This window comes from Solanum lycopersicum, chromosome 12 (genome assembly GCF_036512215.1).
Source record: "Solanum lycopersicum chromosome 12, SLM_r2.1".
NCBI lineage: Eukaryota > Viridiplantae > Streptophyta > Magnoliopsida > Solanales > Solanaceae > Solanum > Solanum lycopersicum.
The window spans coordinates 7,277,250-7,349,338 of record NC_090811.1 but is presented as its reverse complement, the minus strand read 5'-3'; the positions used below and the strand labels follow the sequence as shown (position 1 = coordinate 7,349,338).

The 72,089-nt window shown below is 32.8% G+C and overlaps 5 protein-coding genes and 1 long non-coding RNA gene across 9 annotated transcripts; all 6 read right to left on the bottom strand.

The window, feature by feature from the left end:
• Window positions 1-17,173: 17,173 nt before the first annotated feature.
• On the bottom strand, window positions 17,174-19,380 carry LOC101258829 (desiccation-related protein At2g46140-like). The gene is made up of 2 exons (XM_004251922.5): window positions 18,172-19,380; window positions 17,174-17,631 (listed from the first exon to the last, which is right to left on the bottom strand). The coding sequence occupies exons 1-2, from the start codon at window positions 19,126-19,128 to the stop codon at window positions 17,626-17,628; spliced, it is 963 nt and encodes a 320-aa protein (XP_004251970.1). The 5' UTR covers window positions 19,129-19,380; the 3' UTR covers window positions 17,174-17,625.
• On the bottom strand, window positions 18,996-26,075 carry LOC101258337 (RAP domain-containing protein, chloroplastic). Of its 4 annotated transcripts, none has more exons than XR_011213115.1 (5): window positions 22,191-26,075; window positions 21,970-22,052; window positions 20,439-20,623; window positions 19,843-19,951; window positions 18,996-19,099 (listed from the first exon to the last, which is right to left on the bottom strand). XR_011213115.1 is itself a non-coding variant. In XM_019211545.3 (3 exons), the coding sequence occupies exons 1-3, from the start codon at window positions 24,073-24,075 to the stop codon at window positions 20,516-20,518; spliced, it is 2,076 nt and encodes a 691-aa protein (XP_019067090.2). In that variant the 5' UTR covers window positions 24,076-26,075; the 3' UTR covers window positions 20,319-20,515. The 4 variants fall into 4 exon arrangements, 1 of the variants encoding a protein (XP_019067090.2); XR_011213114.1 differs by lacking the exon at window positions 18,996-19,099 and adding an exon at window positions 19,519-19,750; XR_002026420.3 differs by lacking the exon at window positions 18,996-19,099 and having other exon boundaries at window positions 19,519-19,951.
• A 10,461-nt stretch (window positions 26,076-36,536) lies between these two features.
• LOC101258039 (plant intracellular Ras-group-related LRR protein 6) lies at window positions 36,537-40,808 on the bottom strand. Its single transcript, XM_004251919.5, has 3 exons — window positions 40,155-40,808; window positions 37,513-37,682; window positions 36,537-37,378 (listed from the first exon to the last, which is right to left on the bottom strand). The coding sequence occupies exons 1-3, from the start codon at window positions 40,413-40,415 to the stop codon at window positions 36,715-36,717; spliced, it is 1,095 nt and encodes a 364-aa protein (XP_004251967.1). The 5' UTR covers window positions 40,416-40,808; the 3' UTR covers window positions 36,537-36,714.
• Window positions 40,809-52,602: 11,794 nt separating this feature from the next.
• On the bottom strand, window positions 52,603-54,190 carry LOC138340587 (uncharacterized). The gene is made up of 2 exons (XR_011213252.1): window positions 54,111-54,190; window positions 52,603-52,788 (listed from the first exon to the last, which is right to left on the bottom strand). It is a non-coding gene; the product is annotated as an uncharacterized lncRNA (long non-coding RNA).
• Window positions 54,191-55,307: 1,117 nt separating this feature from the next.
• On the bottom strand, window positions 55,308-62,874 carry LOC101257740 (protein APEM9-like). Its single transcript, XM_010315674.4, has 6 exons — window positions 62,689-62,874; window positions 62,411-62,575; window positions 57,974-58,051; window positions 57,187-57,472; window positions 56,420-56,778; window positions 55,308-55,890 (listed from the first exon to the last, which is right to left on the bottom strand). The coding sequence occupies exons 1-6, from the start codon at window positions 62,745-62,747 to the stop codon at window positions 55,761-55,763; spliced, it is 1,077 nt and encodes a 358-aa protein (XP_010313976.1). The 5' UTR covers window positions 62,748-62,874; the 3' UTR covers window positions 55,308-55,760.
• Window positions 62,875-71,147: 8,273 nt separating this feature from the next.
• Window positions 71,148-72,036, bottom strand: LOC138340182 (uncharacterized). The gene is made up of 3 exons (XM_069291875.1): window positions 71,965-72,036; window positions 71,668-71,889; window positions 71,148-71,600 (listed from the first exon to the last, which is right to left on the bottom strand). Exons 1-3 carry the CDS (start codon window positions 72,034-72,036, stop codon window positions 71,148-71,150), a joined length of 747 nt encoding a protein of 248 aa, XP_069147976.1.
• Window positions 72,037-72,089: the final 53 nt, after the last annotated feature.

The following is a 72,089-nucleotide window of genomic DNA, read 5'->3' as shown; positions in this document are numbered from 1 at the left end:
TTGAATGGTGCAAGTTAAAGATATAAACAACTCATCAAACTATTAATTCTTATAGTTTATAAGATAATATTACAGCTATCTTCATTATTTTGATTTTTATTATTATAATAATTTCTTAAAAACATATTTATTGTTGATTACTAAAAACTGCAATAAACTCAATTGAACTTTTGCACTCTTATGTTTAATTAACTTCTCATTAGAAACAAACTTTTTAATTCAACTAATTTTAATAAAACAAAATCTAGGGGTTAGAACAAAAATACTCTAATATCAATTACAAATTAGGCATCCTCAATTATAGCCTTCTTCATCTTATTTTTTCCTCGTATTGGAGCCTCGAATTCATATGTTGTATATCAATCAAAAATTCAAACTCGAAACCTCTGCTCAAAATAAATATGTGTTGTTGATTTGCCTTTATTTTTTTAGAATATAGAAATCAAAAATAAAAGAGTAGTGTAATACACATTTAATTTCTCTGACATTACATTGCTCAAAAGTATAAAAACAAAAAATAAAAATTAAACAAACCTAGATTTGGTTGTTAGGTAAAGAAATTATACATATTTATAAGAAACATTTTTGATATTAGAAGGCATAAAAGCCAAGAACATGAGAAGTGATAAAATAAAGATTGGAAGTAATAGAAGCATAAATGGTGGTGGTGGTAATGGTGGAAGAATCAATGGCAAAAGTAACAATGATGCTGATAAACAAATTAGCAAAAGAAATGACTCCAAACTGAAATAACTAATTGAAAATACTTTTTTCCCATTTGTTGATCTTCTTGAATTATATGGATTCTTCATAAACACTTTTGTTGTTGTTGTTGATCTTTCACTTGCATCCATTTTTAGGGTTTTTTTTTTTTTTTGTGAATCAAAATTGATATTTGGATTGATTTTTTTAGAGAGAGAGAAGAATAGGTTTTGTATTTGATTAATTTTAAAAGTTGATGTGTGTGGTGGTATATATGTTGATAAAGTAATGGATTCAATGTATTTGGGTTTATGAAAGTGGGGACAAGTTGATGTTTTTTGGAAAAACAAAATTAAGGGATGTCTCCCAAGGTTCTTCACCCCTGGCCCTGACTATGCCCATTCCACAAATCTTTTTTTTTTTTTTTCTCTCTCATCAAAATACTCCCTTTCCTTTTATGGGACACCGTTTCGAATTTTGAGAGTCAAACTCTTTAGTTTTTTTTCTATGTGTTTGGGATGAATATCTTTTGTGTTTATTCAATTTTTAAAAAATTTTAAAATAAATATTTTTTAATAATATTTTAAAATTATTAATTATCATAATTTACTTTTTTTATATAGTTGTCAAATATATATATATATATATATAGTTAATAAATTGAAGACTTAGTGCTTAAATTTTCAATTAAATTTTGAATTATTTTAACCTTTTAAATTTGAATGATATTGTACAAATTGAGGCTGATAATATATATATTTTTTGAATATTTGGGAATTGAGTTTTTTTACAAACAACTCTTCTGACTCCTTGATGTAAAAGTTAGACTTGCATATATTTACCAATAAGAATTGTGGTTTGATGGTAATTTTCTTTTAAATTTTTAATAAAGAGGTTTTGAGTTCGAGTTTTCAAGTACGAATTTAAATTTAGTCCGACTTAACATGGAGATTCGTATATACTTGAAATGTAAGTATTTTATATTCTTTAATATAAGATTTTTAAGCACGAATTTAAATTTAATCAAACTTTAACACGAAGACTATTATATTACACTTGAATCTTGATCTTTCCCAAATTTCTTTTTGTGGATTTTATATTAGGTATGATGATTTTTATAAGTTTTAATGCTTAATCTTTCCGTTTTATTTCACATGTAATTATTCTTTTACTAGTATGTTTGAATAAAATGATTCTTCCTTCATTTTAAAGTAAAATGAATTTCTGATATTTTTTGTAGGTTCAAAAAAAATATTCAAAGTTTATTAATTTTTTAATTTCAAAATTATGCGTGTCCTTAATAATAGTTTTAATTATCTCTAGTATAAATTTTTTTTTTGGAAAAAGTAAAAAATTAATTAATATTATTAATAATACTTTCTTGAGTGATTTTTCATATATTATTATATTTAGTAAAGATAATTTATTTAAACGTCATATTTATTTTAATAATTAATTCTTTAATTTATTTTTATATATCACATTTAAATTTTATATATTCATTAAGAATATCATGATTGATTTGATTATTTTATCACACTATTTCTATTAATTGATATTTTATATCTACAAACATGATTTTGCACTAAGAAATTAGATCTAAGGGTAAAATATAATTTATTTATCTTTTGATATGTTAAATAATAACAAGTGAAAATAAAAAAATATTTTAAAAATATTGGATAAATAAAAGTGAAAAAAGCGTAATTCGTACGATAATATAATAACATGTCTAAAACTCTATTTGGACTGACATTTTTTTGACTTGTAGCCAAAATTCATAAATTAGTAATTTAACTAATGAATTTTGTATTTTTATCATTTTAGCTTAAAATCGAGATTTATAAATATTTTTTAAATTTATCGAAGTACTTCAAAAATATTTTACAACTATTTTAACTTAAAAACAACTAAAATAAATCAATCCAAACAAGCTCTAAAATTTAAGTTTCAAAAGTTCTATAACCGTTTAAATATTATCATATTTTTAAAATTACAAAGTTTTAGTTTTTTCTTCCTTTTTTTTAACTTCACACCTAATTAAATATTTTCATATAAATTAAAACAAACAAAACTTTTTTTAGGTTAATTAAAACAAAAAAGATACAATTCACTCAATGATTATTTTTGATTCCAACCTTCATATGGAGAAGGAACGTACGAGGTCTTAATTATTTACATGGACCCATTTTCTTGATTTATTTATCTATTTAAATATTACTCAAATTAATGTTTGGGGTAGGTAAATTTTTTGAAGGCAATTTTACTATTAGAAGTGAAGAAATTGAAGAATTGAAGTAGCATTAGTCATTTGGTCAACCGCAGCGTCTGCTTACTAATATATTTTATTTATTTATACTTTTCACGTTTATTGCATGCGACGCCGCTTTTGGCAAATAAAATTCCTCCTTCTACAAATTAAGGTATATTCAAATTCATGGGGGACCAAACTTCCTAACTTTATGTCATTGAGGCGTAATCACAATTTTGAGATAATAAGTATATTATTATTAAAAAAATTAATTGAAAATATAAATTTAATTGGTTCGATATAAAATTACTTAAAATGTTAAAAATGTTATCAGTAACCATTTAGAGATGTATTATCTTATTTTAGAAAGAAAAATAAAATAAGATAAATATAAAATTCAAATTTTTAACTTAACGTATAAAGATGCACTATGTTATCATCGCATCATATGATACTACGAACAATATAACCTAGTATATATAATTTCAAAAGGAAAATATAATGAGTTCACGTGAACCCGAGGATACCCTCTTACATACGTTCCTGTAAAGTTTGTGTTGAGAATTCAACAAGGTGCAATGAGTAACATAGTTAACATGCATGATTATATTATTTTCTCTATTCTAATTTTATATAACTTTACTTTCCTTCTTAGTCAATAAAAAAAGATATGTTTCTATATGTAGTAATAACTTTTTGAAAATGCACACTTTATGTTTGATAAAGTAATTTCAAGCTAAATAAATATTTATGACTTATTTTTAATTATAAATTTCAATTTTCTTTTTTAAGTTTTATATTGAGTCAAATTAACTGATATATTTTGAGATGGATGGTGTAGTAGTTTATTTAAATTAGTTTTCATCCATTAATTTAGTGTTTTACTATGTGTTGTAACTTGTATGAACATGAATTTGTGATAAAGTAGATATTTTATTCGCCAAAATATATATAATGATGAATTTTGACTTCTTTTTGAAATGACTATTTTTTGTTCACTATTCGTATAAGTAAAGTCAATTCAATTGAAATTTATAAATATTTAGGTTCTTGACATTCTTATTAAGTTGTGATTTTGTTAATTTAGATTTTTTAAATTCATGTTCAACAATTTGAAATTTGTATATTATTTAGTTTACTTTTGATTTAACATTGAAAATTCAATATTGCTAAGAATAGCACAATAATTATTTGAAACATTTCATAACTTTAAGGGTCTTCTTCGATTATAAATTATAATATTAAAAATAAGTACATAACCACTAAATATAAATTTTATTAAATTGCTTGTATTTGAGACATGCATCATGGCAACGTGAGCTAATACTTGTATTTGGTTTTTATTTATTAATTTGGTCCACAAATTTGACATGATATATGGAATTTTGGGAACAAAAAAGCATGATGAACACGTGAGACTAATAATATTTTGTTGCTTCTAAATCTCTTAAATTGGATTTACCTAACTAATCTAATTTTTCTTCTAAACCAAATATTAATGATGAGTTTTGAGTAACAATTTATCATACCTTAATTACATAGTATATATAAATAAATTCAATAAAATGACTTCCCACCGGCCATTGTTTTCCATTTAAATGTTATAAGAATGCATATATGGATGAAAATTAAGACTTGTATTAACGTAAAGAATATTAAAAAGTTTGCCTAGATATAACAACACTATTATTATCAGGTTATCTAAAAAAAAATATAATTTTATAATAAATTTAACAAATGATTATTTTATTTTGATCGTCTTCCTCCGGCCTCTAATATGATCTATTCTTATTTTTGTCCCCATCTTTATAGTCTCCATTTCTACTTTAGTATTTGTCTTGAGGAAATATGATTTTTTTTTTTATATTGTTTGATATTACATTAAAAAGTAAGTAGAAAAATCAATTATAATTGCGATTTTTTTTTTGGAATATAATACTTCTTCCTTTTTGTATTTTACCATTAAGGGACACTTCTTTTGACTCAAATACTAAGCCATCAAACACTAAAAGAGCTTGTTTGAATTATTTGATTAACTTGATAAGTATTGAAGTGCAAAGTATATCTTGATCATAATTTTTTTTTAAATTTAGTGATCTGATTAATTTAAATTCATATTCGTATTTATTCAAAAGGTAACAATTTCATACAAGAATAAAATTCTAACACCTAATGTCATGTTGGCTATTTGTTTAGGTATACAAAATTTTAAAAATTTAGCTTAATATAAAACAAAAATCTTATCAAGTGTCCAATTTGACAATTACCAAACCAAAATCCACTAAAAAGAGAAGCCAAAACTAGGGGCTGGTTTAGATGGAAATTGAAGAGAGAAGCTTTGCCTAATATAAATACCACACTTGCCAATTGCACATGTATGACATCCCTTCTTGTCACCTTATAATTAAATTGTATAATTTCCAAAAAAAAAAAAACATCCAAGTCCCATAATCACAAGACTATATTTCATAATAACAATATAATAATAAAGTGTGAATAATTGTTTTGTTTTGAATTATTGTTTTGAATATTATCTCTTAATAGCATTTTAACTAATTCCAAGAATATTAATCATTAGAAGTGTTTTCTAATTTAGGCTCTTTATGGAAATTCAAAATAATATCTAAAATCTTTAAGATCCATTTATTTAACGTAAGGAATATATAAATAACTAAAATCACATAAACCAAGGATCCTATTTTTAAAAGTAATTTTACTGATTTATTAAATATTTAATTTTTAAAAATAAAAATATTTTTTTGATTTAAATAAGTATTTTTTTGGCCTTCAAATAACCAAACATGTTCATGTTCTGAGGAAGGATTCGTAAGGAGTTGCTCGTGTTTTCGATCACGACCCAAATCGAGTCGCGAGTGGCACCCACACTTATCCTCCTATGTGAGCGAACCAACCAATCCAAACCCCAACATTTTAACCATAATAGACAAATACAATGCGGAAGACTTAAAACTCATTAATAAAAATAGATTAATAACTTCTAAAACTCAAACACTTGTTATCCCCAAAATCTGGAAGTCATCATCACAAGAACATCTATTCTCAAATCACTAAATCTAGGAGTATCTAAGAAACTAAAATAACTAAACAGCTAGTCCATGCCAGAACTTCAAGGCATCAAGACGTGAAGAAGAAGATCCAGTCCAAGCTAGAAGCGTTAGCTCACCCTGAAATCCGGTGTAATGAAGACTGGCTAGAGTTGCGGTTGAGTTGACGCTTCTAGCTTGGACTGGATCTTCTTCTTCACGTCTTGATGCCTTGAAGTTCTGGCATGGACTAGCTGTTTAGTTATTTTAGTTTCTTAGATACTCCTAGATTTAGTGATTTGAGAATAGATGTTCTTGTGATGATGACTTCCAGATTTTGGGGATAACAAGTGTTTGAGTTTTAGAAGTTATTAATCTATTTTTATTAATGAGTTTTAAGTCTTCCGCATTGTATTCTGTCTATTATGGTTAAAATGTTGGGGTTTGGATTGGTTGGTTCGCTCACATAGGAGGGTAAGTGTGGGTGCCACTCGCGGCTCGATTTGGGTCGTGACAAACTTGGTATCAGAGCATTAGGTTCGTTGGTCTCATCACACAAGAACGAGTCTAGTAGAGTCTTAAGGAACGGTAGGGGGACGCCTTTACTTTTCTTTGAGAGGATATAAGACTTTAGGAAAATTCCATTCTTTCTTTCTTTCTTTCGTGCTATTACTTGGGTCCAATTGGTATCTAGGTGATACAAATTGGTATTTGACCATCTTCACTCTATTTCGCAGATGGTTAGAACAAGAGCAACGACTGCGCCAACACCAACACCGGCAAGACAAGAAGCGTCTAAGCCAGCCACTGGGGCTGTAGCTCGAAGAGGAGTAGTGGCAAGAGACCGTGGAAGAGGTCGTGGGAGGACGTCTTCTAGAGGAAGAGGACAAGCACCTAGCCCATCTGATACTAGGGCGGTGACTCCTCCACCGACTGAGAAAGTGGTAAGAGAGGGTGAGGAAGGGGAGAATGAACAAGTACAGAATGAGGGATTGCCACCCCAACCTACCCCAGAGATGATCAATCAGGTTCTTGCTTATCTTAGCGGGTTATCTTATCAAGGCCAGACACCTCCAGTGTTTTCTACACCAGCACCTCAGGTTCCGGAGGTACAACATGCAGCTACTGTGGCTCCCCGCATGGATACCTCATTGGAAATAGGCATGTTTCCTCGTCTGACTACAGGGCCTATAATGACAAATGATCAGCATGAACTTTTCAGTAAGTTCTTGAAATTGAAACCTCCAGTCTTTAAGGGTGCTGAATCTGAGGATGCCTACGATTTTCTGGTTGACTGTCATGAGCTACTACACAAGATGGGCATAGTAGAACGGTTTGGTGTTGAGTTTGTGACTTATCAGTTTCAAGGAAACGCCAAAATGTGGTGGCGGTCACATGTTGAGTGTCAACCAACAGAGGCACCACCTATGACTTGGACATCATTCTCTAGCTTATTTATGGAGAAGTATATCCCCCGGACTTTGAGGGATAGGAAAAGAGATGAGTTCTTGAGCCTAGAGCAAGGTAGAATATCGGTTACTGCATATGAGGCTAAGTTTCGTGCATTATCCAGGTATGCCACCCAACTTTGTTTCAGTCCACAAGAGCGGATTCGCCGTTTTGTGAAGGGGTTGAGGTCAGAATTGCGGATTTCAGCCTTACTGGTAGCGGCTACGGCAAAATCCTTTCAAGAAGTGGTAGACTTCGTGATAGAGGTGGAAGGAGTGAAGCCAGATGACTTCACCATGGCATCGACATCAAAAAGGTTTCGAAAGGGAGGTTAGTTTAATGGTTCTTACTCTAGAGGACAGGGTTCAGGAGGTTACTCAGTCCGACCAATTCAGTCTTCACTACAGACTGTAGTTGGGGGTCCACCTCAGACCGGTCAACACTTCTCTGAGAGACCTATGCTTGAATCCAGAGAATGTTATGGATGTGGGGAGACTGGACACATTAAGAGGTATTGTCCAAAATAGAGTTATAAACCCCCAATAGCTAGAGGTAGAGGTGGTCATGGTAGAGGCCGTTATTCTGGAGGACGTGGTGGCCGAGGTAATGGTGGTCACCAAAACGGCCGGGGTGACGGACAAATGGGAACTACTGCAGCGCAACCTGGTAGAGGCAACGGACAGACAGGTGATAGGGCCCATTGTTACGCTTTCCCCGGGCGGTCAGAAGCGGAGACATCAGATGCTGTTATCACAGGTAACCTTTTGGTTTGTGATTGTATGGCTTCTGTATTATTTGACCCTGGCTCTACATTTTCATATGTATCTTCCTCATTTGCTAATGGTCTTAATTTACATTGTGAATTGCTTGACATGCCTGTTCGTGTTTCTACTCCGGTGGGTGAGTCTGTGATAGTTGAAAAGGTGTATAGGTCTTGTCTTGTGACTTTTGTGGGGAGCAATACTTATGTAGACTTGGTTATCTTAAAAATGGTTGACTTTGATGTAATTCTGGGTATGACTTGGCTTTCCCCAAATTTTGCAATCTTGGATTGTAATGCTAAAACTGAGACGTTAGCCAAGCCTGGGACAGATCCGTTAGTATGGGAGGGTGACTACACTTCCAATCCGGTTCGTATCATCTCCTTTCTTCGGGCTAATAGAATGGTTAGTAAAGGGTGTTTAGCTTTCTTGGCACACCTCAGGGATGACACTACCCAAGTACCTTCAATTGAGTCGGTTTCGATAGTCCGTGAGTTTTTAGATGTGTTCCCTGCAGATCTTCCTGGTATGCCCCCGGATAGGGATATTGATTTTTGCATCAATCTGGAACCGGGTACTCGCCCCATTTCTATACCCCCTTATAGAATGGCTCCCGCGGAGTTAAGAGAGTTAAAGGCCCAACTTCAAGAGTTGTTGAGCAAAGGCTTCATTAGACCAAGTGCATCTCCTTGGGGTGCTCCGGTGTTATTTGTAAGGAAGAAGGATGGGAGTTTTCGGATGTGCATAGACTACCGGCAGTTGAACAAGGTAACTATTAAGAACAAGTATCCCATTCCTCGCATTGATGACTTGTTCGATCAGTTACAAGGTGCTTGTGTTTTCTCTAAGATTGACTTGAGATCCGGTTATCATCAATTGAAAATACGGGCAGCAGATGTGCCCAAGACTGCTTTTCGGACCAGGTATGGGCATTATGAGTTCTTAGTAATGTCTTTTGGGCTTACGAATGCCCCTGCTGCTTTCATGAGCTTGATGAATGGGATTTTTAAGCCATATCTGGACCTCTTTGTGATCGTATTTATTGATGATATATTGGTATACTCAAAGAGCAAGAAGGAACATGAGGAGCACTTGAGAATTGTATTGGAAATGTTGAGGGAAAAAAAACTTTATGCCAAATTCTCCAAGTGTGAGTTTTGGCTAGATGCGGTGTCCTTCTTGGGGCATGTGGTTTATAAGGATGGGGTGATGGTGGATCCTTCTAAGATTGAGACAGTGAAGAATTGGGTAAGACCTACTAATGTGTCAGAAATAAGGAGCTTTGTTTGTTTAGCTAGCTATTATCGTCGATTTGTCAAGGGATTCTCTTCCATTGCTTCCCAATTGACGAACTTGACTAAGCAGAATGTTCCATTTGTATGGTCGGATGAATGTGAAGAAAGCTTTCAGAAGCTCAAGACCTTGTTGACTACTGCACCAGTCCTTACCCTGCCAGTGGAAGGTAAGAATTTCATTGTCTATTGTGATGCATCCTATTCGGGTTTGGGTGCAATGCTAATGCAAAAGAAGAACATAATTGCTTATGCTTCGAGGCAATTAAAGGTGCATGAACGTAACTATCCTACCCACGATTTGGAATTGGCCGCAGTTGTGTTTGCATTAAAGCAATGGAGACATTATCTATATGGGGTCAAGTGTGAAGTCTATACAGATCATCGTAGTCTACAGTATGTCTTTACTCAGAAAGAATTGAACTTGAGACAGAGGAGATGGATGGAACTACTGAAGGATTATGATGTTACCATCTTGTATCACCCAGGAAAGGCTAATGTTGTGGCAGACGCCTTAAGTAGAAAAGCAGGGAGCATGGGTAGCTTAGCCCACTTACAAGTTTCTAGACACCCATTGGCTAGATAGGTTCAGACTCTGGCTAACGACTTTATGAGGTTAGAAGTAAATGAGAAGGGAGGATTTTTGGCCAGTGTGGAGGCGAGATCTTCTTTTCTTGACAAGATCAAGGGAAAACAGTTTAATGATGAGAAACTAAGCCGAATTCGGGATATGGTGTTGCGAGGAGAGGCTAAAGAAGCAATAATGGATGAGGAAGGTGTTTTGAGAATTAAGGGAAGAGTATGTGTGCCCCGTGTTGATGATTTGATCCACACTATTCTTACAGAGGCTCATAGTTCCGGATATTCTATACATCCTGGTGCAACCAAGATGTACCGTGACCTAAAGCAACACTTTTGGTGGAGTAGGATGAAGCGCGACATTGTGGATTTTGTTGCCAAATGTACAAATTGTCAGCAAGTAAAGTATGAACACCAGAGGCCCGGAGGAACACTTTAGAGAATGTCCATTCCTGAATGGAAGTGGGAGAGAATTGCAATGGACTTCGTGGTTGGTCTTCCAAAGACATTGGGGAAGTTTGACTCTATTTGGGTAATTGTGGACAGATTAACTAAGTCTGCTCATTTCATTCCGGTCAAGGTGACTTATAATGCAGAGAAGTTAGCCAAAATTTACATCTCAGAAATTGTTCGATTGCATGGAGTTCCACTTTCCATCATATCAGATAGAGGTACGCAGTTTACTTATAAGTTTTGGAAAACATTGCATGCGGAATTGGGTAATAGGTTGGACCTTAGTACTGCGTTCCATCCTCAGACCGATGGTCAGTCTGAGCGAACGATTCAAGTGTTGGAGGATATGCTTCGCGCATGTGTGATAGACTTTGGTGGTCATTGGGATAACTTCTTACCCTTAGCAGAGTTCTCATACAACAATAGCTATCACTCAAGTATTGATATGGCCCCATTCGAGGCATTGTATGGGAGAAGATGTAGGTCTCCCATTGGGTGGTTTGATGCATTTGAGGTTAGACCTTGGGGTACTGATCTTTTGAGGGATTCATTAGAGAAGGTGAAATCTATTCAAGAAAAGCTCTTAGCGGCTCAAAGCAGGCAAAAGGAATATGCAGATCGAAAGGTTAGAGACTTGAAGTTCATGGAGGGTGAGCAAGTCTTGCTGAAGGTTTCGCCCATGAAAGGGGTGATGCGGTTTGGAAAAAGAGGTAAGCTAAGCCCAAGGTATATTGGCCCATTTGAAGTACTTAAGCGAGTAGGGGAGGTGTCTTATGAATTAGCCTTGCCCCTAGGACTGTCAGGAGTGCGTCTGGTATTTCATGTGTCTATGTTGAAAAGATACCATGGGGATGGAAACTACATCATTCGTTGGGATTCGGTTCTTCTTGATGAGAATTTGACTTATAAGGAGGAGCCTGTTGCCATTCTAGATAGAGAAATTCGCAGGTTGAGATCAAGGGAGATTGCATCCATCAAAGTTCAATGGAAGAATCGACCCGTTGAAGAGTCCACTTGGGAGAAGGAGGCTGATATGCGAGAAAGATACCCACACCTGTTTACAGATTCAGGTACTCATTTTCGCCCTTGTTTTTCTTCTTGTGATCGTTCGGGGACGAACGATGGGTATATTGGTATCTATTGTAACGACCTGTTTAGTCGTTTTGAGCAGCAGATTTTATTTCTGAAAAAACTGGCTAAGTCGACGGATCCCACGACGAACTGTCATGGGCACGACGGACTGTCGTGGGGGTCTCGTTCCAAAACACTTAGAATTCTGAAATTTGGGTACTGAAATCGACTCTCTGAACTTCGCGACGAAGTGGCAGGATGGACCGTCGCAGGCACGACGGCCCGTCACAGACCCTTGGTAAAAATCTAGTCTCTGAACTCTGTGACGACTCAGCAGGACGAACCGTCGCAGGCACGACAGCCCATCACAGGCTGAGTAATCCCAGGCTGGGTCGGATTTCTTTAAATGTTTTAAGGGACGTTTTGGACTATTCCTGCTATAAGTATAAATTTAGTGGGAGAATATTAATAATCCAATTTCTTGAGGGTTAAAGGAGATAACCTTGAATTAATTAATGGGTTGATTTATCATCTTTTATACTTAATTATATGCTAATTAGGGTAAAAGAAAAGGGGTTTGAATAAGAAAAATAGAAAGAACAAGAGAGGGAGAATCGATCAAGAGAGAGAGGAACGAAGAGGATAACAAAGCTTCGGGGAAATTGCTTGCTTGATCACGAATCTTCGATGGAGGTAGGTTATGGTTTTTATGCTATTCGTAGTAAACTCTTAATAGCGAATGATATGTATTGGGTAGTGTTGTAAACCCTTCTATATGCTTAATTGTATGCTTGCATGAATGTGATTATATAATTGTGATAAAATAAGCATGATGAAGCTATTGAATCCTAAATCTTGAAAAGCCCTAATCTACTTTGTTAATGATGATGCCTTGGTATAAAAGAAGGCTTGATGAACGAAAGTAGTGAGATTAGGGGATCGGGTGCCACGTTCCGGTACCAGGATAGTATATGAGGATCGGAGTGTCACGTTCCGACACCAGGATAGTATATGGATCGGGTGCCACGTTCCGGTACCAGGATAGTGTATGAGGATCGGAGTGTCACGTTCCGACACCAGGATAGTATATGGATCGAGTGCCACGCTCCGGTACCAGGATAGTATATGAGGATCGGAGTGTCACGTTCCGACACCAGGATAGTATATGGATCGAGTGCCACGTTCCGGTACCAGGATAGTATATGAGGATCGGAGTGTCACGTTCCGACACCAGGATAGTATATGGATCGAGTGCCCTGTTCTGGTACCAGGATATATGAGGATCGGAGTGTCACGTTTCGGCACCAGGATTAGTAAAGAGAATGAATCTTGAAATATGTTAATATACCCAATTTAATGAACCTAATTCCCAAATGAGCATGATGGGGAGGCGTGAGTCCTCATTGATGTGCTTGGTGTTGTGACCAAGGGTTATGGTAATTGTAAATGCCGCATGTTGAGTATTGTAGTTGATTTTATGATATTATCTGATATATACTGTTTTCTATTTTGAGTTGGCCGATGATATCTACTCAGTACCTGTGTTTTGTACTGACCCCTACTTGTATGTTTCTTTCTTTGTTATTTGTGGTGTACAACAAACGTACCGTCGTCTTCAACTCAACCGCAACTCTAGCCAGTCTTCATTACACCGGATTTCAGGGTGAGCTAACGCTTCTAGCTTGGACTGGATCTTCTTCTTCACGTCTTGATGCCTTGAAGTTCTGGCATGGACTAGCTGTTTAGTTATTTTAGTTTCTTAGATACTCCTAGATTTAGTGATTTGAGAATAGATGTTCTTGTGATGATGACTTCCAGATTTTGGGGATAACAAGTGTTTGAGTTTTAGAAGTTATTAATCTATTTTTATTAATGAGTTATAAGTCTTCCGCATTGTATTCTGTCTATTATGGTTAAAATGTTGGGGTTTGGATTGGTTGGTTCGCTCACATAGGAGGGTAAGTGTGGGTGCCACTCACGGCTTGATTTGGGTCGTGACAACACATAAATATAAGTAATTGTGTAAGTAATATAGAGGTTAAAAATATTGATTTAAAAAAGACTGATAATTTAACAATAATATGGTTTAATCTAATATCACAAATTTATGTGACCAACGAGAGATTATGCGTGTTTTATATAATAATTTTAATCTAGCAATTGAAAGCAATGAAATTAGTTGTAATCACTTATTAAGAACAATTTTGAGATTACAACTCTTCTAAATTTTTGTGTATAGTATCTGATTTCATTGACTTAATTTATTTAGATATTTATCTAGTTTAAATTTCTTATTGTTTAATCACTATTTTTTTTATTTCAACTTTTTATGGAATAATAATTCCAAAATTAGTAATCTTGAGCTAAAACACAAAAGTGACATGTCTTCCTTCCTGCAAACTCCTCTACCAAAGGCCTTTAAGAACACCAGAATTAAAAATTTATTGCACTTTATCTAATTTAAACCACACACATATTTTATATTATTATATGTAAATCTCATTTTTAATTCAATGAATCAAAATTTATCTATAAAACTACACTCACTTTTGATTCATCTATAAAACTACACTCACCACATAATTCCATCATTTTATTAAACCAAGACTACTTGTCCAAATAAATGTTTGGGAAATTTGACCAAACTTTTAGGGAAATTCATTTTTTTTAATAGAAGGAGAAAATAAATAAATATAAACACTTTTGAAATCTTAGTCAAATATAAGTTACTACTCTAAATATTACAAAAATATTTTCCAAATTAACTAAGTAATGGGATGACTCAACAATATTGAAAAAAATATGTGTCTTAGGCCCTCAAATGTAAGGGGTCTCATTTTTAATAATAATAGGTTATAAGTTATTATTTTAACAAATATTGAAATTATTTATAGAAAAAGTAAATTTTTTCATGAAAAATGAAGGAATTATTAGAAGAAATTCGACATATTTAGACTACTATATCTCATAAAAATAATTTAAAATAACAATGGTTATATATCAATTGAAAACTAGAAAAAAATCAATTATATAAAAATTATTAACAAATTTAAGACTTCGTTTAATTTTTGTTTTAGATCACTAATATACTTGAGTCTCTTCCAACTAAGCAAATATAAAGCACTTCTTTAAAAACTACTGTTGAAATAAACAAATTTTGAATAAATTATTACCATATCACATAAATTTTATAAATTAATCTAAAGTTGAAAAGATTTACTATTAGTCCATGACTCCATTCTAAATCACATATTCTTCACATGGGAAAAATAATAAAGAATATTGATGTTGAAGGTTCAAGGAATTGATTAAAGATGGGCAAGTGTTAAGCAACTTTCCCATATTGTCAAAGGCAAATAAGTTGACAAATTTTACCAAAATGAAAGACTAAATAGGAATTAAATTTGTGGCTAAATGTGAACTTAATTACGTAAGAATAATGAAGAGGTCGATTGTGAGTGGTTGGTTTGGTTTGATTTCGAACTTTATCGATTTGACGTATTAGTTATTATTTTTTAGATAGATTAAATTATTATAGAATCATTAGATGTTGATTTATCAGTTACTTTCTCCGTCTATTGTTTATTGTCATGATTTTTTTAGACTCAAATTACAAGGACTTTGATTAATATTTTATGATGTATTTTTTATAATTTTCTACTTTTGGTTGGAGCCGATTCCGACTCCCCGACAATCCTAAGAGGAAAGAGTTGTCCATGGAATGGACAATGAAGTGTATCGATCCTCTATTAATATGCAAAAAAATTGCAATATGTAGTATTATTCGACTTTTCGTATAGCTTTTTAGTATCTAATTTTTTTATTTCAAATATGAAACTAACGTAATCTAATTTAACTTTGAAAATTAATCAAATTGACTTTCAAAAAGTATAATATGACAATTAAAAGTGGACACAGATAGTACAAATTTATTAGTTATTGGCCATTATTGATTTAACTTATCTATTTAACTGTTAATATATAATACAAAAGAAAATCATTGGAGATCACTTAGAAGTAACGTGACAAACCAATTGAACCATACACAGATTGCATCTTTCTTAATAATAAACACCATCATATCATTTTCGAAAATTTAAAATAGTCAAATATAAAATATAGAACTTATTCTATATGACAAATTTTATATACCAGATGGTATAAATATTTAATTTACTGTCGAATAAACCCAACTTTTTTTACTGTTCAATGTATGTAACCATTTTTGTACATTTACGTCTCTAACCACTTTAGATTTACACAATCTTCACCACAAAATGACCAAATAAAAAGAACTGACATCTGACTATTCTAATATATCAAAAATCTTACAGAATCACTGCCATTCTACATTACACCGTGTAAAGTAAATTAAAAAATTTAATACTCTTTTGGTCCAATTGGAGTATCTAAATTTGATTTGGTATAAAATAAAAAAAAATAAAAATAATATTGTGTTGTTATTTTGAAACTTTTCATTTTGAAATTGAAAAGCTTGCAAAATAGTTTAGTTAAGTAATTTTATATAAATTAAGAGTATATTTATGTACGTTTAAAATTGTAGAATATAGATACTAATTGAACATAAGTATTTTCTCTACATTAATTGATCATTTTATTAAAAAAAGTTGTTTCATAGTCTAAATTAAGAAAATTTCAATTAAAATTTTTCTATATTATCCCATCAATCAATAATTTTAGAAAATATTCATATTTATTTTAAAATTTGCATATTTTTTTATATATGTATAATAAATTAATAAAATTATCTTCTTATTTATAATTATTTTAATACGTATATAAAAAGATGGAAGGAGGTATATACTTTTGTTCCTATGGTTGGCAAAATGAGTCTAATATATGGGTATCCACTCAATTAAACCATTTAAAAATGGATGTTATCCAATTATTTAAATAAAAGTATGAATAACTCAGGGATATTCACCACTTGCATTACTTTTTCCGTCTGTTATTGTTTATCATAATTTTTATTTATAGAGTCAAATTTTAAGATATATTTTTTTATCATATTGATATGTAAAAAGTTATAATTTATAGTACTTTTTATATAGTCATTGAATATTTAAATTTTTTATTTAAAATATCAAATTAATATAATCTAATTTAACTTTGAAAGTTAATCAAATTGACTTTCGAAATGCGTAATATAACAAATAAAAATGAACGAAGAGAGTATTGGTATGAAGAAATATTATTCTTATTAAATATTTTTTAATTGTTTTTCATGTTTGATGGATTTAAATATTTTGAAAAAAATATTTTTTAAATGAACTTATTTTTCTCTAATTTTTTAAAAAGTGATTTCCATTCATAAGGTAAAGACACGTTTGATTAATTTAAATATTCTTCCAATAAACTTATTTTCCTCTAATTTAAAAAAAAAAGTGATTTCCACACATAAAAGTAAGGGGGGGGGGGGGGGGGGGGAATCAAAACTTTTCTTAAATCAGAAAAATACATTTAAAAAGTACGTCCCTTAAACCTCACCATCCGAAACTGAGTCCAAACTTGTGATCCAACTTCTGATAGTGACTCCCTAACCTTGATCCATTAACCGAATTATAACTTATCGACCTCAATTTAGGACCACTCATTTTCTCAAAAGATACATTCAACAAAAAAATAATAAAATATTTTTCTTCTTACCAATAACGTTTTTTTTTTAAAAAAAGAGCAAAATAAAATATTTAATTGAAGTACATATAAAAAATACATAATGTGGGTAATATGGATCCAATAGTATCCATTGAGTTCACCCATTTTCATCCTATTAAGTAAAATCGAATACTTTATCCATTTTTATCCGATTCATATCCGACTCGATTCACTCCCCTGATTTCCAATATGTTATGGCAAAAGATAAGATGTCATGGAGAAATCAGAAGATAAGAAAAATGAACCAATTAGTCCCTTTAGCAAAATAATATTAATTTCACCACCATGCCTTCAATCAACAATTACTTTTGGGACCTCAAGAATTAATATTCCTCTTCCAACTTCAATTAATCCTGTAAAATAAATAAAAAGGAAATGCTTAAGCAATACATTGTTTAAGACTCGTAATAGCTAACATTTAGTCTCTATACACAACATATTTTTCTGATGAAGGATGCACACCAGATCACCCTTTGCCTAAGGTGGCTCCGCCCCTGCATTGCAAATGGACTTTCCAGTCTAGTAGCTAAATGACAGCATGGGCTTAGAAGGTCCCGCGTTGTCTAGTGGTTAAACGAAATCTACCTTCACCCTCCCAATTTGGTAGGGGACCAGTAGTTGATTACAATAGCCCATCCACAGACAATGATCATGTAGTGTGAGACTTTAAGCGATCAACAATATATAGTTATACAACAATCATTTCATAGGCAAAGAGGAGTCGTTACACTAACAATATGAGCCCCACATTATTCATGACTTGATATGACAATGTAAGATCCGAAGTTGAAGTATAGCAATGAATTGTAATACACAGAGTTCAAACCAACAAGTTAAACTAAAGATGAACACGGAGTTTCTCTTAAAGCTAAAATAACGTAACATTAACTAACCTCATTTTCATCGTCATCATCATCTGATCCACCATCTTCTTTGTTCTTCTTAAGACGCGTTGTTCCACCCTCCTTACTAATAGGTAACTTCATTGCACCAAATGGCGTGTCCACGTTAACATGACCTTTCATGGTATATCCTGTTCCTCTCCCTCTAAGCATATCCCAAAGAGCAGAACCAAAATCTTTCGGCCTGAAAGTAATAGGAAGATCCATATAGCTGACTCCATTCTTCCCAATCTTTGCACATTTCTCTAAATCAGCACCACCAACGTTAACATCAGATAACCAAACATCATAATCAAGTCCATTAACCGCGAGATCAAAGTCATTCTTGTTCTCTAATCTCAATTTAAGAACAGCTATTGTTTCTTCAGAAGAAAATTTCTGAAAATGTATTTTTTCAAGATCAATATCGGGCTTATGAGGTATAGGAATCTCGCCTTTTTTCTCAAGAGGTAGAGTAAGTCTACCAAAAACAGGTACATCAACAATGAGGTCTATTTTTATCTGATAAGGAATAACAGTTCCAGTCTTTATATCACGATACGTATCTTTTATATCATCATATACCAAATTCACTGGTATTTTCACAGTTTCTGAACCATGTGCATGAATTGTTCCAGCATCAGGGATCAAACCTGAGATCAGTTTCCTTCCATCACTCTCGATCAAGTAATTTATATCGATGAGAGGGATTGGAATGGGATTTGGATTCTTCACTAACACATCTGCTACTATTTCCGCCTTCTTTAGATTGATATGAGGGAAATGAACTGCAGTAACATCTGCAGTTGGTTTCCCAAATCCTACTTTTTCTTCAATTTTATCACCAACATCTTCGATGAATTCCTTAACTTTATGAACGAATCCACCTTTTTCCTCGTCTTCTTTGTCTTCCTTGTCTTTGTCTCGGAAAGACCTGCAACTTTTTTCCGATTTTCGTGGAGATGACATAGCTTAGAACATGATCAACAACAACAAAAAGAAAAAAACAAAGAAAGAATTACCTGATATGTAGAACAGATCAAAGGGAGTACGAGGATCTTGGACTAACTAACACATGTCTTTTTCAGTTACATTCATGTGGTCTATTATACAATACACCACATACATTGTTTACATACTCTAGATCCAAGAATAATGTTGAATAGAGTGTACTAATAATAACTGTACTCGATTAGTTATGATAAGAATATATATATCTTATGTTTTGGTTTGGTGTGTTTAAAAATAAAATGTATTGCATGATCTCTATATGTTTTGTTTCCAAAAATATCCTTTTGGGAAATGCCTGGAGATGAATTTGAGGGGTAGTTATGTCATTAACTAATTTAATGCATGTAGTTAAACACCACCTCAATACAGAATAGTTTATAACTCTTGAATTAGTTAATACATAACTAAAAAAAAAAACCAAACAAGATACTAATGCGATACAAAACTAATGCATGCGTTATTTTTTCTAACAATGCACGGAGAAAACATTCAAGCGATATTTCTCCAAATTCTCTCTTAAAAATAATATACAAACACACTGGATACAAAAACTACTACACTATAGTATCAGTCTTGATCCCTGAAGCAAAACAAAATTCTTTTGTCAAGATTTCAAGCTTCTTTTCCAATGAGTTATTTGCTGACTGAATTTTCATCAACCTAACCAGTTACCTTTGGAAACGACGCCTTTACACCTTGATAAAGTAGTTACTTATATATAGAATAAGCCAGATCATCTCAGAACACAGGAACAACTTCATGGCTTGGGTGAAGAAGATACCTGCATAAAAAGCCAGTAGCAGCAGAATTACTAGCAAAATTATAAGTTCTGCAGCATATATACATTAAACCCAAAGGAAAAGGTTATGTGGTATGCATACTTTATACAAAGTTTAGTCCTTTTAGAGTCTGCATGCCTCGTACTGTATGAGTGCTTCTATAACAAGTATACTGACTCCATGACCGTTAAAAGAGATCTCAACGACATCAAGGATTGATATTCAGTAGGAAGTTTGTAAATCTCGATCTTCAAGTACAAGTGATTAAATAATACCTCACAAAGAGGAGTTCACAATAGCAACATTATCAACTCAACAGAACAAGAATTTTTGTTGCATTGACGAAGGATACAGGAAAAAGAAACAGGCTTACCACAAAATTTAGTGGTTTATATTATTAATTTATCAAAATTTAGAAGTCATTCACATTAGTATAGAATTCTAAATTCTGAAGACATTTAAACTTTGAAAAGTAAGAGAAGTATAAACCTGCTATATGACAAAGGAACGGACAAGGAATGAGTGAAGCACAATAAAATACAGTTATGGTTTTCCTATTCTATACTTCAATGACCATCTTCCATTTCCACATTGAAGCTCCCTTCATCGAAATGATCTTTGATAATGCCGCGGAGATACTCTAACTGCTCAAACCCTCCTTTGAGCTCTTCCCACTGCAAAATTACAATCAACAAGGACTATGTCAAATTGCGAGGAAGGACTAGTCAAATTGTGATTTTTCCTTTTTACATTTTACATGCAAAAAGAAATGAAAAAAGATTTGTGTCCATGAACTATGTTCACAAATTGTTAATATGTATGGAAGAAGGTAAATATAACATCAGACCAACATCTAATAATTGAAGCTGCTTTGAATAGTTTTCTTTATTTGATTGAATTGCCCTTCTATCATAATAACACCAAGGGAACTATGCATATATTAAAACAGCCCTTGCAAGAAGAGAATGATTTTAGTAACTTTTCCTCTCCCTGCAAAAAGATAACTGTGAATTTTTTTCCCTTCAAGTTCGCCATAACACCCCAAAACTTCTGGGGAACAACTTGCCATGGGCTTATATGGTCTGGCACACAGCAAATGGATGTTACGGTAATGTTTCATAGGAAGCCAATAGTTGTTCACCTTTAAAAATAGAGAAGACGTCCTAAACATACCCATCAGCAAGATAGGGTCAACCCAATGGACTCTTAAGGCTGTGTGTTTGATATATGAAGGGAATCAGGGGATAAACTGGGGGAATAGACATGGAGGCTTGCTATCACAATATCACTTGGTTTGCTCATATTTTTGGAAGACAGAGAGGTGAAGTATAATGCTAAACCCAGACCCTTGCTTCCTGCAAGCTTTGTTTGTCTCACACTTATCAATCTGTCTGTCTATTTTCTCTCTGACATTTAGTTTCTCATAACTGATGATTGACGGTGGAAAACATTGAATCCAAGGGAGTGTGTTGTGGACCCACATTCTGCTGAACTGGATAACCTGAATGTGGCGCCAAGGAGAAATACGCATATGAGGACTGTGCCAAAGAAGTTAACTGATTTTGTAGTGACTCGGACAAAATACGTAAAGGGCGACACATGTGCTGGGAGTTGGTATAAGTAGCTAAACTGAGGATGAGTTAGGGTAGGCAACAAGTTATAGAAATTTCTTATTCTCACCCTTGTGTTCTAATCCTCATCCCCTTCTTTATCTTTACTCATGCTTCTGTGTTGTTTCTGTTTCCTTCAAGTTTCAGTTCTACTGTAATCATATTGACAGTGTTTGTTTATAATATAGTACTTGAGATCGTTATTGTTCAAGAGTGAGTGAACCTAATGTTGGATGGAAATCCTTCAGTGTTTCCCATGTTGAACTACTTTTCTCCCTCTTTTGGGGCAGGAAGCGGAAGATGAGAAGTAGTTCACAAAAACATCTCTCATTCAGCTTTACTAAGATAAGAATGCCAATAATCTTCAATCAGATATAACTGATCATAAGAGAAAATATGCCAAAACTTACTTCCTGATGAGGGACAGATACGAGCTTCCAACCAGCAGCAGTGATAAATCTCCGCTTTAGCATTGTATGTCCCAAGGGGGATCCTGCAAGGGAGGTAATTACGCCATCACAGATTTCAGAAAAATGGAACTTTTTAATGATTTGGAAAACGGATGATTAAGAAAGATCATGATACTAACAGGTCTGCAGATTATAATGAATTAATAAGAAGCTATAAACACCTGTGTTCCTTGAGAAATGAGTGGTGCCATCTATCTCAAGAGCAACTCTTTTGTCAATGACCGCTGCGTCCAGGGTATAACCATCCACGGCATGTTCTCTTACCCAGTCTAGCCCAGTGCTAACAAGAAGGCGAGCAATCTCCTTCTGAAATGACGAAGTAACCTTCTGATTGAACCGTTTTGTCCTTCCAGCACTGGAAATTTTTTCCTCCAATTCACCTTTCAGGGATAAGTCAAGATGTGAGTACTCTAGCTTGAGACATTGGTTCACAAGATGAACTTGGGAAGCAAACATAATGTCTTCTCTATACTGCTCAGATATCCGTTGCTCCTCAAAATAGCTGAGAGCATTCCATACTTTGGCGAAAAAAACTCGATTCATCTGCCCAAGAACAGCATAAGACCATGATATATTACCTAGCTGATCCCTATTAAAACTTAGCACGGGAGAGTTAATTGCTCCAGAATCAACATCTGCAGTTCCATCTGGTGCTCTTTCTTTACTATGAAGTAATTTATCATCTTTCAAGCGGCATTTGAACTGATTGCCATCACTAAAAACATTATCAAGTGCATCAAGCATGGGACCAGGTTGCTCGTACAGAGAAGCAAAAGCCCACAAGACTTGAGCAATTTCTTGAGGCTGAAAAGTATGAATTATGTCCGAGGCCCTTCTTGCTAACCCCGAAAACAGTTCTGGAGCAGAGTGCTGCATTGACGCAAAGGCTCCGGCTATATTGGCAACATTTTGTGAATTGAACTCCTCAACCATAGCTGACGCTACTTCTGCCACTCTGTCCATTTCTGTCAAATAGAGAAGCTCACCACCAATTTTTGACAGTGCCCACGCAATATTTGAAACACCCTGTCCTGAGCACTCAGGCAAAGCAGTCATAGCAATGCTGACAAGCATACACATCTCTCTTTGGCGAGCAAATGCCAACCTCCTACTCCTAGTCATTGAAACTTTCTCCATGTTCTTTGCTATCCTATGCAATGATGTGGCTATATTTAATGGAGAAAGAGGCGACGGGGTAAGCCCTTTCACAACAGCTGAGACTGTCTCAGAAGTGACTTCTAACACTTCTTCAGCTGTCAGTGCTTCAACAATTGCTTTATTCAAGCTAATTTCTTTCTTACGATTCGATGGTCCTGCAAATTCAGATAGCCTTTGAACAAATGTTTCCATGTTTTTAGCTTTCTGTTCCTCAAACATACCATCAGCAAACATGCTTACTGTCATTTTAAGGTCATTTCTATTACCTAAAGGAACTTCAACATCCAAATCGAAATCCTCATCATCCAAGTCAAATTCCAACTCTCCATCAATTTCTTCATCGAGGGTTTTCTTATCAACCTTAGACTTAATCTTCTTCTTCTTCTTCTTTTTAATCTTTTTATTTCCACCAACCATACTCTTTATAACAGGAGTCAATCCTCTAGCTTCAATAGACTTAAGAGCAACTTTCCTAGCATTCATACACCAACCCATTGTTTCTGTATTCTTCAGCAATCTAGAATTTACTTTCTTTTTCTTCTTTTCAGGTAAAACATCTCCAGATGACTCCATCTTTCCAAGGAACTTTGCTTCCCAATCCGCGTCGGACGGGTCCTCACCCACCTGATTTTTACTAGCAATACAACCCTCCTCCTCCTCCTCACCTTCTTCTTCTACTTCATTTTCAACCAAAGTTTTAGTTCCTATAGAATTGTGACTTCTAGAAGGATCTAAGCAACATATATGAAACTTAGAGGATAACTTAATTCTTGAATTACTAGTTAAAAATGCAGTCTTTACAGGATAAAAAAATAAGTAATTTTTCATAGTGATGTAGGAAGGAGGTATATGGAAGCTAGGGAATGTGTTAATAACAGCTGTTTCCATGATAATTGTTATGAAATTACTACAATAGCAAATGTTTACAGTAAACAATCAAATAAAAGTGTACACAAAATTTGGAAGAAGTAGAAACTTACTCAACCAAAAGAATGGAGTTTAGACTCCAAATATTGGGGTGGAGAGAGAAAAGAGAGAGGAAAATACAGAGTGCTTCAATCGCCATGGCTGAAGAAGATAAACCAGCGAGTCGAAATTTGGGCCTAATAAGCAAATCTACACATTCCTCCTCCTCTTTGGTATCAACCCAAAATACTAAGTGGGCCTTGGGAATGCTAATACTTCAAACTTGGACCCTCATAAAAATGGCTAAGAGTCTAAAATTAGGCGTGATTTGTTCTAGATACAATGTATCTAAATAGATTCGCATGTATCTGTTATACGTATACAAATCTCTCTCTCTTTCCTCTCATGACGCTCACGTACTCTCTTATGTAATCGATATCTTAAATACATTTGAACTATACCAGATACACTATGCATATATCTAGTGTGATTCACAATTAATTTGTATTTTGTTTTGACGAATACAATTGCATCAACAAATACAAATATATATATTTCTTGTATATTCACTTTATATTAATGAATAAAATTATATAAACAAATATGATTATGTCCTTTGAATTCAAGCATAATATATTCTTTTGTGGACTTCAATTGGTTATCAAATCACTAATTTATAAGGTAAAATGTATGACCATGGTGTCCAGACCTCTAATCGTCTAGTTTAACTACATCTTTGAGCGGGAATAAATTGAACCAATTGTTGAACATTACATTTACATCTAGGTTTGTAATCAAGCAAAGTCTCTAGGTATATCGCTATTCCAAATACAAATCAACCCTAGTTCCTAAAGAAAATCATGCTCCTTTTGTCCTACATTCTATCCTCGTATCCCTCTTCTGAGTTCAGTTTGAACAATAAGTTTATTTTAATAGTGGTCAACCATGAAATACCAATCAAGAATAAAAGAGTAATTTATGTGATAACCAACTTCAATCCCTAAATTTCAATTATACACAATCATATTGTAGCCACAATCCTATAATAAGGGAATTTAGCTATTCATAATGTGATTTTCAATCTTCAAGTATTTAATAATCATAAGAGAAGTCGATAAAAGTAAAGAGTATGAATGAATTCTAAATTTGAAGTAAAGTTCTCAAGTCGTCGTTTCCAAAAGTAAAAAAAAAGAACATTTGAAATAATAAAATTCAAGTTTGTTTACCGTTTGAAAAAAGTCTACATTAATATGGGTTCCACCTCTTCGACGCGGAAGCGCATTGCTTTTTCACAATTTTCCAAACTCTTCGACGTAGAGAGAATACATACTTTTTTTTCTCAGCAGCCATTGAGAGTGACATAAATTCACTCAATACCAAGGTAGGGATTTTCTCACTTTGAACTTTCTTTTATCCTTTGAACTTATTATCACTAATCATAATGCGCTAACATGACTCAAGCACTATCAATAAGATGAAAATTTGTCCTCCAACTTAGCTGATTATAGTATGATATTATTTGTCTCTTGCACATATAAATATGTCCAGGATCATCAATTATTGAATTGTAATTTTTTTCTTTCATAGCTTAAGTTATTCTTCCAGTTGGGGCAACATGATGACTTATGGTGATTGTTGATTCATAGGGATTAGAGTTAATTTATATGATTTCATGCATGTAATATAATCTACAATCGTCAGGTTATAATTTATTGAAAGTTGAGTTACATCTTACAAATGTGTAGAGTGTGATGCTTTACCTATTACGAATTAGAATTTTCTATGACATAATATTGTGTTATTATTATATGTGCTTTACTTAAAACAATGTCAATAACTTACGAAGGAACATATAAAATATATTTGCTCCTTATACGAATTACGATGTCACTATTATAACTATTTTTTTCTTCAATATATAAGAAAAACTAAATTTATTCATTGGAACATCAATTTCAAGAGAAATAAAATCTCTCCCCCTCCCCCCCCCCCCCCCCCAAAAAAAAAAAAAAACTTCCTTCTCTATATTTTGTTTATTGTACTTTTATTATTAATTCACCCCAATCATGAAACTATTGTCTCATTCTGGAATCTATTGAAGAATTTCAAAGGTTATTTGAGGATTTGACTCATCTCCAGCAATAGAACTCTCCAATTTCTTCATTATCCCTTTAATTTTTTGACATGTGTAATACAAATAGTCTAATAATTCGGATTTGTTTGGTTAACTAAAGAATATAGTTAATATTTCTCTCACTTCCTTTTTTTCCTTGGAATCCTTTTTTCTCTGCCATAATTTATTATGAATTTGGCTCCTTAATATTTTTCCCTCACCTTACTTAAAAAATAAATAAAAGTTCTCCTAATTTCCAAATCTTTTCGGAAGAATCATTAACTTCCTGGAAAATGACATGTATATTTTTTTATAAGAAAAAATGTACCATTCATTCAATCTTATTGCATTACTTATCGTGACTTTTTTCATTCTTCATGTCATGTGTTGAAGAATGTTTTTCGATATTTTTTTCTTTATCATATTTAATTTTTTTTATCCACCATTTCAACATATTTCTTCTCTTTGACTAAGTCAATATTGAAAATTTTGATATACAGATATTAAATAATCCAATAAAATAAATGAAAATAAGTTACAAAGAGGGCTTTAAAAGAAGTCAAATTTGAAAAATACCTAGGACTTATTGCCCAAGTTGTTCCGTAAGAGTGACTCAGAAAGATCTTTTTTATAAAAAAAAATAAGATATGAAAACTGAAACTAAGCTTTTTGAGAGGAAATGGTAAAAACAGTGATGGGGTCTGACTCCTGATATTTCAATTAAACTTTGTGAGAGAGGCATCAATTAGAAAATTATCAATGATTAAAAATAAAACGAGTTTAAAGTCCCAAATATCAACACTATAAATAAATTCAAAATTATATTATTGATTTGCTGAAAAAAAGAGCTCGAAAAAATAAACTATGACACAGAAGAAAGGATTCTAAGCAAAGAAAAAAAAAGGGAGAAATATTAACTATAGTAAAACTCTTTAGTTAATCAAACAATCGGAGCCATTAGATTATTTGTATGACACATGTCAAAATATTAAAAGAGTAATGGAGGAATTGGAGGGATCCATTAATGAAGAGGAGTCAAATCCGTCATTTGATAGAGTGTATAAAAATAATGCAAATTATAGTGTATTAATAATATTTGCATTATACTTATATTAGTTATACTTGCATTACTAATGCTAAGATTTTTCGAGTCTGTTTGGATGGGCTTAAAAGCTGGTCAAACTGACTTAAAAGTCAGTTTTTAACTTATTAGAGTGTTTGACAATTATCAAGTGACTTCTTTTAAGTAAAAAATGACTTATTTAAATCCAAAAGCCAAAAGCTTGATGAGGGGTGTTTTTTTTTTTCCAACTTAAAAGTCATTTTATGTTGACCATGTATATTACCTTTTTACCTTTAATTCTTTTTTTAAAAATCTTTTTTCTTATAATTATTATTATTATTTATTATTATTATTATTATTATTATTTTATTATATTATTATTATAATTATAATAATTTGTATTATTAATATTTTATTATTTTTAATTATTATTTATTTTATTATTCTTTATTATTATTATTATTAATATTTTATTTTTATTAATATTATTTATTTTACTATTCTTTATTATTATTATTATTATTATTATTTTCCTATTATTTTATTATTATTATTATTATTATTATATTAGTATTATTTTATTTATTATTATTATTTAGTATTTTTATTATTATTTATTATTATTATTATATATTATCATTATTATTATTACTATTATAATTATTATTATTATTATTATTATCATTCTATTATTATTATTATTATTATTATCATATTATTATATTATTATTTATTATTATTATTATTATTTATAAATAATTTGTGATAATTAAGAAATATGTTAATGATAGCAATATATAATTACTTATGAATGTAAAATATAAATTAATTTTGTTTCATTTTTTTAAGTATAAAAACCTTAAATTAATCAATTTTTATCATTTTAACAACTTTGAAGGGTAATTCAGATATTTTGATATAAAAAAGTGTTTACCGACACTTATTTGCCTAACACATTAACAATTTTTTTTTAACTTTAGCACTTTTATCCAAACACATAACTACTTATTTCAAAAATAAGTTTCAACACTTTCAAAAGTACTTTTAGGAGTCGTTTGGTACAATAAGGATTAATGCAGGAATTAGTAATGCAGGGATTAGTAATGCAAGGATTAGTAATGCAGGGATTAGCAATGCAAGGATTAGTAATGCAGGGATTAGCAATGCAAGGATTAGCAATGCAGAGATTATTTTTTATCCAATGTTTGGTTTATTGCTTATTCAAATCTTGTGTTTGGCTTAAAACTCCTAAAAAAAATACTTTTTTCCAATTTTACCCTTGAATTGTTATGTTATCTATTTCATGTAATTACCATATCTATACTTTTACAACTTGAATATGAAGTGCTTAACAAACTTAATTCACTTGAGGAAACCTCAAGTCATAAATGAGAAGACATTATTTTAAGTATCCCGACCAATGCGTACCTCCCTCTTCTCTTAAGAAAACAAGAAAATATGAAATAAAACTAAAGTTCAAGTAGGGTGGACAACAACAGAAGTTTCTAATGCTAAAAGAAATATAGTTTGATCACAACTTCATATAAAGTTAGCAAAATTAAGCAACCTGAGCAAGCCACCTGAAGCTTTCCTGCTACATTGCCTCTAACTCAAATATTGAACACTGTAAAACTTCATTTGTCATAAACCAAATTAGGCTTTAGAATTTGATGGATAACAAATATGCAACTTCCCAATTCTTCTCCTAATTCTTAAGCTGCACCGAAATAACATCTTGCAAGTGCCCGTAATAACTAACTTTAAGCAAATTTGGAAAACTTTGTAATGGAATTCAAGCTTATGCCTAGAATAGACCAGAAGCATCATACAATAGTAAGGAAGGAAGGTTACTGATATGACTTGAATACGAACACATCGTATCACTTTGATGAAAGCAGAACAAATGATCGGTAGTAAGAAGTTGCAAGCCTGTATAAAACTTCAAACATTTTCTTTGCTATTCTATCATAGACAATGCTGCAAAAATAAAAAACGAACCCCTTTTTGCAAGTTTGAGGTTTCTTTCAGCAGTTTCATGATGAATCCAAAGTCTATTTTGACTGCACATCAAAGTGTCAGTTTTGTCCGAAGGGACGAGCTTGAGCAGGAGTTCCTATCTACACTGCAGAATCCTCCTGATTTTCCCTGTTCGCTTAATCCAAACGCAGAAAGCAGAAAAACTACTATCAGTATTGCTCTACTTTGAATCACTCTCATCTGTTGTTGTGAATTTCAATTCCTTCTTCTTAAGGCAAAAAAAAAATTCCCCTTTTGTCCTTTATACTATTATTATTACCTTCTCTATTGCTTTCATCGAAATACTCTTCCTTTATCTTTGATCTTAAGATATCTGAAAATCACTTTTTTTGACTTGGGAAAGTGACCGACACGAACATCGTTGCTTCGTGACACGTAGCCAACGCGTGTTCGGTTATATACTAGAGCGAAATGGAAATTAAATAACCACTCAAAATAAGTGCAGTGAGCAAATGCAGAAGGCCAAACAACTCGTGCTCACTTATATCAGCTTCACTTTGAAGTGAAGAACAACAACGGAAAAGAAGGAACAAAGTACAACACAAAAGAAGGAATATACATATCCAACATCCATTCACAACACATTTCACATTTCAATATATACTGAGAAAAAGAGAAAAGGAGAAGCGAGAATCATGTACATCAATTGACAAAAGCAAGTCAAATAAACACATTTACATACATCATTTTGAGTTTATCACAAGTTACACCACATTCAAGTGTTTCCATAGATTCTAGTTACACAAAATCTAATGTCCTCGTGTCCGTCTTACGCCAATCATTTTCAATATAGGACATAATTCGAGGTATCAAAAAGTGATGCTACACTCAAATATTTAAAGGTCTTCAATTAAGCAAAACTAGCAAAATGAACTTTCCACTTATCTTGAAGTCTACCATACTTCAAAGTTTATCATTGATCATCATAAACATCATAGTTTGACGCTCAAGTTCACCCATGCGTATAAATAATTCCATCTTTTTGACGTCATCACAGAGAATCATTGTTGCTTTGATGCGTTGCTCTGTGGAGTACAACTCAAACATAGGGGATTCAATGATGGAATACATTTGATCACGAAGATCAGATTGGTCACGATTTCCAATCTTGTCAATCAAGGCACCCATTCGTTTGTCTTGGCTGTCAATAAAGTTTTTTAAAACCTCAACCATACCCTTAAGAAATATCTCAGAATCATTCTCCGGGATCTTTTTTCTTTTCTTGCATTTCTCCTTTTCATTGACATTAGACGACCTTTTGGTATACTCACCTTGTTTATTGTTTTATTGAGTTCCAGCTTATTCAGGTTCAAATGCTTCAGCACTTTCATTTTGAGATGCTTTAGGAAATGTAGTAGCTCTAGTAGCATTTCCAGCTTCTCCCTTAGTCACATTAGGTCTATGACTAGAACCAGCTTCTTCATCGCCATCAAGATCAATAGGAAATCCCAAACTCATATCGTTAAACATTACTGAGGATTGAATCCTTTGAATATCCTCAACAACATCTAATGGGCCTTCTGCAAATTCCCATGTTACTCTATCCTTGCCAAAGATTTCCTCCCAATCCACAAACATCGACCATTTTTTCGTATTCATGTTTTTGGCATTTGGATCAACCTAGAAAACAATCACAAAATAAAACAAAGCAACATAGTATGACTCAGTTAATAACTCTTTCAGAACACATATATAAATACATAACTATAATCATGAACAACTAAAAATCTCTCGCTATGTTTGGGTTGACACTAATGCACGAATACTTATACTAATAATAACTTTAATAAAATATTAATTAACTTTATGAACTCATCCCAAAATTTGGGATCATCAACTATTATAGCTCCATCACTGTATTGAAATCCCAATCCACTTCGGCTCTTTAGCATAGCTATACTTGCATAACATTTCTTCCAATATCTTATTTTAGATAAGACATGTGATTCACCTTTTAATCCGTTGTTAGGATGATGTTCACATAAATAAAATTCTAATTCCTTTAGGTATCCAGGCTTGAAGGTTCCATTATCACCTCTCCAACCATTAACACATAACTCTTTTAATCCATCTATAAGAGTTCGTTCTTCTGCTGCAGTCCATGTCCTTCTAGTCGGAGGAGTTGAATTTCTTGATCTTTTTGATGTGTGGGAAGATGTTTGACTGCTCATTTGGCCTTAATATTCTTGTGGAATAGATTATAAAAATGAATAGGAAGAAAATAATAATGATAATAACAATAATGCACACATAGAATAGTTGAACAAATCTATAACCTTGTCATGAAATCAAGAACTATTTCTAGAAAATTTTATATAAAAAAAAATAGAATGTAGGAGAAACTGATATATTCAGAAAGCATTAGGCTCTCCATATTAGAAGCTTAAAAGATATTGCATTCAACAGGTGTTCATGCAAACATTCACAAGTGGAATTAGATCAAGAAACGAACTAGCTTCAAGTAGATACATTGTCTACAATACATAGGTAAATTCCTTTCTCTATAGTCTTGCATGTAGACATTATCAATTTGTTCCTTTATCTAATGATCATCTTCATGGTTTCTGCAAATCAAAGATAGGAAGAACAATACTAATTCTTTTCTATACATGTGCATACTCATCATTTAGTTTTTATTTCCTCTATCAACTTTCAGAAATTATAATCTGCACTAGTGTTGCAGGGTTCTTTTAGTTTTAGGAGATTGGAGTTGTAAAATAAAGTCAACTTTTACTATTAGAGGAAGTGATGAAGAGTAATAATTATAACATATTAAGAAAATCACAAATATCATAACAACAGATTCCAAAAGTTACAAAAAGGATTCAAAATTCCTAATTAACTAGTATAAAATCTAAAACATAAAGGCTGACCTTAAAATCCAAGCTAGCTAAATTCATCGCAAAAAAAAAAAACTTAACATGTCATCACATATTAGATCTTGCATTCCACATTGATTGAGCCAACTCATCCCTCCAAGTGGTCCACTCTTCAGACTATTCAACAAGATCAATATGTTCAGGTTGATTCTCAACTTGTTCTTCCATATCCATGTCTAAAGGATCCACATCCATCTCTCTACGGATGTAGTTGTGAATCAAACAACAAGCACTTATAATTCTGTTATGAACTTTAACAGAGTACCACGAAGAACTCCTAAGAATTCCCCAACGCCCTTTCAAGAGACCAAACGCCCTTTCGATAACATTACGAGCCCTGGCATGCTTCATATTAAAAAGTTATTCTCGACATCGAGGTCGGGGGTTGTCACCTTGCCAATCCCTTAACCAATATCTATATCCTCGGTAAGGTGAAAGAAAACCTTTTTCATTTGTATATCCTCCATCACATAAATAATAATTACCTATAATATAAACATAAAATTTAGTTACTTTTCTATTCTTTTCATGTACAGTTACCTTCTCAAAAAATTTAATACATCATTCTTTTTGTGTTCTTATATGCATATGTACATTGCATACCCTCGGGAATTTTTAAACCATTGCGCCACACTACAACGTCTCGTAATACACGACCATCATTAGCTGATCCTTCCCAACCAGGTAACACATAAGTAAAATTGAGATTTCTATCACAAACTCCCAATACATTAGTAGTTATATCTCCCTTGCTTATCCTGTATCTTGGTTTGTACACAGATGGAACTCTAATGTGAATGTAAGTACCATCTAGTGCACCTAAACAACCCTATAAAAAATATAGAGTTACCTCGTACTAGAACGAATTCTTAGTAAATTACATTATTCAATCATATACAGATACTAAAATTAATCTCACCTACCTTAAACCATTCCATCGATCTTCAATCTCATTTTCAAGGATCGGTTAAGGATTGACAAGGAACAATGGAGTTAGTTTGAGTATAGCTCTCAAGCACTCATTAAAAGCTTGACTTACGCTCCATCCAGATCTAATATAATCGACCTTGATAGATCTATTCTTCTCGTGATGAGCCAAGATGTTTAAGAACATTGCTAGCTTTTCACTTTTTGACATATACTTACCATCAGTCAAACCTCCAACATCCTTAGTTAATAAAACTAAATTATGAAAGACATTTCTATCCATTCTTAACTTGTCAATACATACAATATCACTATCATTTATAATACAATTTAAGTGAGAAATTACTTTTGGTATTCGGACACTCATACGGTACCTAATCTCATGCACATTTCTGTATTGCCTTGTTAGTGAATGACCATGAATAGCCATAAAAAGGCAAATAAGGACTACAAGAAATTGTTGGCACATTATCTCCTCAAGAATAACATAATCATTACTCGAAAGACGTTGAAGATCCATAATAACACCTAAGATTTTCATAAAAATTAGACAAAACCAATACACACAATATGAACAGAAACCTTTAAATTCTAAGCATAAATACTAATGGTGACGATGTTGTTCAGAAACTTTCAACCCACAAAATACTAATTAATTTGCATGGACATTTCAATTCACCAATTTACAACCATTTGGGACAAGAACAGAAGAAAAGAAGAAAAGAAAAAAGTTCAAACTTATATAAACCTTACACAGCTAATAGTGACGATGTTGTTCAGAAATTAACCCTACACGCTATGCCTTCTCCATAGCCAAAGACGAGAAAAGACCGCTAAAGAAAAAGGAAAGGCGCCAAAAAGTAGAGTAGCGTGAATTATTTACCAATTCTAAAGAATATATAGAGAAATTGAGAAGCAATTCAGTCATTTTGTTTCCTTGTCCAAGTATTAGTAAACCTTGGATTAGTAATCCCTATGTATCCTTGGTATTAGATAACACCACATATGATGTATTGTTATCGATGTATTAGGTATGTTTGAGTTGAATTGGGTAACCAAACATTGTATTAGGGGGGTTAAATTTTAATCCAAGGACTATTTTAATTTATACATCCTACCAAACGGCTCCTTAAAAGTTACTTTTTTAAGTCCATCCAAACGGGCTCTTCTTATGCAATGTTTAACTTGGTGTACTAAAAATAACATGAAATATCCTCCACAAATATAGTGAAAAGATGTGAAAAAGTTTTTGAGGGACAATTACATCTTTAACAATGCTTATGCATGCATTAGAACTCATTGCATTATTAATGCATAGAAATCCATGAAATATAATACACTTCAACACACAATAGAGTGTATTACTAATACAAGCATTAGTTATACAAAGAACCAAACACAAAAACTATAATACACCAAACTAATATAATTATTATTTTTTCCAATACAATCTACCAAACCACTATTTTTAGTCAAAGTCTTCCTCTTGAGAGTCAAGGTCTTTCAACCTCTTATCACATTTTGGTGAATTGCCTACCTAACCTCCTATCGTAATTTTTGGTTTTGGACCTTCCAAGTTTCAACTGTATCCAAATAAAATATCACATTTTTTCTCCTTTTTACTAGTCAAGGGCAGACCTATTTTCCAAAGTTTTGGAGTAATATAAATGTCATAGTCCTAAGAACATACGATGGGTGAATACCACTTTTTAAACAACTTCAATGAGATAATTTTTTGCAACATAAATATCTATAATGAATTATAAAAGATCATAAGTTTGCAAAATCATCATTTATTTTGTTAAATTTTATATTCAGCCAAATATTTTACATAAATTGAAATTAATAAAGTATGCTATTATAAATTATTATTCATTGTTAGTATTAAAAAAACAATATATACATATAATATATAACTTAAATTCTAAAGTGATATATGAAGTGGCGTCCCAATATTGACTATCACAATAATGATTCCATTTTTGTATATTTTTTTTCTCTTGACTCCGTCAACCCCCAAGACTGCGCCATGTATTTTTCTTCAAAAAAATAGTGTATGATTAAGGAAAAATATAATATATTGAAGGTTAATAATAATATTTAGCTAGCAATATGTCTTACAGTGTAGTAACGAAACTGTTTCATTTTTAATCAAAACTCTCTGATTCCAACCTTAAATCTTAAGAAATTCCTATTGAAAACCCCACATAAGCCCTAAAGCAAATAAAAATTTCCTTATTTAAATAGCTTGCTCTCGTCATTTAAAGCAAATAAAAGGTTCCTAATTTAAATAGCTTGCTCTCATCATCCATGTCCACAACTCTTCCCACCTTCATTTTTTTTTATTTCTCACTCAATATTTTGAGTCTGCATTATAGTTAAGATTAAATTCATTTAAAGCAAATAAAAGGTTCCTAATTTAAATAGCTTGCTCTCATCATCCATGTCCACAACTCTTCCCACCTTCATTTTTTTTTATTTCTCACTCAATATTTTGAGTCTGCATTATAGTTAAGATTAAATTCGGATTATGCACGGCAGGGCTTATTCGGAGGTGGCACTTCCAATAAGAATTTTCTCCATACTCAGAACTCGAACCCGAGAGGTCTGGTTTAGGGTGAAGCAATCCTACTACCGCACCACAAACCCGGTTTCAGCACCATCTTTCCCCTTGTATAAAAGGACATCTTCTTTGGGAGCCCTTTTACACACTAGCTAGAGAGAAAAAACAATATGTACATCAAAATAACATATTGTTGTTTTTCTCCCAAATCTTGTGACATAATAAAGACTATAAGAGTTGTACATTTAAATGGTCATGTAGAAGATTTTGATTATCCAATTAGTGTACATGAACTCATGGCCAAATCTCAAAAACACTTTGTCTTCACTCATGCTCAACTTTTATCTGCTGCCTCAAAGCCTCTCAACCCTGACACTAAGTTAGAACAAGGTCATATTTACTATTTATTGCCTAAATCCTTATTTCAATCAAGTGTTTCTCCAACGGATTTAGTTCCAATAGCTAGAAAACTTAGTTGCATAGCCAAAAGTGGTGCAACTAACACAACTTCAAGCAAATTTGGAGAAAGATCAAATAAATCGCGAGCATGGAAGCCAGTTTTGTCTACCATTAGAGAATGGTCGTTTAATAGGAGAAGTGAATCGGATTTGCAAAGAAATGAATCGCAAGTACACAATACTAATTCATAATTTGTTACTTTCAGGGATGAATGACATCATTCGTGGTGTTTCAAGGAAGTTTTTTCGTTTTTTATGTTTGTTTTCTGAGAGTCTTGTTCTGTTTTGGGGGCTTTCTTAATGGTTCTGTTTTTGCAATTCTGTGATATACAACATATGTTACACTAGTCAATTGATTCGATGTAATTATTAATATTGGTTTGATATAAACACTCAGTGACGCTTGAGTAAATTCATACTTCATCTATGAAAATGATGTGTACAATCTCAAAGACAACAAATTCTACAGGACATAATGTACAACTTGATCTAAGCACACATTTGCACGATTTCAAAACGTAAAAGAAAACAAACTAAGAGCTAAACACACTATGATATCTCCAAGCAAGTTGCAATGTCCTTTATTTGGAGAAGTAGGTTTTTGGAGATAGAAGACGACGAGGAGAAAGCATGGCTATAAATCTTGGTGAGGCAATTGCATCGATAGTGCGATTGCTTGGAACACCAAAGTCATCTCTTGGTAGGTTAGCACCACTAAATGTGCTACATCTTGCTAACTTTCCAAACCATGACTTCTTCTTAGGGGACTTGTCATGCATACCGTTGATCTTTTCACACAAGTATTGCTTAACTGCACGTATCCCTTGCTCCACTACCTCCGGTGGAGGAGAAACAAGGCGGTTGCCTTCAACACTTAGCTTTTGGAGCTTCTTCAAGCATCCGATGGAATCTGGTAATTCAGTAATTTTGTTGTAACTAACATCTAGTTCGTGTAGAGAAATGAGAAAACCTACTGAATAGGGCAACTTTGATAGGTACTGAAAATTTTGGCTAACGTTGAGGATTTCAAGGTTGATTAGGTTTTCAAGATCATCGGGGAGTGATCTAAGGCAGTTTAGCCTAGCATCTAACACGCGAAGGTTAGTCAAGTGGGAGGTGGAGTAAGGAAGATGTGCTATTTTATTTGAATTTATGCATAGCTTCTTCAGATTTATGAGCTCAAATCCAATCGTGTCCGGTAAATGAGTAAGCATATTGAAATTGGCATTCAACTCTTCCAATGCTCTGCAAGTAAGAACAAATTACGTTATACTTACGCTCTGTATACACGAAATATGTGATAACTTATAACCAACATTCTGTATAAAGGCTTTAGCGACTCTGCCTGCATTGACATTACAAGTGTTTTGATGACTAACCTGCAATTCTCGATAGTTTTAGGGAGCGAAAGAAGGAGATTCCCAGAAATGTTGAGAAGTTTGAGCTTCGATAAGCAACCTATTGAGTTAGGAATGGAGTTGAGCTGATTTGAGTGCATATCTAACTCAACCAAGTTTAGTAGTCTTGCTGTTAAAGACTCTGGTATACTCTGTCAAACATACAACAAAAACAATTAAGTGAAAATTATACATGAAAAATTACATAAATATATCAAGCATAGCTAGTATATCTACTCAAACTATTTATAGTTCTAAAAAAATTACACAACTCAACAAGATTTCCTAGCAAGTTCGCCACTCTCCCCCCTCTCTCGCTTTACTAAGGGACTATATGTGTTTGTGCATCTATGGGAAATTAGATTGCAACTTTGAAGAGATACATATGTATGTATATCTATTTATAAGTGTATCTATGTTAGACGAGTGGTTAACTTCTAAGAGATACATATGTATATAATAACTATGTATAAGTGTATCTATGTTACACGAAAGGTTAACTTTTAAGAGAGACATATGTATATCTATGTATAAGTGTATCTATGTTAGACGAGTGGTTAATTATTAAGAGATACATATGTCCAACGATAGTGTTATGGTTTACCATACTAAAAGTAGTTGTTCAATAATATTTGTTCAATTTAAAAAATCAAGAGATGATTTATCTTTTTTGTCCATTTTACTCTTGCTATTAAATACTATAACACATTTCTCAAAACATTAAATTTAATAAAGTCAAAAGATAATATAGTCATATTATCTCTATATTTGTTAGTATTCATTAAGGTGTATGTCAAGTCAATTGTTGACAATTATTATTAGAGGGAGTAAAATGCGAAAGTGTTAATCTATGATACGAATCATGTTACTTAAAATCGATACATATATGGTATGAAACAAATACATTGATATAAAAAAAATATATAAAACGTAGATATCTGTGTATCAGATATTTGTATGGTACTTATATACATTAAATTAGACTTTAAACTAAGACGGGGATATATAATCAATGAAAATGTTGTTACGATATGTAATTTCACTTTATACTATTGTGTTTTGTGAAATTTTCTCAATTATATTTAAGTAAATCCACACATACATATTACAACCAGAAAAATTATACTATTGAGTTTAATACGAATAATTTGAAAACCTACCAAGTTGTTAATTATTTTTTTTTTAATAAAAAATGTATCAAGGAAGAAAAAATTAAACAAAACACAAGACTTTATCCTTACTCTTTGGTCAATTTAAAATAATGATGGAGGACAAAATATGACGTTAGGACGGTTGATTTGGATTTGATTTGATCCGTTAAAATTTATATTGTGTGTTTTATATTAAACATAGAATAAAATAGTATTGCATTTTATTTCTAAAATTATAGTTTATAGTTCACACAAACGACTTCTGAATTATCAAAGTAAAGGGGGATATTTTAAGAAAATGTAACAGCGTATAAATTCTTATTTCTGACACGTTCTTTAATTCTAATTTTTCACTATACATGTTTAAAATTACAAAATTAAAAACATTTTAATTCATTATATATATATATATATATATATATATATATATATATATATATATATATATATATATATATATATATATAAGACTATGACAATAAAAAAATTATAAACTTTTTGAAACACAGTATCAACTCAATACCGAATGAACAAATTAAAAACTAGAAAACATATAATAACTATCTTGCGTAAAATAGAAGAAAGGGTAATAATAAATAGTATATTATTTCTTTCCATAAAATATAGAAAAATTAAACAAAACTAAATATATGTGAAAGTACAAGGAACCAAAAGCAACTAAAAATGGAAGCAACGACTGTATTTGGTATGATTGAAAAATTTATGTTTTCCAAAATACTAGTCGTGACTGCTTGTCACAAAATAATTTTTATAAAATTATTCTTTCGTCGAAATCAGAGGCGAATTTACATATACAAGTAGGTAGTGCGTATGCACTTATTAATATAGTATGATATAATATGATATTAATAGTGCATATGCACTTATTAATATCGACATAAATAATACTATGATATAATTAATCGTATATAATATAGTTTTTTTAATAGTGTCCTTATATCACTGATACAACGAATTCGCCTCCGGTCAAAATTAATATAGTATGATATAATATGATATTAATAGTGCATATGCACTTATTAATATCGACATAAATAATACTATGATATAATTAATCGTATATAATATAGTTTTTTTAATAGTGTCCTTATATCACTGATACAACGAATTCGCCTCCGGTCAAAATGAGGAAGTAACTTCACTCGGTTTTGACTTTTGACTAACAGCCACCAATTATTTCAAAAAGAAGATATTTTAAACTTAATTTCCATTCAAAAGATTAAAGTTAATCCTTCATGAATAAAATTTTCCAAAAAAAACAAATAATTGAATGGTGCATAGTGGTCAATTAAATGATTATTCAAATTCTAGTGAAGATAAAAAAAAAATCTAAGTAATTTTTCTTATCAACTATCTTAATCTTTAGGAACAGAGTTATCTAATATAGATTTATTGATAAAGGGTAATTAATATTGTATAAAAATTAGTCGAGACGTACGAAAACTGACTAACCTGAAGATTATTGTTGGAAATATGTAATTTGGATATAGCTCCCAAATTTATAGTAGGATTTACAGGAATAAAATCCAATGACATGCCACTTAGATCCACAATCTTAGGGCTCTCTTCTTCTTCTTCTTCTTCTACAATACTAATTGTCATCCTTCTTCTTGTACTTTTTTCCCTACTACTCTTCCTCTCAAATGCTCCTTTTTCTTCTTGTCGTTGTTGTTGTCGTCCTCGTCGTTCAACTAATTCCATTCTCATCTTCATAATCTCTTAACCCTAACACAAATCATCATTGAAATTTCATAATCTTCTTCTTCTTCCTTTGATAATCAACAACTCCTCTTATTTGTTTATTGACAAATTGAGGGGTCGTTACTTGTGTGTGGTGACACAAACACATAGGGAATGGAGAGGAGAAAAAATGGGATAATATTTTTATTTTTTACATATATATATATATATATATGTGTGTGTGTGAATGATGATTTGGATCTTAGGTCATACAAGTTATTTTAGGAAAAGAATCAAATTTTGTCGTTTATACAATATTTATTTATTATTCTATAATTTTCCAGAATAAAAGGATTATGTGATACGACTTTTCTTCCTTTTTGTCATTTTTAAAAAGCATTGACTTTTTTTATTTGTGATTTTTTATTATAGAAAGAAGTACGGCTGAGAGACAAAATCATTTAAAAACCAAAACGTTTTTGTAAGTGATAGACAGTACATGCTGCACATATTGATTAGTGGATTTTTAAAGAATTCGGTGAAGAAACTTGCTCCTTGTGCTTTTATTAATTTAAAGAATTGTTTGATCCATTGGTTACATTTCTATTTATTTTTTAAATGTTAGGGGCAGCAGAAAATGAAGATTATATGATGGAGAATTAAACAGTGAAAATTTAAATAGTCAACTAATTAAGTTATTAAATTTTTTTAATACACTAATTACACAAATTGTTGTATAGTATAGAATGGTAAAATATATTTTTACCTTATAAGAGATTATAAATTTAAACTTTAAAATATAAAAGTTATATTACAAAAGAAGTGCTAAAGATTATGACATCAAAATACAAAATTATTTTTTTTACCATCTTATTGAATCGGCATTAGGTGATTGTTAGCAATAACAAGCTATATGGTTATGTTAGTTTGAGTTTTCAAAAGTTTAGTTACTAGTTGATGACGTGCCAATAGTTAATTACAAAATCTGTTAGAGATATTCTGTGTTCATTCATAGTGAGAGTAGTATATAAAGGCATGTATGTACATATTCATTGTGTCAAGACATTAACACAATCTTCTTTTTTTCTTCTTCTAAATGTTCTGTAATTTTCTCAAGTCTTAACCTCCACTCATGAAATTATCATGGTATCAGAGCCTTCAATCGTGAAGGATTAAAGAACAAGTAGCTAAGTAAAAGGTGCTCAGATTCACCATTGTTACTACATCATTTTAGGCCTAATGGAACGCTAAATCTGAACAACATTTATGAAGTATTGCCCTAAGACATTTTTAGGTACACTTTTGAAGTGTAGCCTTAGTTATTAGCTTTTGGCTAAAATAATATTGGCAACACTTGTAAAGTGTGCTCTTTAATGGTATAGACCACACTTTTTAAGCGTTCTCATATCATGATATAATTGGCAACACCTATTTGTACATATGAATACTCTATTGAAGTGTTCTATTTTTATAAATATAAGAACAACACTTAACAAGTGTGGCCTTGTAGTTTTCCTAAAATTTTCACCAAAATATTATTTTCCCTCCAGTATATTTAACTTTCCCTCAAATTTATAATTTTCCTTTAAAAAAAACTTCTTTAAACATAAAAAAAACAATTTAGCTCTCAAAATAAAAATATATAAATTAAAAAGAACCTCAGTACAAATAAATCTAATCCACAGACGTCATTGTTACTTTGCCAAAATCTCTACTCTTAGAAATCAAACCCTAAATCCTACCGATTCTTCTTCTCATTTTCAACAATCTGATTTTTTTTGTACATTTTAAATGTGTAGGGAAATGGAGGTGATCAAATTTGAAGAGTCGCCACAAGTCAATTTCATCTCAATGAAGTGGATGATGAAGAAGTTTTGAACTACTATAAAAGTTTGAATACATTATGTTTGATTTTGTGAAATATATTCATTGCTTGAATGTATAGTGTTAGTGAAAAAACTTACAAGATAATAAAATTGCAAGATTACAATTGAAAATAAAATGAAGAAAGTAATCTCTTCAGGTTGAGGCGCGGATATCTCGCTCTCTTTAAGGAAATTCAAGCCCACTGCAGCAAATGTTTTCACCGGTCCAGCAGTAGTCCTCTTTGACTTGTCCCCTCCAGGATACAACAGCCTTCACAAAGTATAACTCAACAACTCTGGACAAGAGTTGAGTCCAAAGCTCCACAAAAAAAAAAACACCTCCCTTCAACTAATAAAGAACTCTCTTTTAGACTAACTCTTTCACTCTTTGTTTTCTCTTATGAATTGTGTGTATCTAAAACCAAATGAAGACTACCACTATTTATACTACAAGAAGTCTTCCTAGCAATGAATAGGAAGATAATGGAGGTAGTAAATAGTGAAGATAATGGCCTTAGGAGTTACATAGGTTACAATGGGAGTTACATAAGTTACAATGGGAGTTACATATATTACATATGTTACAAAGGGAGTTACGTATGTTACATAGGTTACAAAGGGAGTAATGGAGGAATTAAGAATGAAATACATTGATGGACAACCAATGCTAATGGATGATGTAGAAGTCATCCATTCTTATAACTCCAAAATAAAGCAATTTAATATGTTAAATAGTAATATTAAAATGCTAATAACCTAACATATAGAACTATTGTAAGATTACTTTTTGAACAATTGTGTACACGTATTTTGAATATTGTTGTATAAGTATGTGTAAGTAAACAAGACGTACAATGTTTTGAGTTTTATTGCATATCTATGCATTTGAATTACTTATGAGTCAATTTAATGCTTGATATTATTTATTGAAAAATAATATTGGTGGTTTTTAATTAAAAAATGTGACATATATTTTAAAGCCAAAATGATATGACCACACTTCAAAGTGTAGCCTTAGGACTGTAAATTGTGGTAATCACATGGGCAATGACTACACTTCAAAGTGTTGTCATACATTAGATAGAAAAGGCAAGACTTTAAAATTTTTGTCATACATTAGATTGAAATGGCCACTCTTACGAATTGTGGTTAATAAGAAAGCTAAGGCAACACTTAAAAGTGTAGCTGTATGCGATATAAAAGTTGCTATCGAGGTACATAAAAGTGTGGCCATTTAACTTTTAGGCAACACTTTTAAGCATAGCTGATAAGGCAACACTTGAAAAGTGTTGCCTAAAATCTAAGGCAACGCTTCATTTGGGCACCCCTGGAAAAGTGTTGCCTAAAGTCCAAAATTGTAGCCTTTTATCTAAGGTCACACTTTTGCTAGTTTAGGCTACACTTTACCAGGGTGGTCGTAGGCCTAAAATGGTGTAGTGTATTCAAAGGTGAATTGCAAAAAGCATCAAAAGCAAAGATAAACAACAATGGCAAATGGAAGTGTTTGACGAAACAAGTACAGAAAATGGAAATTCAAGTCGAGCTGTATTTCCAGTAATTGATCAAAATCATCCCTTGTTCCTTCAACACACTAATACTCCAGGTAGTTCTCTGATATCTCTGCAGTTAACTGGTTCAAAAAACTATGCTTTGTGGAGTAGTTCCTTTAGGATTGGATTGGTGGGGAAAAGTAAACAAGGATTTGTAGATGGACGATTTCCTAAGTCTATGTTTGAACCAATTCTATTTGATCAATGGGAAAAGTGTAATGTTGTAGTGTTAAGCTGGATTATGATTGTTGTGCGACCATGTTTTCTAAGCTGTAGTATATGCTTCGGATGCATGAAAAGTGTGGTTAGATTTGAGAGAGAGGTTTGACACAATAAAGGATCTAGGATTTTTCAGTTGCATAAAGAAATTCATACACTAGTGTAAGGAACTATGTCAGTTGTTAATTATCACTCAAGACTAAGAAATATGTTGGATGAATCTGATGCTCTTATGCCTTGTCATAGTTTCCTTGTCAAGAATAAAGAAAATTCGGTGAACATTGTGATTATCAATGGCTATTACAATTTCTTATGGAACTGAATGAGTCTTACTAAACTCCTAGGAGTCAAATTCTCATGATGAGTCAAATACCAACACTTAACAAAACTTATGATCTCATTATTGATCAAAAGAGTCAGAGAAATCTAGCCAGTTCTACCTCCCACATCTCAGGAGCAATAGAAGGAACAACTATGTATACTCATAGAAGTAACAGATAAAGTGGTGGTGCAGGAACATCTAGAACTTCATACTCAGGAGGATCTGGTGGTAAATACATTAATGGTGCTAGTTCTTTTGGAGGAGGTTATAAAGCCAGGAAATCACTCCTTGTGTGTGAGCATTGTGGGTGCAGAGGACATTCTTAGGAACAATATTATAAGAGTGTTGGATATCCTGCAAATTTCAAGTCTAAGAGGAAGCCAAATGTGTATGCTAATCAGGCTACTGCTTCAGAAGAAGATGGAAATGATTCATGTCAATCAAGTGTTGGTACAAGATTTTTCACCTCAGATCAATACCAATAGAGATTACAATTGCTCACCAAGTCTGGAGGTTACAAGGTAGGAGAGTCCTCTGCAACAATATCATTGTTGCAAATGCAGGTAGTTCTCTCCAACCTTGTCTTATAGCAATAGTTTTAGTAGTAAATGGATCATTGATACACGAGCCTTTCACCATATTACATCTAACATGAACCTTATTGATAAAGCAAAGAAGACACTTCTTCACACAGATAATAGGGTACATCTATCAAATGGAAAAGATGTATCAGTATCTCATGTTGGAAAATCATATGTATTCACAGATAAATCATCTCTAATATTCTTCTTATCCCTCAGTTCAAATGTAACTTGTTGACAGTTTCAAAGCTAACCAAAAATTTACACTGTATGGTAGTATTCTTTCCTGATTTTTGCATTTTCCAAGACCTCTCCACTGGTCATGTGAAGGGGATTGGTGCATGTACTCAACATTCTTCACGAAGAATCAAGTCACAAGTCTATTTCATAAAAGCTAGTTAATACTACTAATATAACTCATGTATTTGATTAGTCTAAACCTAGTGATGTTTGGCATAGGAGATTAGGACATGCTCCAATTAATGTAATAAGGAGCCATGAGTCCCTTGAAGCTCTAAAGCTCACACACTACTCCCATTGCACTGTGTGCCCTGTAGCTAAACAATCTAAACTTCCATTTCCTTTAAGTGTTCATAAAACTACTGTTGTATTTGAATTGCTTTATTATGATTTGTGAATACCTTATAAAGTTTCCACTTAAAGAGGTAAGAAGTATTTTGTTACTATTATAGATGACTTTAGCAGATACACTTATTTTTTTGATTGCTTCCAAAGTTGATTCACTAGTTGTTATAAATAATTTTCTCACAAGAGTTCAAAATTTATTTTCCACAAGTTTTAAGACCTTCAGTTCTGATAAAGGTTGAGTTCCTAAGTACTGAGTTTCAGACTCTATTGAGTGTCATGGGCATTCTACATCAGACTACTTGTGTGTATACCCCTCAGTAAAATGGGGTTGCTGAAAGAAAGCATACCAGAGCTTTAAGATTTCAAGCCTCTATACCCTTGAGATTCGAGGGGAGTGTGTTCTCACAGCTGTGCATATCTTAAACAGAATCCCTACCCAGTACTAGGCTACAATTTTCTTTTGAGAAATTGTACATGCATCCTCCATACCTGTCTTATCTCAAGGTATTTTGCTATTTGTGCTATGCTGTTAGTCCTCAAAAGCCTGATAAGTTTTCTACAAGAGTTGTTCCAACTGTATTTATGAGATACTAATCCACACAACAGGGTTATCTTCTATATGATATTCATGCCAAGATGTTCTCTGTAAATAGGTATGTTATATTTTAAGATGAGTTATTTCCTTTCAAGCATCTCCAAGCCTCACTAAATGCTATATTTCTAATAATGGACTATGTTCATCCTTTCTCACCTCCAGTTTTTTCATCTCTACTTACTTTCTCTGATGATTCTGCAAGACCAGCTACACCTGATTCTCCTGGTGAACTTCCTTCAGCTGTTGAGATGCCTCTTAGAAGATCAACTAGGTCTAGCAAGCCTCCTCTATCTATGGCTGCAGGACTTTTACTAAGCAAAAATAAACGACATGCTCTTATTCCTTGGTTGATCACTTGTCTTACAAACACTTTTCATCTACATATAGATTGGCTTTGGTGTCAATTCAGTTGTTTCTGAACATGGTTCCTTTCAAAAAGCTGCTAATGATCCTATCAGTTGCATATGGATTTATAGAATTAAGTTCTTAGTTTCAGGAGAGGTTAAAAGGTACACAACCATGCTTATGGCTAGATGTTTTAGTCAACAAAAAGGCCTTGATTATGGGGTGAGACCTTTAGCCTTGTGGCTAATATGGTCACTGTTAGGTCTATGGTTGCTTTGGCTGCCTTCAAAGGATGGTTCATATATCATATGGATGTCTACGATGCTTTCTTGAATGGCAAATTGCATGAAGAGGTCTACATGGACATTCCCTGTGGTTTTTCCAAACAGGGGGAGAGTCACAAGGTTTGAAAACTCCACAAGTCATTGTATGGTTTGAAACAAGCACCTAGACAGAGGAACATGAAGATAACTAAGGTTCTAGTTCAGATGAGGTTCAAACAAAGTCATTATGACTACTCACTATTCACACATCAAAGTGGAAATGATAATGTGGTGGTATTGGTGTATGTAGATGATCATTTAAACAGTAGAAGCAACCACAAACTCCTATATTACGCAAGACATGACGTTAAAAAGAAGTTCAAAATGAAGGATTTAGGGGAACTAAAATTCTTCTTAGGCATTGAGTTCTGTAGATCAAACAAAGGCATCTTGATGACACAAAGAAAATATGCCTTGGAATCGATGTCTGAAACTGGCCTAGGAGGAGCAAAGCTTGTTCATACACCATTAGAGCTGAACAAAAAACTGACATCAGTTGCAATATGATGAACATGTGACTGGTTCAAGCCCTGACCATGATAAGTCACTTGTTAATCTTACAATGTATCAAAAGTTGGTGGGAAAGCTTCTATATCTAACTATGACTAGGCCTGATCTTGCTTTCAGTACACAAGTGCTTAACCGGTTCATGCATTGTCCTAAGGAGTCACACATGAATGCGACATAAAGAGCAGTAAAGTACATCAAAGAAATACCTGATCTAAGATTACTAATGCTAGCAGAACAGACTACACAATTAATAGCTTACTGTGATTCTAACTGGGGGGGGGGGCATGTCTTGAAACAAGGAAATCAGTTACACATTATTTAGTGAAGTTTGGAGGAGGATTGATATGGAAGTCTAAGAAGCAAGGAATTGTGTCAAGAAGCTTATCTAAGGCAAAATTTAGGAGCATGGCTACATGACAGAAATAACTTGGTTTATAGGACTATACAAGGAGTTAGGAGTCAATGTAACAGTATTAGTGAGAATGATATGTGAGAGCAAGACAACAATACAAATAGCTATCAACCCTATTTTCCATGAATGTACAAAGCACATAGACATAGATTGTCACTTTGTAAAAGAGAATCTGTCAAGGAATACTGCAGGCAGAACATATCAACACCAAGCATAAATGTATTTCAACCATAAGCTTGAGGAGGGGTGTTAGCAATAACAAACTATATGGTTATGTTAGTTAGAGTTTTCAAAAGTTAGTCACTAGCTGATGACATGACAATAATTACTTACATAGTTTGTTAGAGATATTTTATATTCATTCATAGTGAAAGTAGTATATAAAGGCATGTATGTATAGATTCATTGTATGAAGACATTAATACAATCTTCTTCTTCTTTTAAATCCTCTGTAATTTTCTCAAGTCTTAACCTTAAATTCATGGAGTTATCAGTGATCAATCTTGTGGAAGTAAGAAACTGAACATAAGATCAACGGTCATAAACAAATACTAGCAATAATTTTTTTACATATCTAGTTTTAGCATACATTGTGATACTTTTTCTTCATATTCTTTTACCGGCTCGTGACTTAATATAATATTGTTGTTAATCTGTCTTCCAGGCACAAAGGTTGATCGAGTCTAATGGTATATAATTCTATTTTTCAAATTAAACAAAGAAAAATCCGGAGTTTGAGCCTCCTAGTTGAATCCATTTTATTTTTTATGTTCAATATGACTATACCATTAATTCTTGCAATCAATATGAATTACCTTTAATCTCATGTTAAAATAGTTCTAATAGTCTGTCCAAATTTACAATTGAAAAATCCCAACTTTAGCTTTTAAGAATCGATTCTTTGATCTAATATGGATAAGTCTAAACTCTATACAATAAATCATCTATTTGAATATGATCTATTTAATGTAGCATTCTATTAAATTGATTAAATAATGAAACAATTATTGAATAAATAATACTATACTAAAAGACATGGTTAATAATAAATCGTAACATACTAACGTCCATAATCAGAACCTCACCCGCTACCTTTTCCCATGATGTAAACGAGTATTTTCTTATTTAAAAAGACATCTCTTTTATAACTTTACTTTTATATAATGTTATATAATATTTAATAGTATCATTTGAAGCATGAGATGTGATACAAAACACACTTATATATACTGGAAAAAAAGTTCTCTCTTGCTCTCTATATAGCTGTCTATTTTTTTTTTTCTAATTTCTACTTTTAACAATAATTAATATTTTAATTGATATTTTCCCCTTTATATAATGGGAGAGACATAAAATTCATAGAATACGGAAGGAACCCAAAAGGGAGGGAAGCAAGCAACATATTTTAATTCAATTGGCCAACATGTATAATTATTCTACATTACTTTATATGATTAATTAGAAGAATAATTTTGGAAAAATGACAGAAATTTCTCCTTTAATTTTTTTTATTACAATTATTCTCAATTAGTTTTATAAATTATTCAAAATTTCTCATTTTTCACGCATAAGATTAATGTATCAGCGCATCAAATTAATGTATCTCGCACATCAGATTAGTGTATCATGTCTAAAATGTAATGTATCTTACTTAACGATTAATGTATCTCGCGCATCAGATTAATATACCAACACTTATATTATTGTATCAGTTTGAGAATTTTTGTAATTATAAACTTATAAGGGACAAATGATCATTTTGTCTTAAAAGTATGTGATTATGTCCTTTGTCCAATAAGCTTTACATATTAAATCAAATGAAGGAAATGTTTCCTCTGTTCTAATTAGTTGTCCATTTCTTTTTCTAATTATCTCTAATTACTTACTTTACTTTGACAAATTAAGAAAAAATAAAATATATTTACCTATTGTATATCCTCAATTAATTAATTTGAAAAAGAAAAATCTTCTTAAAAATCATAAATTAATTCATCTACTTTATAATTAATAGAGATAAAATGGCTATTTACTATCAATGATTAATTTATTAATAGGTATATTAATTCAAAAATGAACAAATAATTAAAAACGAAGGAAATAATTATTTACCTCTTCTTTTGAAAAAATAAAAAAAATCAAATAGAGACAAGTTCCATCATTTGATAAGTCCCCAACTACTACTAGATTTGATTACTTTTATCAATTAAATTAAAATATAGTAACAATATTTGACCGATAATCATGGGCACGATTTGCTTTGCACATTTTTTTTTTATTAAAAAAAGATGTTTGACTTTAAAAGAGTTAGTTAATGTCAAATACGGCGTCCTTTTTTGTTGTACTTTTAATGTGTTGATTTTTGTTTTGTAAAGTGTATCGTATTTTTTTTAAAAAAAATATTTGATGAGTTCTTTTTTATTTTTATGACAATACATATTAATAAAAAAATATTTTTCATAATTTTATGTTTAGTAAAACTAAGAAATTTAAATAAAAACAGAGATGATAAATTAGGAAACTTATACTATCTCAAAAGTTTTTTCAATTAAAAAAATTGTGAATGTTTTCATTGCACTCGCATACATTTTTTGATATTTTTATAAAAACACATTATTTAATGGGAGAGATGTATTCTAAAGAGGATAAAGATGTATTTGGGAGGAGATTTTCATAATTATTTTAATGATACAGAATTTTAAAATTATAATATCTTAAATTATATATTTATATATATTTTTAAAATTATACATCATATCCATATCATTTTTTTTTCTTTTAATGTACGTATTTATCCGTACTGTCCTTTCCTGTCCTATTTATCTACTCATTCTTGACTTTTTATAATTTTACATCACAATTGTGTGTTTACTTTTCTTTGTGCATATATTAAGATATTATTTTCAAAGATAACGGTAGATTCTTATCTTTTAAGAACCATGTCATTATTATCCAGTTTTAATTAATATAAAAGGTTGTGATTGTGGATAATAATACTTGACTAATATAACAAAAATCTTTAAGGTGGATCGTTAAGTATCTTAATTGATTAAGCGTTTTAAACTTTATTCGTATATTTACATGGCGATAATTATAGAGGCGTATGCAGAAGCGGTTATTGAGTTTACTTGAATTTATGCTATCCTCTTGATATAATATATATTAGTGTTATATTTTTATTTTTTTTGTAAATTATAGACGTGTGAATCATCACCCGAAGTATTATATAATACGACGATGATTGAATGCACCTCGATTAAAAATTTAAATTTTATATCTATCTTGTTTTATTTTTCTTTCTAAAATTGGGTAACACCACTCTAAGTGGTTATTGATAGCACTTTTGGTATTTTAATTAAGCATTTCAATTTTGGACCTATAGTTTTTAATTTTTAAATGTTTTTATTGATAATAACCTAAATGTCAAACCGATTAAATTCACCTTTTCGTAATAGTGCCCATCATCTCAAAACCCTGAATACACCTCCAACGATAAATATAAAGGAAAATAATTTTTTATTTTTCTATTTTAATTTACGTGTCATAGTTATGATGGATTAGAAATTTAAGACAAAATAAAGCTTGCTTAAGAGATGGAGCACCTCTATTACATCAAATATGTTTAAGAGTTTTTGTCACACAGAAGGAATCATTCTTTGTGGGGCATTGCTGTAGAAGTTTAAGGATCCTTTTTATTAAAAAAATCATCATATGTCATAAAACTTCTGTGATTGTAAACCCATTGAAATTTAGGATTTTGAATATTTCATGATATTTATGTGACAATAAAAACCTATTACTAGGGTAAACATGAAGTTTAAATTAAATTAGTTTCAAATTTTAAAAAATTGACATCTTCTCCTGAACAAATTATCAATGAAATATTAACATGCTCTTTGTTGGAATATATTCTACTTTGATAAATTACATCAATCTCATAGTTTTAATATGAAATTATAATATATCCTTAATAAGTTTTTACTTACATTAATTTCTTAATTTTTTTTTTAAAAAAATACAATAATTGAAGCTCAGATACATTAATACCGTCTTCGATACATTAAATATCGTCTCCAATACATTAATATGTAGCTCATATACATTAAAAACTAGCTCTAATACATTATATATAGCTCATACACATTAAATACTGGCCCGTATACATTAATATGTAACTTAGATACATTAAAAAAAGGGCAACTTTCACATATAGCAAATAAAAATTCATATTTGTATGCTATAGCAAAGTTTGCATAATTGCGATCCATAACAAACATAGAAACTGTATAATTTGCTATACATATACAGTTGAAGCAAATTGTATAAAACAAGAAAGAGAAAGAAACTTGGGCAGAAAACTGTATAAAAACAAATTGTATTATCATAAGTGTATAGAACGATTATATACAAAAATATATGTATTTATACAATTTTCTCTGCTTTATACAATTAGAATCAATTTTTATACACTTGTGTTTGTATAAAAAGTGAGAAAGCGAGCGAGAGATTAGAGGAGAGTGGCGAGCGAGATATTTAAAAGAGAGACGCCTGACAATTTTTTGCAAACGTTTGCTATGTAGCACAATTAAATCAAACCATAGCTGCTCCATTTATTTTAAGTTATTAGTTTGCTATTATATACAATTTTCCCTTAAAAAAGGTAAGAGATTTTGAAAATTTTAAAAATAATAGAAAATAATAAAAATAAGTGAAACAAAGAGTGTGTATTTCTGAATACGATGGAATGATTCTAAGCAGACAAAAGATCATTAACGTGAATGTTTAGGTCATAAAGGGCATTTTCGGTATTATGTGTTTAGGATCATTTATATTTGGTTGGGCCATAACAAAAGGGTCAAACAACACAAATGGATTTAATATTTGCCTTTTTTTGAGTTATCATTCATGTCAGATTTGGTCCCCAAATACATGTATCGATATACGGAATCAAAATTATGTTTATAATAATTAATGTATTACAATAGAATGAAATTTACGAACTAAATAATTGTCCTTCTTTGTATCACTAGGAAACAAAGATCATGTCTTTTTGCTGAATGCCGCTCTTTTTGTTAATTTTTTTTTTTCGTCTCCTCTTTCTGAAGAGTGTAAAGCATCTAATTAAAAAAAGGGACTGTTTACGTTGGAGAACAGTTACTATACAACTATTCTCACCACTATTTTAAATTAGCACTTATCCATTCACACTTCGCATGTGCTGGACAAACCCAACATTAACTAGACACACAATTCATAAACACCAAATAGTTCGTGCGACATCAACAACTTACCTGTAAGGTTTTACAAGTCCCACATCGAAATACATTCACATGTGAAAGAATTCACTACTTATATGAGAATACTATCACTCACAATATCCCATACTTCATTCAGTACTTCGATACGATCCCTCATCCTCTTGGAGTTCTTATTTAACTTTATATATACAATTACTCTCGAGTGTAATAGCCGACTTGTGTATAAAAGTTAATTTATTCATTTTAATCATCTTCGCTTTCTACTCGATTCTATCCGCTTTCCTAGATATGCATTGCATTACCGAATCACTCATGGCTAATAGCAACATGCTAAAGTAACAATACCAACCGAAACTTCAAGAAACAAAAAAAGGTCGAAGGGTATCTTAGGGGACTTGTCATGCATTCCATTTATCTTTTCACACAAGTATTGCTTAACTGCATGTATCCCTTGCTCCACTACCTCCGGTGGAGGAGAAACAAGGCGGTTGACTTCCACCCTCAGCTTCAGGAGCTTCTTCAAGTATTCGATGGAATCTGGTAATTCGGTAACCTTGTTGTAACTAACTTCTAGTTCATGGAGAGCAATGAAAAATCCTACTGAACAGGACAACTTTGACAGGTACTACAGTTTTCTGCTAACGTTCAAAATTTCAAGGTTGATCAGATTCTCAAGATCATCGGGGAGTGATCTAAGGCAAATTCTTGTTTCAAAGAAGAAGACAAAGTTAAGATGGCTTTTTAGTCATTTCCTAACGTGCACAAGCGTAAAGTTATAGTAGGTTCTTCCATCTTTCTAACTTTACATCGTCCTCTAAAAAGAAGATGAGAGAAATGAGGAAAGAAAGGGATAACAACGATGTCTTTGGTTTGAGACATCAAGTACCAAAGTGAATCTATTGTCTTGAGTTAATATATTTCATATCCTTCTAGGCTTCACATGATGTAAAGAAAGTAACTACGACCTTTGCATCTTTCTTTTCTAACTCTAAAATCTCCTTAAATGGATCTCCCTTTACTTCACTCTTACCCTAGTAGTCTTATCGCTGCTTGAAGCAGGTAGCTTAGAAATACAATAGTTCCTCAAGAACAGGCTGTAAAATCACACTTTCAAATTTTACTAGTCTTGAGAAATAGTAAAGATAACATGAACTTATGCGTACCATATTGCTTTTGTCTTTGCCTGAATGCTCCATCTATGCAACCTCTGTTGGAAATCTGAAAACTCCAAAAACTCAACAAAGTAAAAAGTTTTCATCAATTTCATATCCAAGCACAAGATCACACACAACGCAAAAGTAGCCATTAATGGGCGTGCTTATCAACTAGTAGAAGCGATCATGCAAATTAAATGTGACCTCCGAGAAGAAAACGTTCATTTTCTTGTTAATAAACAAAGGGATAATGCCTAAGTACCCCCTCAATCTATGCCCAAAATCTCAGAGACACACTTATACTATTTTAAGGTCCTATTACCCCCTGAACTTATTTTATTAATAATTTTTTACCCCTTATTAGCTTACGTGGCACTATCTTGTGGGCCCAACGATGGTTGACTTTTTTTCGAACTAGTGCCACGTAGGCTAAAAAGGGGTAGAAAATTACATATAAAATAAGTCCAGGGGGTAATAGGACCTTAGTATAGTATAAGTGTGTCTCTGGGATTTCGGGCATAGGTTGAGGGGGTACTTGGGTATTTTCCCATAAACAAAAATTAGAAAAGCCTGCATTCGTTTCTACCAAGAATATGCACCCACAAAAGAGCTTGAAAAAAGAAATTCAAGGTCAAATCTCTCCAAAACAGAATTACTTAACGCTTCTAAATATTAATATTTTAGCTAAAATTAGAATCACTCCTTGACAAAAAATAAATAAAAAAGAACCGAAACGCATAAGAATCTTTAAAAAATATCAATGCAAAACAAAGAGAAGTTCTCAAAAATCAGTTTCATTCAATTTCTTTGAATGAAATTTCTCAAACACCAGTAAATGCTTTAAAAAATTCAATAACATCAGAATTCCCCCATTCAACCAAACAGATAACACTCACAAAAATCTTGAGAGATTTAAAAAAAAAAGCAGAAGAATCCATGATAAAAAGAAAAGAACCTAAACCCATAACAATGCAAATTCCTCAAAAGCATTTCATTCAATTTCTCAAACATATATAAGTAGAACAATCAATGTCAAGAAAAAGAAAGACGAGTTAATCGAAAGGGGAAAATTGAGCATACCTTTTTTTTGGGCAAGGAAGTAGGGTTCTCCGAAATGGGAATCATCATTGATATCTTGGTATACATACAGAAACAAACAGATTATGTGAATACTGCTTGCAGTGAAGAAAAAAATCAAAGGAGAGGTTGTCTCAATCCACAGATTTTGTAACTATTGACAAAGATTCAAAGGTAATTGACAAAATATTGAGTTTTAAACCACCTCACATAAGTACTGTTGGTTATGCGATTCACAGAGTTAAGTAAAATTTCTCCATCGTTTTGTTCACACACCATGAGTTAATAAAAGTGAAGTTGGAGTTGCATGATTTTTTTCAAAAATTGAGACCTTACTGTAAAGGAACCTCTACATACATACAAACAATGCCTGCTGCCTCTAATCAACAGTATTATTAGGGACTTGGTTCTTAAGTATTTGTTTGCCGTGTGATATCACGAACGATGTGTCAAGGAACCTGCTTCTTCCAACAATCTTTTTCAATTATCAAAATCAATTTCCTCTCCAACTTAAGATGATAGTAGCAATATCTTTTATTTATCTACAAGTAACACCTCTGGTATGAGGAACAAAATTGTGCATCACCGGCTTCCACGTGTTGCAGGCGGGAGCGGTTGAACAGCAGCAAGAGGGTTCACTTGATATGAGAATGCAAGTTGCCAGAAATCAACCAAAGCCTTCTTCGTAGACGAAGCTTGTCTCTTAACAATACTGTAATAAAAGATGGGGAAAATGTCAGTGAGACAATAGTCCCAGTTATCATGTAATTGACAAACAATTCATGTCTAATATAAGCCAGGTCCAAGTACGTAATAGCCTAGCATTTGCAAACTTAAATATGCCAGAAAAGATGGCAGAAAGAACTGATGTAACTAGTACAAGAGTTTAAGCCCTAAACAGCAAAGGTTTCTCAAGACTACGTGCGATACAAAAGGCTATAATTACAGAGCCAACCCAATGGATTAATAGACATATCTCACATGCTAATCAATGTGCTATAACCTCTCCTATGTGGCTTATGAGCTATTGCATAGGAGCGGGGTTTTACCCTATGCAAACCCAAAAGGGGAGCGGCTGCGGGTTTCCCTTGTCGTCAAAAAAAATGTATTACTATCTAGTAACTCACTTGAGCATTGTTTACTTGACTTTACATAATAATATGTGTCTCCCACAGCTTTAAGATGAAGAAAATCATAATAAGAGTAAATTCTTCTTTATCAAGGCAGAAAGACTACATTACCTCCATAAAGAGGCTTGTTTTCTCCTCGCAATATAGTAAACAAGTGCCACCAAAAAACCAAGAAAGATGCTTCCATTTGATAAAACCAAGCGACTGCTTCCAAACTTCAAAGTTACTGTACGAAACCACCAAAATGGAGTTCTCCGTCTAGAAAAATCCAGAATTGATTGTTTCGTGGTGTTCTCTCCCTTAGACTGGTCTCTGTGTTCCAAAATATTTGTTGTTCCATTGCATGACTTTTCTTCAACTAGGGAAGAGGAATCAGTTGTACATTCATCTATTTGGAGAGGTAATGCCGAGGATTGCAAAGAGCTGCCAAGCTTTAAAGTATTCATGGAGTGCAACCGCCTCAAAAGATCCTGGAATATAGAGAAATAATTTTTAAAATCCCAAGTTATAAGTTACTTGGTCACAAAACAGCTAAAACATCAACCGCATAGCAAACACACATCAAATAAGTCTCAGTAGGATTGCATTGCACAATTTCTATAAGCATATTTCTCTTTCGACAAAGTTTAATCTCACAATATCAGTTCTTATTAGACTATATATTCAACCATAAATCACCAAGGAACTTCAACTCATAGTGCTAAGGCCTAAGAACCTCAAGAATATAGATTACAACAACATTCTTTCACAAGGAAAACAACACAGATATTCCAATTGAAGACCTGTACAAGGAAAAACTGGAGTGGAGGGCACAAAAGGAAAAAAAATCACATGAGACCATCATTTAATTAAATGATGCAAGAAACATTATTGACTACCTGCCTCTTCTCCTCAGGTAGAGGGGATTTCTCAACCCAAGAGATAGCAAGATCAAAATTTCCTAGAATCCTCCCCAAAAAGGTTATCACATAGAGCTCAATGATTTCCAGGTACTTATCCACTCCAAGGGAAATCTGATTGCTAAATTCTTCCACGTAAGGTACATCAGCTTCCATGCTTGCAACAGTATAATACTTTCCATCAACATATCTCCACTTCATAAGGAACTCCTCTAGAATTTCTTGAACTTCAGCAGAAGGGCCATCTGGTATCTGGAGACACACCCTGGAGAAGAAGTTTAGAGTCATTTCCATCACAAAGAAGGGAGCTTTCAAAAAATGTTGAAGGAAAAGGAAGTTATGAGGAGCAACATTGTAATGATAAGAACATTTCAAGCTTGGGAGAGGGATCATGAACTTTTTTCCGTTTACTTCGGATACATGAGATAATAGGGAGTACGTGATCAGGATCTCAAAACCAAAAGAAACATGTCAAAGCAAAGAGTGTCTCTCAATTTTTAAAGGCATTCGTACATTTTATACCATTCAAACAATTCAAGTTATACAAACCAGTACAAAAAAGTGAATGATAAAGGAATTGCAGCATAAAATTGAGGATGGTAATTAAAGATGAATTTTAACACCAGACATCAACCTTATAAAGAGGATAAGAAATCATCTCACTAGACCACAAAGGTGAGAAATATCAAAGTCATGTGGATTATTATGTGTGCTAAATGAAGATGAGCAATTATTATGGAAATAGCATGTTCAAGAAATAAGGTACCCAGTAAGGAAAACTTGGGCAGGAATAGCAGTGACTGAACCAAATAGCACTTTCAGCTGTTTCAATATTTCTGATGTCCTGTCAAACATACAAACCATATTAGTGTCAGAATTAAAGGAAACTCGAAGCATTTTACTACGAAAGAAGGCAGCAAGATTACCACACCGAGAAACAGTAAAAGGTGAGAAAGCAGTTCACGAGTCTGACCAATAACACACATAAATCAGAGCCACTCTATATATGGCATTTCAGAGGTAACCATTCATCCAAGCAATATCAGAATACAGAAAATCAATATCCATCTACTAACAATGTTCAATAAGTGTGTTTAGTAAGAAGGAAAACATTTTTTCCATTTTTCCCATGTTTGGTTGGTCAAAGCTTTTGGAAAGCATTTTCTAGAGGAAAACAAGTTCCTTGAAAATGAGGAAGAATGGTGTTCCACATTAGTTGTGTCCTCCCACCCCCAACACACCTCATCTTCACCCCCACCCCACTATGTTATGAATAAGATGGAGTACCCATGTGAGAAGATGTCAAATTACATTTGGGACCCAGGAAGATTCCTTTATATAAAGAGGGAAAGACTCATTTAGGGTTTATGTTATGAAGTTGTCTTTTATTTCTTAGTTGCTTAGATTAATTCTGGAACTTCCCTCCCTTCTTCCTTTTTATTTCTTCTTCTTCCCTTGGAAGATTTGTTACTAGTTTGGAGTAATTATAACCATGAACTCTTACATTTGTATGTCTAATCCCAATTATCCATTTTAATACTATATGGGTTCATTATATTGGTAATTTCATTGTTCATACTCCATGCCTCTTTACCCTTCTGCCATGCTTGATGCTCAATTCAACACCCTCTTTGAATCAATGAAGGTGCTGCAAGAATCGATGAAGGTACTACAAGCGAACAACAACCCATGTGCGGTCACTACCGCAGGAGGAGATGCAATAGGACTCCACTTCCACTGATATTCCAGAGATTTCAGATTCTACAACTATCACCTCTGTGCTAGAGTTAGCTTCCGATGATAATGACACTGAGATTGCTGACATCATAAAATCACATTTGGATTCTGAACTTCCTATTCTTGATGTTGGATATACAACACAAAAGAACATCTCTCCCTCTGTTCTGTTCAGTGCTTCTATTGACACTACTGAGCTTAAATTTTCTCCTTTGTCCTTCTCAGTTAAGGAACCGACTCTTCCAGTTAAAGGCTACGACATAAGCTTGATATGGAGTTTGACTGCAAGGTGTTGGATATAGTGCCGAAGAGGGATATTTTTGCAGATTTTCTTGGCCCTCATACAACTATTGGTTCGCTTCCACATGCTTTGGGTTTACACATTTGCAATTGGTTTGATACTGGGCAGGTTTTTGGGGCTTTCTTTGATAAAGTAAACTCGAGTGTGTATTCAGTCAACTGAGTTCTTCTTTTTGGTTGTTCGAATGGCTTTCCACTTCTGAGTGTTAACGATGCTTCAGATGTATGTGAAGTATCCTCACTGACCACTGCACACAAGGTGTTTGTTGATAGTTCGGACAGGTACAACTATGCATACTCTTTTAATGTTGACTCAACTAGACCGTACACTGAATCTAAGAGTGTCATTCTTACTATGGATAGAATCACATTGGCCATAAGATTAAATGCGTACAGCTTCCATTTAATCTCGGTGTATATGTCACTCGTGATGTCATTTTCCTCTGTGACATGTGAAAGATATTAGAAGCGTTATATGTTCGCATATCTGCTAGCCATGCTGTCGGGGCTGTTTCTTCCAGTGCATTAGAGAAGTATATTGATGCATACGACTTCATCCAGTACTTCTATTTTTGCAACTTCAACTTGTCCTGGCAGTCATACACTACGGTTGCTTCCTCCCACGGAGACAATATTTTTATTGTGCTTGGGTTGTTGGAGAAGCCAAATACCATAGAATAGGTGCCTTTTTTATTTGTGGTATAAATCTGATGTCGAAATCAATCTAACAACAGGTGTTTTCCGAAGTGCAACTGGCATGGGCTTATTGTCTTCTCTGCTGACCAATGTTGCATATTTTTGTGACAAAACAATGTGCAAGAACAGTATTCGGACTGGGGAACCCTAAATGGCCTTGCAGCAACAATATAAATCAAAGAGCTGGTGTAAACATGAATTTTGGTGTAAGCTTCGTCTGTGATGTTCTGAATGATGACCTCATTCTGAGAAATGGTAGAGTAGTGTATTTGGACCAGTTCTGTCTAACGGTTTTAAACACCTTCAGTTGTCTAATGGTCACTCATTTGTTGAATGGGCTGATGACTGCTCAGTTGTAGTCTTACAGATCATCTTTGCGAGTTGTCTTCAACTCTTTTATGGGTTAATGATATTAGGATATCACGTTACAACCATTTTAAAATGGAGCAGCCACATCTTTTTTTATCACAGTTAAGCTAGACACCAGGTTGGTTCGAGCAATTCAATCTCAAATTTCAAATTTGCAAGTTTGATCACTGCTGGATCCAAGATGAAGTGATGCTAGTAAAAAAGGCAGTTTTATTTACAAATATTGCTCATGAGGTTGAAAGAGCGAAAGATTTTCTTGGTGAACAAAACATAAGAGCTACAATACCATATTTACGAGACCAAATGTTCTATGAACAGCAAGTCCACCAGCTTAAAATTTCCATTTCCCTATTCGTGATCCAATGTTACAGTTAGAGGGTGCAAACACCATATCAAACACGATTATTGATGATTTGTGAACTACAGCAGCTGCACGGGAAGTCACACAGAAGGCACCAAGTATTGATGATATTGACAAAATAATTGTTGCAATCAGTGAGCTGATGGAAATTATGAAAACACTACAAGAAGAAATCTTTTCACAAATTTGAGCATCTGCTGATTTGGTCGAAAAAGATTTGCAGGCAGAAAATAACAAAAAGGAAAGGACACTTAACACGTTGAAAATTATGGTGGCTACATATTGTCCAAAAATTGCTGCATATGTGTTTTAAGAAATGCTAGGGAAAGGTAATTCTCCTTCTGCATTCACTTCTGCTCAAGTGGTACAAGCAAAATGTGTAGTCAATGAGGTAGACTCTGCTAGTTCACTTCCCATTGTCATGCACTTACACCGCCACAGTCTGTCAATGCTCTTGTTCAAGAGTTTACTTTAGAAAATTTACTGACATATTGTTCTGCAATGTTGGATCTGTTGCTAGCTGGTGGGGCTCCCAATGCACTAAAGATATGGTCTTGGTCTCAACACATGATCAAGTGTTTGTTGGATGTTTCTGAAATTGGGAAGAGATGTAGTGTTGGTTACATCTTTAGAAGAGGTATCGTCTAATGAATGCAAGCTACTGGAAGTTGGGTTGGGTGCTGGAAGGATTTGGTTCAAGTCGGTTGAGAAAGTGGTTGTCCCTTGGAGTGCTTTTTGGACTACAGAGATCTTATAGGTGCCAATGCCATAAATTCATAATGTTGGATCCAGTAATTCTCAATGCTCTCATATCAAAGCTCCATAAGATGTTCAATATCAATCCTTTCGTTCTGCCGTCTTCATCTCCCAAGCAACTCCTTGATGTTAATCTTATTATACATGGATGCATCCTCTGGTTTTAAAAGCAAAATGATGGATTGTTGTTGAAAGTTGCTTTGGATAATGAAGTGTTTAAAGAATTCCTTTGGGTTGCTAACACTTATAAAGAGGAACATGACAACAATGTGGTCTCATTACGACTATACTCGAACCTTGAGGAGTAGGTTCTTATAAAGGAGGGAAGAATTGTTATGAATATAACTAAGATGGAGGACCCATGTGAAAAGATGTCAAAATTACATTCGGGACCCCGGGAAGATTCCTATATAGAAAAGGGAAATACTCAATTAGGGTTTATGTTATGAAGTTATCTTTTATTTCTTAGTTTCTTAGATTAATTCTGGAACCTCCCTCCTTTCTTCCTTTTTATTTCTTCTTCTTCCTCTTGGAAGATTTGTTACTAGTTTGGAGTAATTATAACGATCAACTCTTTATATTTGTTCGTGTAATCCCTATTATCCATTTCAATACAATATGGGTTCATTACACCCCCACCCCACCTCCCATAGTGATAGTGTAATATACAAATTCTTTTGGTATAATATTTCTTGCTTAAGTACCGAACACACGAAAATAAGTAAAAAGAAACACTTATTTTCCTGAAAAGCATTTTCCTTCCTACCAAACGCACACCGAGACTATCAATTCAACCCAGTTGAAGACCAACCAATTCCTCTATCATTACAGTTTGTAATAGCTAATAATGAATCAACTCTCAACTCTCAATGTTCAAGTAAGCTAGTCATTTAACCCTAAAACTAAGGCCAACAATATTCTTTGTAATAGAATAAGAAAATGCAGGTAATACATGAAATGAATGGAAGTGGCATAAACAAGTACCTCTCCGATGCTTTGCATGACTGCATCAAAATCATTGCAGCTGATTCCAACATATCACCGAATTCGCAATTGGGTTCATTCGTTTTAACATTTTTGTCAACTAATTGCTCAATAATTGAGGAAGACAAAGCTGCTGCTTCTTGGTACATACAACACACCATATAACTGCAACATTGAACATGAAAATTGAGAAACAAATTTAACCAAATTGTTGTTTAGTGAATCAAGTAAACCCAAAAAAGACAATTCTTTGCCCCAAAAAAAGAAAAAAAGAATACTTTTCTGCAAGCTCAATTTCTTCCCAAGTCGGAAAAGATGGTGCAACCTCCATAGCCATCTCTCTTCCCGGTAAAAATGATGAATATTCTCCGATTTTCAGATACTTTTTTCTAAGGTGAGACAACAAAATATGAATATATTAAGTTTAACACTATTATTATATGGTTCATAGAAGTTCAAAAATTTTAATGGGAAAGTCGCTTTTTTTGTTTTTACAAAGTTATAGAGAATAACTTCATAATATTTAAAAGAAAATATTAAAATAATATATATTATTTAATTTATTTATTTATAAAAATTGAAAAAAGATAAATAATTTAAATTATAACCTGAAATGGTATCGATCTATCTATCTTATTTGATTGTTGTGATACTCACGACTTTCAAATTCTAGATTGGCCTTTAAATAAGAGGTTGGTGATTTTGAGGGTTCTCTGTTTGTTTTGGAAACTGGGTAATCAAGCGCCCTCTTTGAGCCTATTTTTTAAGCAGAAGTATATGCAGTGATAGTGGTGAGTAGTATTGTTTATGGTTATGATTAAAAAATCAAATCGAACAGCAATATGAACTAAGCCGATTAAAAAATTGATATTTGGTTTAATTTGATTAGGTTTGATTTTACATTTTGAAAATAATCGATAGTATTTGGTTTGATTTTGATTTTACTAAAAGTAACTGCAAAAATAATTAAACTGGCCTAATAAATGAAATCTATAAATTTTATAATTATTTGTACATTATTCATAAATAAAAGATAAATATTTTGTTAAATTTTAAGTAATTTAAGTCTTTTAATAAAGGAACTTTCACATATAGCCAATCAAAAATAGCCTAATTACTCTCCATATATATAGTTTGATAATTATCATTCTTAGTTATATGTTATAGGGAGGAGAGAGGCAAGCGAGACTGGGAGAGAGGAGAGAGGGAAGAGAGGGAAGAGAGTGGAATAGAGGAGAGAGGCAAGAGAGAGGGCAAAGAGTGGGAGAGAGGTGAATTCATATGTATATCAGTTATATAATTGTATATTATACATATGTATTTGTATATATGGCAAGCGAGATTGGGAGAGGGAGGAGAGAGATGAGCGATGTTAGGAGAAGGAGAGAGAGGTGAGCGAGATAGAGAGTGGGAGAGAGTTGAATTCTATATGTATATCGGTTATATAATTGTATATTATATTATGCATTTGTATATATGGCAAGCGAGATTGGGAGAGGGTGGAGAGAGGGCAGAGAATGGGAGAGAGGTGAATTGTATATGTATACCGATTAGATAATTGTATATTATATATATATATATATATATATATATATATATATATGTATGTATGTATGTATGTAGCTTCTGGCGAATTATACATATACAAATGTGGCTAATAATTATACAAATTTGAAATCAGCCCACATATTTAATGTGTATTATTAGTCGCGAGTGGTAATTATAGCAAACTATAGCTATGATGAGTAATTAAGTAGTATAAGTTTGTTTAACCGTGTAATATTTCCCTTTGAATTTTATAATTTTCTCAAACCCAACACGTAATTTAGCCCATCTATTACAATATTAAGTCCAAAATCCATCAAAATTCATTATTTTAGTCTTTACTTACCATACATTTAATAAGATAGTTATACCTTCTCTTAGTTAACCATTTTGATCGTGTAATAATAACTTTAGTATTGTTTAATCTCTTAAATGAACCAACAATATTTTTCAGTTAATTGTTCATGTACTAAATGTTTGCATCTATCAAGATATGTATGTAGTAAAAAATTATTACTTTCGAACTGAAAAAATGAGAAAGTTAAACCAAACTGAACCAAATCTTCAATAACCAAACCGACGGTTATTTTTTTGTTTGGTTTTAAAAATTTAAAAAACCAAGTAGATTGATTTGATTTTGATTTTTACTATAATTGATCCAAATCAAACCACGAACACCCCTAGTGGTGAGGATGATGGTTGGTGTTAGTGATTAGAAATGGTGATAGTTGTGAAAGTGAAGATGATTGGTATTGTCTTGATTGTCGCGATAACGATTATAGCTGGTAGTGGCATTTGTGACTGTGATGGTGAAGATAGTTGATATTAGTAATAGATGGCAGTGACTGATGGTGTTGGAGTTAATAATGACGATGCTAGTTGTAACGGTAGAGGTTATTGCTAGTAGTGATTGAACGTAGTGGTGATAATGACTAATAGTAACGACTAAGGTGACAATGATGGTAACATTGAATGTAATCATAATAATTGACTTAAAAGGTTTGGTAGCAAATAACACTAATAACAATGGGGCGTGCAAGGGTAAATCCGAATAAAGACTCCTATCTGTATATAGACATTGGAATTTTGTGGGACTCTACAAGATGCATTTAATTCGAGTTGGGACACTACAAATTGTGTTCAACACAAATTATGATTTTTGGAGGCTACTCAACCCTAAACCCTTCTTTATGTCTATATAAAGGATACTAAGTTCTCCTAAAAGGCATCTCGAAAAATTCATAAAGAGATCAAGATTTCAAATAATCTGCAAACTGATGGATTTATTCATATAGAGAGGTCAAATCTAAATCATCCTAGTTCGAGATATACACCACTAACGGCCCTCGAATCATGGATAAATCTTAGGAGAGTAGAATAAAGGGAGGAACAGATTTATACTCACAATCTTGATGAATAAAATTATGTTTCTTCATATTTTATTTGTATGGTTTGTTTATTTTTCATGTTTAAAATTTGTTGCAAACAAATTGGCACGCCCAGTGGAACCAAATTTGTCCTTCATCTCTTCTCTCTTACATCAAATCTGAAAATTTGAAGCTGCAAAGGTGGAAGAATGAGTATTTCAAGCCTCGTCTTTGAGTTTCATCAAGTCTACACTCGACAAACCTTGAACCAGGGGGCATTTGTAGACATTGAAATTTTTTGGGACTCTACAAGATGCATTGAATTCGAGTTGGCACTTTATAAATCTTGTTCACCTCAAATTAGGATTCTTGAAGGTTGCTCAACCCTAAACCCTCCTTTATGTATATATAAAGGATACTAAGTTCTCTTAAAAGGCATCTCGGAAATTTCATAAAGAGATCAAGATCTGAAATAATCTGCAAATTGATGGATTATTCATATAGAGAGGTCAAATTTAGATCATCCTAGTTTGAGAAATACGTAATAACCGCCATCGAATCATGAATAAATTTTAGGAGAGTAGAATCAATGGAGGAACAGATTTATACTTACAATATTGATGAATAAAACCATGTCTCTTCATATTTTATTTATATGATTTATTTATTTTCCACATATTTAAAGTTTGTTACAAATACTATCTCAATCACCCATAACAAATATTTCTATTGTCCAATGCCTATAAGGAATTCACCCGTCTCATTAACCACCAATATGAAACTTTTGTCATTCTTTGACACACACCTCACGTTCAGCACTTAATATCTAGTGCGTGAGCATTTTTTATTTTTTGGGGGGCCCAACGTTGAGTGAGATAGAGGATGCTCTCATAACATATTAAATTAGGTTTTATGCCTAACTCACACCCCAAAAAATTAGGTATTAGGCCTATCTCATACCCCAAAAGTTAGGCCAAAGGGGAGAGAATTGTTCAAACCTTAAAAGGAATCACTCATCTCATTAACCACTAATAAAAGACTTTTGTCATTCTTTAACACCCAGCTCACAACCAATGCTTAGCATCTAACACACACCTCAAAAGTAGCATGTTAAATTAGGTCTGACCTAACTCATACCCCAAAGGTTAGCTTAAAGAAAAAAAGATCGTACAAGTCTTATAACGAGTCTACTCATCTCATTAACCTCCAACGTGAGACTTTTGTTATTCTTTAACAAAACTATTGTAGCGAATCTGTGTTATCAAAATCAGAAATTACTAGTTCTAATAAATTGTTCAGAAACACGAAGTAACTGAAATTTATAAAATCAGTAAGAGAGATGAACAAAAATTTAACTAAAATTTGTAAGAACATACCAGAATTTGAAAAGATCTTTTAAAGATCAAGTCCACTGAACTTACAGTGTCCCCTTAAGGAAATTATTCCCCTCTAGTATCCGAGGTTTGATTTTTGGAATATAACCTCCCAGTGTAAAATGATTTTAATCAGCAGGGTGTAGATACCAAAAACTCTACTGTCAACGAATCAATCCACACCAGGAAAGTACACGAAGAAAAATGTGTGCAGAAGAAGAAGAAGATCAGAAAAGTTCGTTAGAAAATATCTAAATAAGGAGTGGTATTTATAGGCAAGAAGAATATGTTCTGAAAGGTTGCAGCCCTTTCAGAATTCACACGACCATTAATGAAAGTTTGCAACCTTTCAAATGGTATTGACTGTTCCTGAAAGTTGCAACCTTTCAGAAACAGTCATGACGGGAAATTTAAATAAAATGGGAAAGTTCAAATAAAACGGGTCGCGCGCGGATTCGAGTCGGGTCGGGTTAGTCAACTAAAAAGTTAAAACATTTCGGTTAATTTTAAACTTCTATTATCAACTAATTAATTGAAAATATTTTTTGGCCATTTTAATTAATAAAATAAATACTTAAAATAAATTTTGTCCAAAAATTTATCTCTCGATCATTTTTCAAAGTCAAAGCCAAAGCCAAAGTCGAAGCCGAGACGAGCGACGACGAAGACGGCGCGAGGGGGGTCCCTCTTTCCAACCCTTTTTAATTATTAATAAGAGTGTTTCTGTATTTAAACTCTCCTATTTTTCTTTCCATCACCGATGAGGGATAAATGCCTTTTCATTAAAGCATAAGAGGACTTTTCAAGTTCTCAACTTTTCAAATTCCTCTCTTTTCCTCTATTTCCCATCAATTCTTGCTACATACCCAACAATCCCCCACATTGATGGAGAATGGTTATAACATAGGAATGCACTGACAATTGTGTACTTTACAGGCAAGGATTAATTGTATCTGGATAAGTAGGTTTTCCCTTGGACTTTCCGTAGTAAGCATTTGTCAGATATACTCGGTCAATCGATAGATATGATATCTTTGAACCGTCGAGTTGTGGTGTATACCTAGACGACCATATGTCACACCATTAACCCTTTACTGTTTATGGTTCTTACGGTTGTGTTCGTTTCAGCCATGAACACCTCCTGGTTTCATGAATGTATAGAGAATAGGTTTTTGACACAAAGTTCTCTTTGAAGCGGTTTCCATTTCACACCCACATAGGTGATTTCTAACCGTGTCATCTTGTAGATACACTATTTGGTAAAATCTATCAAACTTAGCAAATCATTAAAAACTTTAAGCCTTATTACCTCATTAACAAGCCAAAGTCTTAACCTTGTTCCTGAACATTGTCTTCGTCATGAGAATGGATTGAGTTAATTGACAATGTTGAACCGTCAGCCACAACTTTATTTTTCTCTTTGAATCTAGCTCTTAGGATCTCCAATCTACAGATAGAGTTACCGTCATGCTGACTTGTCCTAAGCCGTAAACCCATTTCCTTATATGATCTTTCAATTGCCTCTCTCACTAGGCCTTTGGTTAGTGGATCTGACACATTATCGCTTGACTTTACGTAGTCAATTGTGATAATTCCACTAGACAGCAGTTGTCTTACTCTGTTATGTCTCCGTCATATATGACGAGACTTCCCGTTGTACATAACGCTCCCTGCCCTACCTATTGCTGCTTAACTATCACAATATATGCAAATTGGTCAAAAAGGTTTGGGTCAGAATGGAATATCCTCTAGGAAATTCCGGAGCCATTCAACTTCTTCACCAGCCTTATCCAAAGCAATGAATTCAGATTCCATTGTGAAGAAAGCAATTCATGTCTGTTTGAATGATTTCCAAGAGACTGCTCCTCCACCAAGTATGAACACATAACCACTCGTGGATTTTACATCATTTGACCCGGTGATCCAATTTGCATGACTATTCCTTCAATCACAGCAGGATATTTATTATAATGCAAAGCATAATGTTGTGTATATTTTAGATAATCCAACACACATTTCATTGTCATCCAGTGAGTTTGATTCGGATTACTAGTGTACCGACTCAATTTACTAATAGCACATGCTATATCTGGTTGCGTACAATTTATAATATACATCAAACTTTCCAACACTCTGGCATATTCCAATTGAAAGTCACTTTGACCTTCATTCTTTTTAAATGTACAATTTAAATCAATTGGAGTTTTGACAACATTGAAATTCAAGTACTTGAACTTATCCAATACTTTTTCAATATAATGAGATTGAGATAATGCTAGTCCCTGGGGAGTTTTGATAATCTTGACCCCTAAGATCAAATCAGCAACTCCTATGTCTTTCATATCGAACTTGCTGGACAATATGCACTTAGTATCATTATATCGTCAATTTCTTTACTCATTATTAACATGTCATCAACATACAAACAAACAATGACTTCATAATTTATAACATTTTTTATGCAAACACATTTATCACATTCGTTAATCTTGAATCCATTTGCCAACATTGTTTGGTCAAATTTAGCATGCCATTGTTTGGGTGTTTGCTTTAGTTCATAAAGTGACTTCACAAGTCTGCACACTTTCTTTTCTTTAGTATGAACTATAAACCCTTCAGGTTGTTCCATGTAAATTTCTTCCTCCAGCTCTCTATTTAAGAAAGTTGTTTTTACATCCATTTGGTGTATTTTAAGCTCATGCACTGCTGCTACTGCTATTAACATCCTAATTGATGTTATCCGTGTTACTGGAGAGTATGTGTCAAAGTAGTCCAGACCTTCCTTTTGCCTGTACCCTTTGACTACCAGTCTAGCTTTATATTTGTCAATAGATCCCATCAGGTTTCATTTTCCTTTTAAAGATCCACTTTAATCCTAAAGGTTTATTTCCTGGAGGAAGATCAGCTAATTCCCAAGTGTGATTGCTTAAAATTGATTCAATCTCACTGTTGACTGCTTCTTTCCAATAAGTTGACTCAGACGAAAACATATCTGCTTTAAATGTTTGAGACTCATTTTCAAGCAATAGTGCTACAAAATCTGGTCCAAACGAAGCAGATTTTCGTTGCCGAGTACTACGCTTAGGTTCCTCACTAGTTAGAATATTTTCCATTGATTCTTCTCGTGGTCGTTTAGGTCTTTCACTTGTTGAATCACTTGCAGTTTTGTACGGATATATGTTTTCAAAAAATTCCACATTATCTGATTCAATTATCGTAATAACATGAATCTCGGGATTATCAAATTTGCAAACCAAAAACCGACAAGCTTTACTGTTCACAACATACCCAATAAAGACACAAACTACTGTTTTGGGTCCAATTTTAATCCTTTTCGGTAAAGAAACCTCTAGCTTGGCTAAACACCCCCACACTTTGAAATATTTCAAGTTGGATTTTCTTCCTTTCCACAACTCATATGGAATTGATTGTGTTTTTCGATGGGGTACTCTATTGAGTATTTTATTAGCTGTAAGGATAGATTCCCCCCAAAGGATTTGCGGTGAATCAGAATAGATCATTAAGGCTTTCATCATTTCCTTTAATGTTTTATTCTTCCGTTCTGCCAAACCATTTGACTATGGTGTATAAGGTGCAGTAGTTTGATGAATAATACCATATTCCAAACATATCTCTGCAAAAGGAGATTCATATTCTCCACCCCTATCACTTCGAATCATTTTTATCTTTAGATTCAATTGGTTCTCCACTTCATTATTGTATTGCTTAAATGCATCAATTGCTTCATCCTTACTATTAAGCAAATATACATAACAAAATCGAGTGCAGTCATCAATAAAAGTTATAAAATATTTTTTCTCAACACGAGATGGTGTTGACTTCATATCACATATATCTGTGTGAATTAAGTCTAAAGTTTTAGAATTTCTTTCAACAGATTTGTAAGGATGTTTAACAAACTTACTTTCCACACAAATTTTGCATTTCGACTTATTGCATTTAAAATCAGGCAATACTTCTAGATTAACCAATTTTCGCAAGGCTTTGTAATTTACATGTCCCAATTGTGCATGCCATAAATCACTTAACTCCAATAAGTAAACAGAAGCAGAATTTTTATTAATATTATCAACAACCATTACATTTAGTTTGAAAAGACCCTCATTGAGGTAGCAGCTTTATCACTAACTAGGACACACTTAAACCCGTTCTTAACGAGTAGTGCAGCAGAAACTAAATTCTTCCTAATAGTAGGGACATACATAACATTGTTCAAAGTCAACACCTTGCCGGATGTCATTTTCAATATTACTTTCCCAGTTCCTGCAATTCTTGTTGTTGCTTTGTTTTCCATGAATAAATCTTCATTGTACTTAGCAGGAGTGTACGTTGCAAGGCTTCTTTCGTAGAGCAAATATGTCTAGTGACACCTGAGTCGAGAAACTACTCCTTGGGATTTTCAACTAAGTAACACTTCGATATCATTGCACACTAGTCATCTGCATCTTCCATCTTCTCCACGATGTTTAATTGACTTTTGTCTTTGCCTTTGTTTTTGTCCTTTCTTGGAGCATGACTATCAGAAGACCTATGACCAGCCTTGCCACAATTATAACAGTTGCCTTTGAATTTCTTCTTGGTCTGTTTTGACTTCTGCCCGTTGGACTTCTTTCTCTTTTTGTCTTTGATAGAAGCTTCTTCAATAATATTAACTCCAATAATTGTTAAACTCTTGCGCGACTTCTTTTCAGCGTTTTTGTTATCTTCTTCAATCTTGAGCCGAATCACAAGATCTTCAAGCTTCATTTCTTTACGTTTGTGCTTTAGATAATTCTTGAAATCGTTCCACGAAGGAGGCAACTTCTCGATCAATGCACCCACTTGAAAAGCTTCATTTACTCCCGTATCTTCAGCAATCAGATCATGGAGAATAAGTTGAAGTTCCTACACTTGTGATCCAATAGTTTTACTAGCAACCATTTTATAGTCTAAAAACTTTGCGACCACAAACTTTTAAGCATGCATTTTCTGTCTTATATTTCTTCTCTAGTGCATCCCACAACTCTTTTGAAATTGTTATTGCACTATAAACATTATATAAGTCATCCTCTAAAGCACTCAAAATGTAGCCTTTACATAGGAAGTCTGCCTGTTTCCATGTTTTAATAATCATGAATTTTTCTCTGTCTGGCATATCATTAGCAGGAACTGGAGTATCTTCACTTGTAAATTTCTGCAGACCAAGAGTGGTAAGCCTGAAAAAATACTCGCTGCTGCCATCATTTGAAATTCACACTTGTGAATTTACCCGGTTTCTCTGCTTGTGGTACAAGAGTTTGGGTTGGTGCAGCAACACCACTGTAACACCATTGTTTACCATTTCAGAATAAACAAAAAATGATACAATCTAAGTAACCAATAAACTATAATTGC

What these genes read in the sequence shown, in the direction of transcription:
- LOC101258829 (XM_004251922.5), bottom strand. Translation starts at nt 19,128, where the DNA reads ATGTCATCTCCACGAAAATCGGAAAAAAGTTGCAGGTCTTTCCGAGAC.
- LOC101258337 (XM_019211545.3), bottom strand. Translation starts at nt 24,075, where the DNA reads ATGGAAACAGCTGTTATTAACACATTCCCTAGCTTCCATATACCTCCT. An exon ending in TCATTTCTCAAGGAACACAG is followed by an intron (nt 22,053 to 22,190) that starts GTGTTTATAGCT and finishes CCTCCCTTGCAG; the next exon opens with GATCCCCCTTGGGACATACA. An exon ending in TATCTGTCCCTCATCAGGAA is followed by an intron (nt 20,624 to 21,969) that starts GTAAGTTTTGGC and finishes GTAATTTTGCAG; the next exon opens with TGGGAAGAGCTCAAAGGAGG.
- LOC101258039 (XM_004251919.5), bottom strand. Translation starts at nt 40,415, where the DNA reads ATGAAGATGAGAATGGAATTAGTTGAACGACGAGGACGACAACAACAA. An exon ending in TTTCCAACAATAATCTTCAG is followed by an intron (nt 37,683 to 40,154) that starts GTTAGTCAGTTT and finishes TATGTTTGACAG; the next exon opens with AGTATACCAGAGTCTTTAAC. An exon ending in AAAACTATCGAGAATTGCAG is followed by an intron (nt 37,379 to 37,512) that starts GTTAGTCATCAA and finishes TCTTACTTGCAG; the next exon opens with AGCATTGGAAGAGTTGAATG.
- LOC101257740 (XM_010315674.4), bottom strand. Translation starts at nt 62,747, where the DNA reads ATGGCTATGGAGGTTGCACCATCTTTTCCGACTTGGGAAGAAATTGAG. An exon ending in TCATGCAAAGCATCGGAGAG is followed by an intron (nt 58,052 to 62,410) that starts GTACTTGTTTAT and finishes TATGTTTGACAG; the next exon opens with GACATCAGAAATATTGAAAC. An exon ending in AAACAAGCCTCTTTATGGAG is followed by an intron (nt 55,891 to 56,419) that starts GTAATGTAGTCT and finishes CTTTTATTACAG; the next exon opens with TATTGTTAAGAGACAAGCTT.
- LOC138340182 (XM_069291875.1), bottom strand. Translation starts at nt 72,036, where the DNA reads ATGGTAAACAATGGTGTTACAGTGGTGTTGCTGCACCAACCCAAACTC. An exon ending in ACCACAAGCAGAGAAACCGG is followed by an intron (nt 71,890 to 71,964) that starts GTAAATTCACAA and finishes CTTGGTCTGCAG; the next exon opens with AAATTTACAAGTGAAGATAC. An exon ending in CAGAAAATGCATGCTTAAAA is followed by an intron (nt 71,601 to 71,667) that starts GTTTGTGGTCGC and finishes TCACAAGTGTAG; the next exon opens with GAACTTCAACTTATTCTCCA.